Source organism: Camellia sinensis, chromosome 8, assembly GCF_055761805.1.
Source record: "Camellia sinensis isolate YWXY chromosome 8, ASM5576180v1, whole genome shotgun sequence".
Taxonomy (NCBI): Eukaryota; Viridiplantae; Streptophyta; class Magnoliopsida; order Ericales; family Theaceae; genus Camellia; species Camellia sinensis.
The window spans coordinates 40224745-40296833 of NC_138968.1; the positions used below are offsets into that span (position 1 = coordinate 40224745).

At 37.7% G+C, this 72089-nt stretch overlaps 3 protein-coding genes, 2 long non-coding RNA genes and 1 pseudogene across 6 annotated transcripts in view; 3 read left to right on the top strand and 3 right to left on the bottom strand.

Annotated features, from left to right (window-relative positions):
• Positions 1-13445: 13445 nt before the first annotated feature.
• Positions 13446-14010, bottom strand: LOC145796903 (uncharacterized). The gene is made up of 2 exons (XR_014337602.1): positions 13930-14010; positions 13446-13618 (listed from the first exon to the last, which is right to left on the bottom strand). It is a non-coding gene; the product is annotated as an uncharacterized LOC145796903 (long non-coding RNA).
• Positions 14011-14185: 175 nt separating this feature from the next.
• Positions 14186-23052, bottom strand: GLY2 (Metallo-hydrolase/oxidoreductase superfamily protein). Its single transcript, XM_028196888.2, has 7 exons — positions 22561-23052; positions 22231-22353; positions 17297-17458; positions 16778-16856; positions 16190-16303; positions 14875-15051; positions 14186-14430 (listed from the first exon to the last, which is right to left on the bottom strand). Exons 1-7 carry the CDS (start codon positions 22605-22607, stop codon positions 14356-14358), a joined length of 777 nt encoding a protein of 258 aa, XP_028052689.2. The 5' UTR covers positions 22608-23052; the 3' UTR covers positions 14186-14355.
• Positions 17613-21037, top strand: LOC145796902 (uncharacterized). Its single transcript, XR_014337601.1, has 2 exons — positions 17613-17748; positions 20868-21037. It is a non-coding gene; the product is annotated as an uncharacterized LOC145796902 (long non-coding RNA).
• On the bottom strand, positions 19341-20862 carry LOC145796901 (ubiquitin receptor RAD23b pseudogene; annotated as a pseudogene). Its single transcript, XR_014337600.1, has one exon. The product of XR_014337600.1 is annotated as a ubiquitin receptor RAD23b pseudogene (transcript).
• Positions 23053-35323: 12271 nt separating the features above from the next.
• LOC145797719 (uncharacterized) lies at positions 35324-37417 on the top strand. The gene is made up of 2 exons (XM_082885131.1): positions 35324-36041; positions 37140-37417. Exons 1-2 carry the CDS (start codon positions 35324-35326, stop codon positions 37415-37417), a joined length of 996 nt encoding a protein of 331 aa, XP_082741257.1.
• A 31520-nt stretch (positions 37418-68937) lies between these two features.
• LOC145796904 (uncharacterized) overlaps positions 68938-72089 on the top strand; it is a 4320-nt gene continuing 1168 nt past the window's right edge. The window contains exons 1-2 of the mRNA XM_082882519.1: positions 68938-71385; positions 71473-72055. Of these exons, the coding sequence (XP_082738645.1) occupies positions 69406-71385; positions 71473-72055 (2563 nt within the window). The 5' untranslated portion in view covers positions 68938-69405. The remainder of the gene's footprint in view (positions 71386-71472; positions 72056-72089) is intronic.

The window sequence follows — 72089 nt, forward strand, 5'->3', positions numbered from 1 at the left end:
TACCTCAAGAGGAAACAACATAATGTCGATGCTGAGGTAACTTCACTTGTTAAGCCGAGAACACCATTCTCAGTGGAGTTGGACAAATTTGAGGCGCTGAAGAGATTCAGTATGTCGAGATTCCAAATATACGATGGTAAGTTAGACCCCAACTTCCACGTTGGATTGTGCTTGAACTCAATGACATTGTATAGTAGGAACGAGCCGTTGCTCTGCAAAGTGTTCCCCTCATCCTTCGGGGAGATTGCACCATATTGGTTTCACAAACTACCAAAGAGAAGTGTGAAGACTTGGGAAGGCCTGGCCGAGATGTTTGTGGCCAGGTTCGTGACAAATAAATTACAGCCATTAAGGGTGGACGCATTGATGGCTCTGAGAATCAGTAAGGATAAAGGCCTTAGGGTCTATGCAAAAAGGTACTGTGAGGTGTTCAACCGAATACCCGAGTGTAATCAAGAGGTGGCGGTCGTATCTTTCAAGAATGGCCTAAAAGATGACTGTCCACTACACAAGTCTTTGGCAAAGACACTGCTAAAGAGCATGGAAGAGCTCATGGCTAGAATTGAGAAGTATGCCAGAGCTGAGGAAGATACGTCGGGGACGAAGGAGACAAAGCAAGAAAAAGGAAACGGCTCGCCGAAGTGAGGCCGAGGTAACAATGGATCCAGCAAGCAAGAGATAGGACTGAGGACTACACATGCAGTTACAACTGTGTTCCGAATACCGATTCACAAAGTCCTGGATAAAATTCTGAGCCAACCCTATTTCAGAGCACCAGCGAGGGCACCAGGGGAGTTAATGGGAAGAAACCTTGGCAAGCATTGTGCTTACCACAATGAAGATGGGCACATGACTCAAGATTGTAGAGCCCTGAAAACACACTTAGAAGAGCTGGTGAGGCAAGGCCATCTGAGAGACCTTGTCGATGAGGCCAGGACAAAGGAAGAACAAACAAGACTGCCTCAGGCACCAACAACTCCGCCTCCTCCAACACAACAACCTCAGGCAGGAGGACCTTGGGTAATTAATGTAATTCACTCGAAGGTCAACGAAAACGAAATTCGGGGGGAGACCCAAAAGGTAAAGCACCTACAACATGTCTACCAAGTCGGGGAAAAGAGACATCGGGTAGAGGTGTACCAAGGACCAGCAGTGTCCTTTACTGAAGCCGACCTTGAGATGGTCTAACATCCCCACAATGATGCCTTGGTAGTATCCCTCCAGGTCGGGGAGTGCCAAGCGAAGCGCATCTTAATCGACCAAGGTAGCTCTTGTGACATCATGTACGTCAGGTGTTACAAGGAGCTTGGCCTTCACCCAGACAATTTGAAACAATCCAATGGCCCAATGGTCAAGTTCAATGGAACGCCTACGTAGCCACTGGGAACAACGAGCTTGGAGGTGCAGGCTGGCACTAGGAAGATACAGACAGAGTTTATCGTAGTCGACACACCATCCCCTTATAATACAATTATGAGGAGGCCATGGTTGTACGTAATGAGGGCTGTTCCCTCAACATTGCACCAACTACTGCAGTTCCCAACAGAGCATGAGATAGAAGAAGTCAGAGGAGATCAGCTGTAGACAAAGAATTGCTCCATGGTAGCAATGAAATCTACCTACAGCATACAAAAACTAGAGAAGGCAGAAATCAAAGATGAGGACGTGGAAGTCCTAAAAGATGTCGGCAAGGAGCCAGCAGAGAAAAGTGAAGAAGCACTGAAGAAAATCCTCGTCTAGGAAGGAGATAAAGAACGTTTCTTCCTTCTCGGCTCGGGTTTAGCCGAAGAAGAGGAAAAAGAGTTTGAGGCTTTTCTGAGAGCAAACATTGAAGTATTTGCCTGGACGCCTTACGAAATGCCTGGCATTGACCCCGAGGTCACTTTCCATAAACTGAACGTTGACAGGTCGGCCAAACCTGTAATCCAACGAGCAAGAAGACCGACGTTAATGCACGTCGAAGCAGTAGAAGAAGAAGTAGATAGACTTCTGGAGGCCAGGGCCATTCGAGAGGTAAACTACCCGACATGGCTATCGAACACAGTAGTGGTGAAGAAAAAGAATGGTAAATGGAGGGTCTGCGTAGACTTTACCAGCCTAAACAAGGCCTGTCCCAAAGACAATTTTCCTTTACCTAAAATTGATAAGCTAGTGGATGCCACTTCAGGGCATGGAAGGATGAGCTTCATGGATGCCTACAGGGGGTACCACCAGATAGCCATGTACCCCCCAGATAAAGAGAAAACCCCGTTTATCACCCCAAAAGGGTTGTATTGCTACAGAGTGATGCCTTTTGGATTGAAAAACTCAGAAGCAACTTACCAAAGATTAGTAACCAAGATGTTTAAACACCTGATTGGCCAAACGGTGGAAGTTTACATCAACAACATGGTCGTGAAGACCAAGGAACCCGAGGGTCATCTGGCCGACCTAAAAGCAGTCTTTGAAATCCTTAAAACATATCGCCTCCGACTCAATACATCGAAGTGTGCATTTGGAGTTGGATCTGGTAAGTTCTTGGGGTACCTGGTGACCAGAAGGGGCATTGAGGACAGTCCAGATCAAATCAAGGCCATCTTAGAATTAAAGACCCCGATGTCGGCAAAACAAGTGCAAATACTGACTGAAAGGGCCGCAGCCCTGAACAGGTTCATAAGCAGAAGCTCAGACAAGTGCAAACCTTTTTTCAACTTAGTGAAGAAAGCCACAGACTTCTTATGGACCGAGGAGTGCGAAACCGCCTTGGCCGACTTGAAGAAGTATCTAACCACAGCTCCAGTTCTTTCAAATCCAGAACTTGGAGAGGAGCTGTTCCTGTACCTAGCAATTTCAGAACATGTGGTAAGTGCAGTGGTAATCCGAGAAGAAAAAATGGAGCAAAGGGCTGTTTACTATGTAAGCAAAACCCTGGTTGACGCAGAAACCAGGTATTTACCCCTACAGAAGTTGGCGTTGGCATTAGAAATGGCTTCAAAGAAGCTGAACCATTACTTCCAAGTCCACAAAATTATGGTGTTAACAGAACACCCATTAAAGTCCCTGTTGCAGCAGGGAGACCTGACAGGGAGAATAGCCAGATGGGCAGTGGCCTTGGACCAGTATGACTTGGAGTTCAGACCCAGAACAACAATCAAAGGCCAGGTTTTGGCCGATTTTGTGACCGAGTTCACGCCTGAATCCATCATACATCGGGCTCCGTTGAGCCGACGTGAACGATGTCCAAATCAGCAAAGAGGAGCCTAGTCAAAGGAACAAAGGAAGGAAGAAAAACTCAAACCCTGCAGCATTTACATCGGCGATTCCTTCCGACTGTTTGTTGATGGGAGTTCAAACCGACAATGAGCGGGGATATGAGTAGTTCTGGTATCTCCAGATGGACAGATATTAGAACAATCCATTCGTTTGGGGTTTAAGGCCTCAAACAATGAAGCAGAGTATGAAGCATTGATTGCGGGACTAAAGCTGGCAGTAGCAGTAGAAGCAGATGAGGTAATAGTCTTCTATGATTCACAGCTCATAGTCAACCAAACAACGGGCGAGTTCTCAGCCCGAGATGAAAGGATGTCGGCCAACGCAAAGGAAGTCAACAGGTTGGTAGCCCTGTTTCAGAATTGCCGACTACATCAGGTAAGCCGAGATGATAACAGTCACGCCGATGCACTGGCTAACCTGGCTAGTGCAATACAACCTGGAAAAGCAAGGACAATAATGGTTAACTATTTGTTGGGCCCGAACATCGAACCACTGACCATAGAGCATGAAGCAATGTGTGTGGACATAGGACCAAGCTAGATGGATACAATTGTTGCATTCCTAAAAGAAGGAAAGCTGCCAGATGATCACAAAGAGGCACACAAGATCAGATTGAAGTCGGCAAGGTTCAGTCTGACAGCAGAGGGATATCTTTACAGAAGATCCTTCACTGGACCTTTTTTGAGGTGCGTACATCCTTCACAAGTTGAAGATTTTTTATATGAAATACATAAAGGAATTTGCGGAAGCCACGCTGGGGGCAGATCACTAGCTCATAGGGCCATTACCCAGGGGTATCGGTGGCCCTACATGCAGAAAGATGCAGAGGCCTATGTCAAGAAGTGTAAAAAATGTCAAAGGTTTGCGCCTCTAATACACCAACCAACAGTAGACCTAAACCCAGTATCCAGTCCTTGGCCGTTTGCCCAATGGGGCATGGATCTCGTTGGGAAACTGCCCCAAGCAACTGGACAAAGAAAATACCTGCTGGTGGTAACAGACTACTTCACCAAGTGGATAGAAGCTGAACCCCTTGCCAAAATCCGAGATGTTGATGTAAAGAGCTTCATATGGAAGAACATCATCACCCGGTTTGAGATTCCAAGAGCAATAGTTGCAGACAATGGAACACAATTTGACAGTAAGCTAATCAAGAGCTTCTGTGCAAAGTTCAAAATCAAGAATTACTTTTTCACTCCAAGTTTTCCTCAGAGTAATGGACAAGTAGAAACATCCAACAAAGTCATATTGGATGAGATTAAGAAGAGGCTGCAAGCAGCAAAGGGAAAGTGGGTGGATGAACTGCCAAGCATACTCTGGGCATATCAGACTATGCCGAGAAGATCAACAGGGGAATCCACATTTGCCATGGCTTATGGCACAGAAGCAATCATTTCTCTGGAAGTCGGCATCCTAGGGATCAAAACCCAGGAAGTGGAGAATGAGACCAATGATGTATTATTAGCCCGAGATCTGGATCTACTAGAAGAAAGAATGGAGAGAGCTGCAATATAGCTCGCAGCATACCAACAGCAGCTTGCCAGAGTTTATAATAAGAAGGTAAACCCAAGGGAGTTTCAAATCGGTGACCTCGTCTTGAGAAAGTTTACAAGTTGAAGTTAAACCGAGATCATGTTTAACACTTGTTGAAACTTAAGAAAAGTTTACAAGTTAAAGTTAAACCGATATTATGTTTAACACTTGTTGAAACTTAAGAAAAGTTTACAAGTTGAAGTTAAACCGAGATCATGTTTAACACTTGTTGAAACTTGAGAAAAGTTTACAAGTTGAAGTTAAACCGAGATCATGTTTAACACTTGTTGAAACTTGAGAAAAGTTTACAAGTTAAAGTTAAACCAAGGTAAAACACTTGTTGAAATTTTATGAAGAAATTTACAAGTTGAAACCAAGGTTGTGCCAAGAGAGGTACTTGGGTATTTTCCGAGGTAAATTATCGGTTTGCATAAACAAGGCGTGTCACCCTGAGAAGGTTACACAAGACTGAAGTGTATATTAAAAATGTGCAAAATATTCTAAGTGTAGAATCAAACAAGAGCAGTAAAGATGAGACAAAGATACAAGCAGGAAAGTTGTATTAACGTTCAAAAGAAAGCATGTCGGCCAAAGCTTACAAATTGTTCCAAAAAGGAAAAAAAGACATCAAAATTAAGACTCCTCAGCAACAACAAATGGTTGGGTTTGAAGTTCAGACAACTGTTGGGAAGACATCTCGGCAACCTTCTCGACCGCAAGCTCGATATCGATTTCTTGGAGGGTTACATTAAGGCTCTTGTCGGCAAGAAGTACGTTGGATGATGCTTTCTCAAGAGTAGCATCTTTGGGAACCTCCTCACCCTCCTCATCTTGAGTCAAGTCCAGGACTTGCTCATTTGGAATAGGGGACTTGACCCCAGCAGCCTCCTTTGACTTCCTCACCAGAACCTCCTCCTTAGACTCGGAATCGTCATCGGATTGGCTTGGAGTTAGGGGAAATGGCAGAGGAAGGACATCGGTGTTCCTGAGGGGGGAGTCATCGGGAATTTCGAGCTTTTTAAGTAAAGTCATCCAACCAAGGGTAAAACCCTTATTGCATGCCTGCTTTACTTGTTTTCCGTAATCCGCCATAACATCGGCCACCCCCTCATTATATCCCTTCTCGTCGGCGGCCTTGACTTCGGCCTCTTTTGTTGCCAGAGCATCCTGAAGTTCTTTCTGGGCCTGGGACATCTTTTCCTCGGCCTCTCTTTTTGGGGCCTCGAGAACCTTCCTAATGGCCTCAGCGGATTCTGTGTTTTCTTCAGCGTCATTTTGAGTCTTTATAGCAGCCTCGGCTTGATCCTCCAAGGTCTTCATCTTGGATTGCAAGCTTTTATTGGTCTTTTGCAGACTGGAGACCACCCTTTTCTTATCGGCCAGTTCCTTCCGGTTCTCAAAATATTGTAGTGAGAAGGAATGGGCGTGCTGGATTGCTTGAGAAAAAATAATACAGAGCATAAGTTATTACAAAATTTTCTAAAGTAGAAAAAAGAGAAAGAAAGAAAAATTACCAAATAAAGACACTTACTTGAACAGAGTGCTGGAGCATCAGAGCATAGTTTTCATATTTGCTCAACTCGGCGTTTCGGTTGAGATCGCCGGGAAGAAGTAGAGCGGTACTAAGGGCAACGCCAACATTAATGTCATCAGCGCTGTCGCCAGCCCTAACTGGCTTATCCTCCAGTACGATTTTGGGGGCCCAGGGGGCATCATATTTTAGGGACCCCGAGGTGGTTCGGCCTTTTTGATCTAGTGGATTCGGATGGTTGTGTTTCAGCAGACCTCTTCTCAGGAATAGAGGTGGTCTTCTCACTCTCAGCCAATTTAGAAATTAGCAAGGTGTCCTCAGAATCAATCTGAGTCACTGTTGCCTTTGGCTGAGCCTTCTTTATCCTTTTTTGCTTTAACTTTGGATGCTGGGTTGGAGCTGGTTGAGCATCAACGGAGGATGAAATGTTGGCCAAAAGATCCTTAGCGACTGGTTTTTGGCGACCCATTTCAGCAGCAAAAACTGCTCGGCGTCGTCGACGGCGTTGGGATATTGGGATCAGATATGGAGCTGAGGTAGACAGCTGCTCAGCTGGATCAGAGGTCGATCCTTGATCTGGCCGAGATGAGGAGGTAGCTTGAGGAGTTGTGCCAGAAGGAGGTGACTGGCTTTTCTTCTTTTTCTTTGGGACGTCGGGCAATGCGAATTTGTAGGTTGGGATAAAATTGAGTACCAAAGGGGCTCTCCGTTTGTGGACTGGCAGATCCAAAAGTTTCCTCAAGTCTTTGTTGGGAAAGAAAGACTAACGAAAGCCCTTTGGTGGCTGAGGAAGAGCTGCAAGAAAAACAAACATTAGAAACAAACAAAGTATTGAAGACTTTAAAAACAAGTTAGTATGAACACAAGGCTCTTACCATTGCCCTCTACAAAAACTGATCGAGGAAGAGGGTAGAGATGGAGGTCCTCGTTTGGAGCGAACTCCCAGTTCCCCGAGGTAATGAAATAGTCATCCCCAGCTCCCTTGTTGGAGTCAGGGAGGTCGGCAACAATTTTGTACTCTGTGGACCTCGGTTTGAGGTAGTAAACGTAACCCATATCCTTTTTTAGGCCACACATAGTGTAGCAGTATTGAACATCGGATAAGGTAATCCTAGCGTTTTCTTGTTTGGCTAAGGCTATTATGCCATTGATGACTCAGTAGGAGTTGATGGCAAGCTGCATCGGGTTCAGCTTATAATAATGAAGTATCTCATGGAAAAGGGTATTTAGTGGGAGCCGAAGTCCGCACTCGATAAAAGCTACTACAGAGAAGCGCATAGAATCAGTTGTAGGCATAATGGAGTCATCTTCCCCAGCCAACCTCAGATAGACGTCACCCGGGATGTCAAACTCACGCCTAAAGTGATCTAACTTGGTCGGGGTGTCTACCCTATGTTTCCACATACCCATGATATCGGCTTAACTAGAAGGAGTTGGATTTTCAGAAGGGAGTACTTTGGAGGGTTTTAGGGACCTCGGCTAAAGCCTAAGAATACACAGAATCTGTGGGGAATCGTTTCAGTTTTTTCTAAAATGGGTTCTATAAACAAGTCCCAAACCTAAAACTATGGAGATTAAGATTGACGACACGAATCTGGAAAAGTCACAAGAAAACAGAAACAGGTAATGCGATTCAGAGTCAAAAACAGTGAAGGATCATCAAGAAACACAAGACAGGTGTAACAGACCAAGAACAGTGGCAACATTCAACAAATGTGTGAACAGTGTGAATTTAAGACATAAATTGGGCATAGACAAAAGCGTGAGATAAATGTGCTCGAATACATGATTCGTAAATCAAATACTTGAGCAGAAACAGCAACAACAACAGATAAATAAAGTGAAACTTCTTGAAAGGCAACAAGAAACTAAAACCAAGAGGAACGGTGACTTACCAGAAAAAAGGAAACTGGTGTTGAAGTTCACCGAAGTCAGACGAACGACAGCAGTGGAGAAGAGTAGCAAGAATCTTGTCAGAGGAGGTAAATAACGGTGGCAGCAAAGCTTGAAAGCTTGGAACAATGGAGGATTTGAAAAAGCTAGAGAGAGAGATAGAGCCTCAGAAACGATAAAGAAAAGTGAAAAGATGGAAGAGGGGGAAAAGTTTTGTTAAAACTTGAAACAATGGCAAAATAAAATTAATGAGCCTAGAATGACGGATTCGTCAGACGGCGCACGCAGGCGCGAGACGGCTTACAGGCACGCCACAAGCACGATCCAATAAGGGGAAGGTACGTGGCTAAAATGGTTGAATTATTGTGTATGATAGCTCATACGCTTAAGAAGAGCTCTTGGGATCCTTGTTCTTTAAAGAGACATGTCGGCCTTAACGGTTGTCTCGGCTGAGAAATTTTGAGCTGATATACTAGAAAGAAGTACAGATATAGGTTCCATCACTTCAGAATGTCGAGGTAATAGAACTTAGGGGGCAGTTGTGGGGATATATTTTCGAGTTCCCAACACATGGCCAAGGTGACGCCGACGTGTCAGCCGATGTGCCACGTGTCCAGGTTATGACGCCGAGGTGATCTCGACTAGGCCGAAGTTATCTCCAAAGATATCGGAATCTGAGATAAGCGGATAAGGCAAGAGTCCAGGAATAAGGAAGAACTTCAGCATGGATAAGGATAACACTCTTAGGGAGTTTATCTTTATCTCTTGGAGAGTCCAGGATAAGTACTGAGCTAAAGTCCATTGAAGCTAGGCTTCTATAGGGACTAGGATTGAGTTAGCTATAAAAGAAAGGCACCCTCGATGGGTCTAAGGTACGCAATTTATACTCAGAACAGTGAGTTTAGTAATTAATTATCTTTGAGAGATATACTGACTTGATCGTCGGAGTGCCCCCGGGTGGACGAACCACTGCCGGAATCTTCTCTTTCTGTTGCAGGTCAGCCAGATGTCATCTATTCTGCTAGTACTCTCCAGCTGAATACTAAGTTGACAGTGTGATCGGAAATTCACTCACACAGATATTAATAATTTATTTAACAAAAATTACATTTGTATATAAAAAATAATAGTAAGTGTAATTTTAAATATATAAATATAATGTAATTAGATAAAATGGTTACTGATATCTGATTAATTTAATTTTTTTACATATATATTATACTCGAAATGAGTCTCATAAAATAGAAACAGAAATGAGTTTCATAAAATGCACAATAATCACTAGTTTACGCAATTCAAATCATAGATTGTTAAACTTCAACTTGAAACTTTCTACACCACAAAGTTTCTTAATTCGCACTCTTTTTTTTCGAGTATCAATTGAATAAAATTCAATTGTTTGAATAGTAACATCCAAACAAAAATGATTTTTATGCAATTGATGCATTATTCATTTTAAAAACAAAGGGCAAATTACATATACCTCTCTTGAGATTTGGCTAAATTACAGATATCTCCCCGAGATTTCAGAAATTACATCCCGCCCTCTAAAGTTTGTATTTGCATAACAATTTGCCCACTAAGGTTTAAATTTCATAACAAATTACCCCATAATTTGTTATGCAAATATAGCATTCAGGAGAAAATTTGTAATTTCTCAAATCTCAGGGGGGTATTTGTAATTTAGCCAAACCTCAAAGGGGTATATATAATTTGCCCAAAAACAAAAAAGGAAGTAGAAATTGGTCCAAAAAAAAAAAAAAAAAGTTATACATAAAATTTATATAAAATGATGTGTCAAATGGATTCATTTTAAATCAAAGAATAATTTTAACCACTCATTCTTAACTTTTCTGAATTTATCCCAAATGAGATTGTGTGGTTGTGATTGAATTTGTGTGGTGTGAGATCCATGTATAGAATAAATCTGAACCACAAGATGAAAATTCTAAATAATTTCTAGATTGATAAGGATGGGGTGGGTTTATAGTATTACTCTAAATCAAAAGATCCATAAAATTGACTTAGCCTTGTTGGGGAATATGCTATTTTAATAATTTTTTGACTTTTTATGAAAAGGTGTGCAGAATAATAAAGAGAATGATTTGATAACTTATAATGACTTTTTAACTAAAACTAAAGGTTACCAAACGAGACCTTAGTATTTCAAAATTGTCATTAATGCATTATTCTAGTAAATTTTTTTGTAGAAAAATTCTGTTTGCAAATCACTTTCATTTGAAATTTTGTGCCTTTGGTGGTAATGTTAGGACAATTTTGAACTTTAGTTTGATCTTTCACAAATTATTTTTGAACTTTGGCAGTAATATTTACATGAAAAGTATTTAATGGTGTAAACTATTTTATGATGAAACAAACGAAGTCTTCATGTAAAATGATTTTGCCTAAAAATATATTTTTTTTTCATTCGTTTGATTAACACTTCAAATATTCTCTACAATAAAAATCTTAATAAAGAACTAATTATAAAAGTAAACTTTAAAAATGAAAAAAAATAAAAGAAAATGATATTCATATATAATTTTGATGTAGAATTGAACACAAATGACGCGGCAATGACACCCTTACAATTGTGAATTATAGGAAAGGAAATTTTAACTTTCAATGAGTAAATATAAATGTGACACATCGTTATATATAAGCTTTTTGTATGACTGTGGCTTCTTTCCAGTTCGAAATCAGATTGGAGCATGCTGTTGGGCTTTCATGGGCCCACTACAAAGGCTATATTGATAATTCGAACCGTTCAATATGTAGAGTTTGTTGAATACTTCATCCCTACAAAAAATTACGTTGATCGAATATCAATAATTACTTAAAAAAACCAAAATTGTGTCAACTGTAGTTATGCTCTTAAAAATAAATTATTCATACAAATGTGAATTGATCAAGTGATTATTGATATCCAATCATTGTGATTTTTTACAAGGATGAAGCACTCAACGAGCCTTACATATTAACGGTTTGGATCGTCTCGATGGATCTAAAATGAGCCCATATGAAAGCAGTGAGGTTTGATATATATGTCAAGTAGTATCGACTGTTATGAAAAAAAAAACTTATGAAATTTGTACAGCTAAATCATTTTATGCTTTATGATGGATAATATTTTATTTAAAAAATATCTTACTTACTTTTTTGGTTAACCAACCAATAAAAACAAAACAAACAAAATTTTACATGAAAAATATTTTTCAAAAGTAAAATATTTTATGTTGACACAAACGGAGACCATAAACAAAACTCAGGAGTCGGACTGTAAATTCATTCACCAATATGACTTTTTTTTTGGGTGTCAAAAGAAGAGTAGTTATGAATATGAGAAGCACTATACAAGTTTAACAATAGTTAGAAAAATCACAAAGCTCAACAGCCAATCACCAAGTTTAAGAGTATCTCTAATGGATTTTTTAAATGAGACATTATAACTAACATTATCATATTTTAATCACTCTAATAAGTTAGCTTGAGAAACTTTTTAAACAGTTTGTATATATAAATAGGTAAAATAAAGAGTAGCGTTGAAATACATAGTTAGAAAATAAATTAGGCAAAATAAAGAATTACACTTATTTATTTATTTATTTTAATTAGTGAAAAATGAAGAGTATGATTAGAATTACTCTAAAAGAGTATTTCCAATATATTCCTTAAAAAACATTTGTTGGCTATGATAGCCAAGTCTCATCTTATTTTACTACATTCAACGGCTAGTTACTATAATAACTACTTAAAAAAAAAAAAAAAAAAAAAAATCAGGCTACCTACCATTGAAGAGTTTTGGAAGGCTATTGAAATAATTTACATGGATAAGTAAATAAAATAAAGAGTAGCATTTGAGCAAATAAATAAAATAAAATATATATATATATATATATATATTTTTTTTTATAAGAGAAAAAATAGTTAGGTTTCTCATTTATGCTGTAGTTGATAAAAAAACGAAGTAACGTTGGAGTTGCTCTAAACTCAACAACTACCATTGAACTCCCATAAAGAGAAAAATAAATATCATAAAATATTAGACTCCTAAAGTCAAATCTACAATCTTACACCATCAAGTAATGTTACGTAGTTACTAAACCAAAGCCCTAGTTATTCACCAACAAGACATTCACATGTAGTTTTGTATATTTTGTTACTTGGGCAATGTATATATAACTTGTATCAGCTTTGATAAGAGAAACCCCAAAAAAAATTGCCCTCTCCCAACAACAACAACAAAAACAAAAACAAATATAAAGAGTGCTTATTTTATTGAAGTCATGAAATGCATGCTCGGCCCTGGTGAGCGTTTTTTAATAAAATGGGACAGCTGCAATTTATTGAAAAATGCAGCTGACATAATTCGGAAATTCTTTTTGTCCAAATAAATATTCAGAGAAATGTTATACTGAAATGGGCTGGGTTTCCCTCCAATCGGTGACTCGACTGGAGTGTACTGTTGGGTCCCATGTGTACTGTCGGGTCCATGGGGCTCACCACGGGTTCCGTTTTAATAATCCGAACCATTTAATATGTAGAACTTATTGAGTACTATATGCATATAAAATATCACGTTGATCATATATCAATAGTTATCTCATCAGATCAAATTTCTGTCAATTGTTTATTTTTTTATCGTCTACTTTTTTATTTTACAAAACTGATTTAATCATATAATTATTGATATCCGATTAATATGACTTTTTACATACATATAGTACTCGACAAGTTTTACACAGACAAATAGTACTCGATAAGTTCTACACATTGAACAGTTCAGATTATCGAAACGAGACCCGTGATGAGCCTCCACGGGCCCAACAATACCCTCCAGTCGGATCACCAACCGGAGGAAAGCCCGCCCCTATTAAAATCTATTCATTTTGAATCAAACACCCACTCTATTCAAATTAATTATACCAAAATCCTTTTAACTATTTATAAATATTATTTGGCAAACTTACGTGTAAGTCTTAATAGGTGGACTTATTGTCTAATAAATCTTATGATAATTAATAGCCTCTTTCATCAAACACTATTAAAAAACGTCACTAATTGTTAATTTTCAGAGACAACTTGAAATTTATCACTAATTATAAGTTTTGACGACAGTTAAAAAAAAATTGTCACAAAAAAAATTGCTAATTTTTAACTTTCATCGACAATTTTAAAAATTGATCACAGAAAAATGTCACTAATTGTAAATTTTAGCGACAATTTATACAAACCATTGAAATCTATGAAGAGTAGATTAGGTATCTTTGATATTGGCACAAATTAACTAGACGGAACCACATGTAGGTGAGAAAAGAAGAAAAAAATTACGAACATATGGCAAGTACAAGTGTATCTGTGGTGGATGCAAATGAAAGACTGTAGGGGTGCTTTTTTTCCTTCTCCCACCTACATATAGTTCCCCAAATAACTACCCTGAGGTTCAAAACCCAAGAATGATATGTGTGTCTATGGTGAGATGCAAATGAAAAGTTGTGGGGTGATTTTTTTCCCCTTCTCCCACCTACATGTAGCTCTCTCAAATAACTACCCTGAGGTTTAAAACCCAAGAATGATATGTCCAAATTTAACCACTAAACCAGTGAAAAGAAAAGAAAATTGCTCTCCAAGCTGATATTTAGGATTAGGACAGAGTTGACAGGTTCATCAGAGAGTTTGGGGGGTGGGTATACAAATGCTTTCTTAAGAGATTTGTTTACCTTGCTCCAACTCTGTCCATGAGCCCATGGTGCAGAAAAGGTTATTTCCTGAAGAAATGAAGAGATCAGGAATTTTAAGCTCCCACCAAGCCTCTTAGGAGACAGAAAACCAAAAAAGAAAAATTTGAGAAAAAAAAAAAAAAAAAAAAACCACAACTGAGAAGCAGAAATTCCATTCAATTTGGGAAGGATATTGAGACGATTGAATGAAGATAGGAGTGGAGCAACTGTGAGCAACACTTTGATGAAAGAAGGATTTCACACGACACAGAACATATTCATTAGCTACATTCCAACAGCGATGATAGTGTACTTACACAACCCGAGTCAAGTGGAAGTATTGTATTATTACAGGCGCCCACATACCACAAGTTTACTGAACAGAACAGAAACAACATAACATCATCGCAGTCAGATCCTTGATTGTCATCCTCTCCAATTATCCTTGCGTTGCCTTATCTCCCTCATGGCTTCAATGGGGGACTTGCAACCAACCTTTGCCTGAAAAAGTTCGCAACAATCTACTTAAGAAAAGGTTGTATGCCACAAGAAATGTGCTTTGTTTTGATATGGTAGTAGGTTTTTTGGGGCATTCACTGATGATGGTATTTGGAGAAAACATAGTATAATGAAAACAAATAAGCATAAATTACGCAGTGCTATAATTCCAGTGCCATACTATGGGGCTATTTAGCTTATGAAGTTGCATATAGGTTTTTTTTCTGCGAGAGTGTTTGGTGCGACTTTTGTTTACAACTTAATTAAGCTCAAAAAAACTTATTATTGAGAAACAAGAGAGAAGCGTTTTTAGCTTCTAATTTATGATTATTAACTACCAGCTTGTTAGAAAATGCACCAAACAGGGCCTATACAAGCGCCATAATGATCTCAGTAAACTATTTACCAACTCACGGGAGGTAACTATCATAAGAGAAAAAATAATACCTGGATCTCTGGCAGATCCACCCGCATGAATGGATTAGTTTCCAATTCTTCTTCAATGGTTGAGGGAACAGTGGGAAGGCCAGCCTGTCTCTGATGCTGAGCCCATGACAACTTTTGTGCTATCTTGGCATTTTCTGGTTCAACTGTCAGAGCAAACTGCAGATTCTTCACTGTATACTGAAGAGTCGTAAACCAAAAATATTAGTTTGTACTTGGGAACAAAAAAAAGACCTGTGCTAACAGCTACAAGAGAATCGTGCAACTAAGCTTGGCATTCGCTAATGCATATTGGAACCAGATCAGGACTCCCTTGGTAGGAATGTTGTGATGTTATGCAACATACTTGGAACTATCATATCAACTGGACAATGAAACTTCAAAATAAGAGCAATTGACCCATGGATTTCATGCTAAATGGGACAGATTGACTGAGTGGTAAAATACTCATGGCAGAACAAATCCAAAAAGAACATATTATTCTGCAACGAAAGAAGGTTCTGGCAACATATAAGGTTTAGGCAAAAAGATCTTATAGGTGCACATGATCCGTCTTGGTTGTGTTGTCTTCAAGATCATATCTATGGTTGAGGTTGCACTTTACGAAGCTGCTTGGTTAGTAGTAGAATGGATTGTTTAGATTCATCATGCTTCAAGAGTATGGAGGAGCCTCTCTAAGGTTGAACAAATCAGAATGCATAAGATTACTAATTTAATTATATTAAAAAAAAAAAAAATGCATTTCCAAATGACATCGCAATTCAAATGCAGAATGTGTTGAGGTTTGTACACTCATTATTACCATTACAACTCTCTTGGGGCTTAAATTGAATGATAAGTTTATCCTATTTTAGGCTTTTCCTAAACCGGCGATAATGTTTTAATTGATCGTAAGGCCCCCAAGACTTGAAGCACATAGAGCTACACTAAATAAATAGCATTTCTACATGACTAATCTTATAGGAGGAAGGACTGAGAGCTAGTTCACCAAAGGAATAATAAATCACAATGCAAAACACGTAACACGTCTCCACAAAAAGTTAGTTTGTTTTTTGAAGGAAAATAATTTTACCCATGCAACATATAAATTTATTTGTTATTAACACCATAACACGCTATAATGTGAAGATAGTCTGTGGAGGCATATAGAGCATATGACAGTAAATTAAGTTCTTTAGTGATGACTTTGAAGTAAATAAAAACTGCAATTATTTTATATAGGGTGGGTTAGACACCCTTGGATTGCTTGCTGTCACAGTGTCATACCACCAAAGCTATAATTCCATAATATCTTTAAAAGAATATAGATAAGCATTACCTCATGGCCACAATAAACTCGTGTTGGGTTTGGCAACGAACCCAATGTCACACAGAGAGATTGATACATTTGTTCTGCTGTGCCCTCGAAAAACTTACCACAACCAGCAACAAACTACACACAGGAATGAAAGGATCAATATCAATTGTTAAAGACCACACAATTTTCAGCTGAGAGATGCATTGATCACTGAAAGAGTTCAAGAACATATAAGCTACTTTTCACCCAAGAAAATGAAAACCAGCCCCGTCACCAACATAAACCTGCTAATGAATAGTGCAGCCAACGGTGTTTCAAACTTCAAACATTTTACAATATTCCTTTACAGCAAAAGTAAGAACTGATCTCTACTTGAGCACTAGAAGACAAAATCATTACTCCATTCAAGAAATCTTGCTAAACTTAATTCAGTTAAATTCCACCCTCAATTGCCAAAAGTGTAGAAAGATTAGTTACTTACAGCTTCTCTATCCCCAACCGGTTATAAAATCCAACCTTGTATTTATATTCTATAAAATCTTGGTAAAGAAGGTCATCAATGTGCAAGTATGAGAAAGGTTATTAAATGAGAGCACCATCTTCACTCACCAGTGTGTCTCCAGTGAAAACAGCAGGGTTCTCTTCGTCTTTTCCAGTCAGATAGTAACTTATATGACCTTTGGTGTGGCTGATGAAAGTGGATCAAATTAACAAGTAAACATAAATGAGACAAAAGTTAACATACTAGTATTCAAATCAACCAAATAATCAAGCTACATGAGTATACTTTAAAGATTGACTTCTACAGAGTATAGACACAGAACCAAACACAGAACCGACAGGTGGAGCAACATGAGTGGAACCACCTCTTGAGTGGCAGGCCACACAATACACCATCATTTTTCTGAGGTCGTATCATTTTCCAGTGGTCGGTTATATGGTTGGTTCTATTGTTTAAGGATACTTCACCATGAAAGAAACTGCAATTCAATCACAACCATACTGGCAAAAATTCAAAGAAAATTGATTTTATACACTCGAAATTCAAATATGTAAAAACTAGGGTAGACGATAGACATAGTAATCAGTGATATATTACAAGGAACAGAGTAGAGTAATAACACATACGAAGGTGTATGAAGAGCCAATATCTGGATATCGGTCCCAAGAGACAACTTATCACCATTTTCCAGCTTATTAGTACTCCCCTTCACATTATCAAGTGAACCACCGTAAACCTTAATCCCGGGCACCAATTCCTTAATCTTCTCGTTTCCGCCTGCATGATCCCTATCATATATACAAGCATTCATAAGAATAGGTAAGCATTCAAGCCAAACAACAACTTTTTGGTCTGTTCACCATGCAGCACCAATTACTTGCCCAGTTGGGCTTGTGGGCCCCACCATAGGTCCCTTCCAATGATGCAAGTCATCATTTTGTAGGCCTCAATGTGTAAATCATCCATGAAAAAATTCATATTGATCTGATGATTGGAACTGCATGATTTCATCATATTTGTCTTTTAAAAAAGAGTAAATTACACTGATCTCATTGACATTTGGAGAACACACAATAATGTAGAAATTTAATGTATAAAGAGAAATGATTGTATTATTGATTGATATAATGTTGTAGTTGATATCTATTACAATGATTCATGATTCCTATATATATAGAAGAGGGTGAGTGTGTAGTAGGTAAGGAGTAGGTGAAATGGAGGTGGTAGTGGTGTAGTGGGTTAGGTTTAGTGGAGTAGGTGAGGTGGTAGTGGTGTAGTGGGTTAGGTTTAGTGGAGTAGGTGAGGTAGTAGTGGTGTAGTGGGTTAGGTTTAGTGGAGTAGGTTTAAGTGGGTGAAGTAGGTGGAGAGTAGGTGGATTTTAACAGCCCCCCGCAAACTCAAGGGGGATAAGAACTAACCAACTTGAGTTTGGAGAGAATAACAAAACAAGAAAATACATAAAAATAAAAGAGGATAGGAGACACTGTATGGTCGTGTCAGACCATTGGTGAAGACACTGGATGGTGGTGTCATAACGTTGTAGAGGACACTGTATGGGGGTGTCATAACGTTGGAGAGGACACTGTATGGTGGTGTCATAACGTTGTAGAATCTTGTCGGACCCTTGTAGAAACTAACCGGAATCAATGTCGGGACAGTTTACAGAGTCTTGTCGGACCCTTGTAGAAACTAACCGGAATCAATGTCGGGACAGTTTACAGAGTCTTGTCGGACCCTTAAAAAGTCGCACCCTCAAAAGGTGTGCCCAATCTGTCAAAAGGCGTGCCATCAAAAGGCGTGCCCAATCCATAAAAAGGCGTGCCATCAAAAGTTGCGCCCTCAAAAGGCGCGCCCACTTCATCAAAAGTCGTGCCCGACAGAAAGCGTCGAGCCATCAAAAGGTGAGCCGGAGACGCGGCGAGGCACGTGAGCGACAGTGCGCGTGTCGGCCTCTTCGTCATGTTCTATATAAATCAATGCGGAGGCTGAGGCAGAAAACCTGCTAAAAACTTCTGAAAAACTCTTCCTTGCCTGAGAGAGAAACTCTGTAATACTCTGTAACCAACCCGTCTCTGAAACACTCAGCAACATGGCCTCTTCTTCCCGTCCAGCTACCCAAAACATGGCCTCCTCTTCCTGTGGTCTGCTCACGCTCTTTCCAGAACTGAACGAGCCCACAAGAGAAATAACTGGTGCGGTGGCCAGTGAACCTCAACCAAACACCTCTGGTTTTGCTCCGTTGAACTTTCCGATGCGGTTGGTGGAGCAAAAAATGGCGGTGCAAACTGATATTGAGGCCAATCAGTATACTCTGAAGTCATGTGTGGAAACCATGACTGCGGTCACAAACTTGTCGCACCGGCTGCAGAGCAGGACAAATGAGGTGCAACAGTTAAACTCCCAGCTGGCTCTGCTCCAACGCATGTATAAGGATGCGCGAGCAGAGATAAGTGTGCTAAAGGCAGAAAACAAGGAGCTGAAGCGGAAGGCCACCGTGATGTTCCGATTTGGAGGTCCACCATATGCTGCAGTGGAGGAGCAGGGAGGAGGAAACTTGCTTGGTGGTCTAGGAAGCACGGAGGCAACACCGTCAAGGGCCGTCCAGGACGGAGGCAAGAAGAAAAGACAGGCGGCAGAGTAGAGAAGAAAAATCCCGCCTGTATTATTGATTGATTTTTTTTTTTTTTTTTTTATGTAAAATGGTGATCGGGGTGAGGCCCGACATGAATAAAATAAGGGAAGGTTTGGTGTGCAATTTTGCCTTCTTTTTTTTTTTTTTTTTTGTTGCAATAATAAGAATAATAATAATATATAAAATAAAGTGTTGTGCCACGTCTTGGGCAGATCAAATACTTTGGAAAAAAAGTTGAAAGAAAAGTTGAAAAGATGAGAGGAGAATGGGACAAGCCCATGTGAGTGTGAGTGAAAGTGGGGTTTAAAGAAAGTGAGGTAGTGGGTTGATTAAAAAAAAGGATTGTGGGTTTGAAAGTGGAAAGATGAGAGAGAGAGAATGTGAATGAAAACCCAAATTGACACTTTCAGGGATCGAAGAGAGCAGAGAGAGAGAATCAAAAGGAGATGAATTAGGTGCTCCAGAGATGGGTGCAGCTGCTGCTGCACGTGTTTCAGCCCCCTCAGAAGTTGCCTGATTCACAGGCAAATGAGCCACTGGCACTGCAACTTCCGCTGCTTCTGGAATACCTGAATACAAGTAATCCACAGCTCGCTCTGGATTGTTGTAAGCAGCTCGAAGTGCACGGGTAACTATTTCTTTGTCCCAGTTGCCACCACCTATATCCATTATTTGTTGAATGGTCTGCTCAAGGTTAGAACCAGCAACCAAAATGGAAGCAGCCTGACCATACGTATCAGAAGGAGCATTAGCTGTTGCCACATTGGAACCAGACGAGGTGATTTCTGGGGCCGGTGCTTGTACAGGAGCTTCAGGTGCAGAAGTAGGATTAGAAATTGGTTGAGTTGTAGATCCAGGCTGGGTGGATGAGGTCCCACTTGAGCCCAAAGTTTTACTCTTGCTAAGCATGACAACAAGAAAACCATCTTCAGAGACCTTGTTCTCTGCCAGAGTACTTTCATCTTTCAAAACCTTTCCATTGTGAATCAATAATTGCTGTCCACATGGATAATTGTCTTTTCCTTGCACATCTTCAATATTTTTCTTAACCGCCATGATGGTGTCAGTGGGTTGAACCCTAATTTCGAAGTGGCTGCCTTTGAGAGTCTTTACAGTAAGCTTCATCTTGGCGAGAAGAGTTGGCGTCAATTCGAGCTAGCAGTGGTTTGAGTTGCTGCAGTGGTTGGAGGTTTTGGTAGGTTTTAATTGGTTGAGGTCTGGCGGGCGGTTAAGGCAAAGTTGCCGCCCGCCAGAAGGCGAAGAGCACCAAGAGCTTAACCTTGCTCTGATACCATGTAGAAATTTAATGTATAAAGAGAAATGATTGTATTATTGATTGATATAATGTTGTAGTTGATATCTATTACAATGATTCATGATTCCTATATATATAGAAGAGGGTGAGTGTGTAGTAGGTAAGGAGTAGGTGAAGTGGAGGTGGTAGTGGTGTAGTGGGTTAGGTTTAGTGGAGTAGGTGAGGTGGTAGTGGTGTAGTGGGTTAGGTTTAGTGGAGTAGGTTTAAGTGGGTGAAGTAGGTGGAGAGTAGGTGGATTTTAACAAATAAGTCCCATAGTTTTGGCATAATTACATGGTCCAACCTCCCTTTTATTAAGGCTAAATGGACAGAACTAATGCAGATGATGTGAAGAAACAAATATAAACAAGGTAAAAAATATACATTCAATGTACAATATATGACAATATTATTTCTCTATCCAAATGACTAACGAATTACTAATGAAAGGAGACTAAGCGTTATATGAATTAAAACGTTAGAGAAACCCAATGTAATTATGCCAAACTTGTATGGGCTTATTATGTATTTTAAACCAACGCAATTTATCCTTTAAGAGATGAACAACTATTTTTTAAGAAGCAGAGACTCTTCAAAAAAGGTAATGTGTCATATCTGACACCAACACTAGTCGGTCACTTCCCAGAACTTAGACACACATAAAATACATTATAAATTTAAATAAAATAACTTGAAATCCAATGATAAAACAAAAATAATATAAATTTATAACTATTCTTTTTCTTTAAACTTAAAATCTTTGACTTAAATATTCATATATATGACATATAATACTTATTTATCCTCATATTATTATGATATATAATAAATATATAAAATTATATATTTTGCATGTGTCTCCACATGTCGCGTCCTACATAATTTGAAAATTTGCGTATTGACGTGTCTGTGTCATGTGATGTGCCTGTACTTCTTATACTATATTCAAAACAATACTTGTCATCCCACATGTGATAAAATTATTTGGTTATGATTATTTAATCAATCAATTTTTTTTTTTTTTAATTTTTTTATGTAAGATCTAATCATAGAGCCTACAAGATGAATAACTCTAATAATATCTGTGGTCAAACCCACGGGCTCAACTGAACAAGACCGGACCTCTCACCAACTAGAGTGAAGTCAAACCCTTATTTGCAGGGCTATTAAACGGACCAAGGTACTTGAGCTTTACTCGTATTCGACTCATTAAAAACTCATTGAGATCGACTCGTTATGTAAACAAGCCAAACTTGACCACAATTTTAAGCTCGTTAAGTTTTCAAATCAACCTTGAACAATCTATTACTATGCTCGAGAAGCACTAAAAAAAATCAAGCTGCTCAAGCTCGACTTGTATTCGGCTAGTTAAAAGCTCATTGGAGATCAGCACGTTATATAAACAATCCAAGTTTAAACATAATCTTACTTGGTAAGTTATCAAACGGAGTTTGAACAACCTACTACTTACAGTCCTACTTATTTGTTCAATAACAAGAAAGAATCATAGATAAGCCATCACTTAAACCAAAAGACCTAATATCAAATTGAAAGTCAACCTCTACCGTGTTGAATGAGAGTATAATTGGAAAGAGTTGATAAATTTGAAGAATGGAAAGCAGAACAGAACAGACCAGTGATGGTGAGTGGTGAGGACGAACTTTAGGTGAACGCAGTTCTCGTCGCACACACGAAGAACCTTTTCAGGTTCAACTGGATCCACAACTGCAGCTTCCTTGGTTGTTTCATCTATGATTCTGCAAGCAAACACAATTCACAGCATATGATTACTACATACATAAAACAATCATCCATGACACACAAACATACACATACACATACAATCGTTTAATCAAATTGAAAGCCCTAGTGAAGAATCAATTGAAAACAATCCGCAAAAACATAATACTCCTATATACATATAGAGAGAAAGAGAAATAAGAGAAAATCGGATGGAATTGTACATGTAGGAGTAGTTGTCTTCCAAGCACGGAACGTGGATGACCTTCATCGTCGTCGTCGTCGCCGCCGCCGAATCGAATAACCAATTTCTGTTCTGTTTCGGTGCTGGGTTCAGTAGTATCGTATCCAACTAGATTTAAAAATTCTAAGATATTTTAAAAAATTTATCAAAAATTTTACGTAAGTGTGGCATACGACATTAATAAAAAATTTAATAGATTTTTGAATAATGACTTGGACCCTCTTCTTTTCCCACTTTCTTGATCCCTTTTCATTTGATTGGCTATTTTTTTTTTTATTCCTCCTCCTCTAATTACCACCCGTCACGTACCTGTAAAGTCGTAGAGTGGCGATTAGAAAGGGTCTCAATTATCGCCCCCATTTTTTTTAGGTTTGGATGTAGAGTGCCTTGTCAGCATCCCCACCCACCACCACGTGGCAGATTGACACGGTCAATTGGATAATTTGGGGGAGGGTTTGGTCAAACTTCTTTCAGAGAACTTGAATTTTGACATTAAAGAAAAGAAGGGTTTGATTTTTCTGAAGCTGGAATCTCAATTTAATAGAATATTTGGATTTGATAGGTTGGTTTTGAAATTAATTTTAATTATTTGAATCGTTTATTTTTTTGAAATATTTATATAAAAAATTAAAATAATTAAATATTGATAGTTATATATTTGAATTATGAGTGATTCTATTTACACTATAAGTTTATCTCTTTATGCACTTCATATAAGATTTTTAATTTTTTATTTTATTTTAATTTTACCCATGTATGAAATTATTTTTAAGGAAAAAAGATTAAAATTAAATATATTTTATTACCTCTTTACACCCATTGCTCTTCAATAGGGGTGTTCGCAGTTCAATTGCGGTTGGAAAACTTCTATTCCGCCATTCGTCTGCCGATCGGTGGATTGGAAAAAATCAATCCGTATCCGTCCACCGAATTGACAAATGCGGATTGAATGAATTGGCGGATTAACGGATGAATGCGAATCAGTTTGACAGTTTAAACTTTTATAAATTTTAAATATAATACAACAATTTGTCAACATTTTTTATTAGATAACAATCCAACTCAACATAATCAAAAGATTATCAAGTAAATTGTTAAATATCAATAATAAATACATATAAGAAAATTATGCATTATCAAAACTATTTCATTCCTTTTTTTTTATTCAAAAAATATTTAATTTGATTTTAAAAAAAATGACAAAATTAAGCTTTATATTTTTTCACACAAAAATACCAAATATCAATCCTTGCCATTTGATAAAAAGATTTCTAAATTGAAAACACAACAGAATATCTAAACTCTTTTTCAATTGAAAACACAAATAGAATATCTAAACAAATTAAAAACACAAAGTCTTACAAATTACTAGGGGTGCTTGCAGTTTGGCGGTTTAGTTGCGGCCAAAAGAACCTCAAATCCGCCATCCATCCAAAACTAAGCAGATTGGAAAAAATCAATCTGCAATTGTTCGCTCGTCATCAGACATCCATCCAAAATGCGATGGTTCAGTTTGGTTCAATCGGTTTGGACGAATCAGAATATCCGCTTCTCACCTCTACTCTTCAATCCCTATTGCTCTTCTTTTCTCCTTAGTTTTTCTTTTTTGCTACATATTTCTTTTCAAAAAGTGAAAATTATAGTGTTTTGATCATAAAAAAATCAATTGATGAAAAAAAAGTGAGTTTTTTTTATTTGTTTAGTAGGTTTTTCATTTCATTTTTTGAAAGAGTTCTTCGATTTTTGTTCGGTATATCAAAATTGAACAAAATAAAATAGTCCGGAATCACATTGCCGAACAAAAAATTTATGTTCGATAACCCATTGCCGAATAAAAGATACATTTTCGGTAACCCAAAGCCCAACGTTTTTAATTTGTTCGATTACTCATTACTGTGCATTTCTAGCTTTATTATTCGTTTAATTTATATTTTTTTGTTTTTTTGTTTGGAATGATTATACTTCTACTTATTGCAATGCAAGTATAATTTGCTGGTAGATTATCTGAGGAGGAAACATCTTTATTACTTGACATGTCAAAGAGTATGCTATAAGAGATATTGATTACATTGAAACGAAAACATGCCTTTAATACAACAATAATGAAGACAATCTAGAACGCACTTAAAGCCACATGTGACTCGACAAATTTTTTTTAGTTTGACAATATGATACTGGAATAATCTAATTTGTATAACAATATATCACCGAATAGGCAATTTATAAATGGACTCTAATTAATTTTTTGTTAAAGTAAAGTTAAATCATTCAATTGAACGGTAACAAATAGTTGGAAAAAAATTAGTTTGTCTGGTAACACGGCAATGAGTAATTCAAATTTTTAGCATTATATTACCAAAAGCTATCGGTGTAATGCGACAAAACTGAAACGGTTTTGAAGAGTTTTTAGTTTAGGATTAGTTTTGGTAGTATAATGGGTGTAATAAGAATCACAATTTTTGTTAGTAGAGTAATGAGATGGAAGGTGTAAATAGGTAAACTAGTGGTGTAAGTAGAATCACTTTTGAATCATATTTGTTTTAAAAAAATATATGACAAATATAATTTTAAGAATAACTATCTATTTTTTATAATATAAATTTGATTCAATTATATAACTATCGATGTTCGATCATCTTGACTTTTTACATGAATATTCTACTTAACGAGTCTTAGAAAATGAACGATTTAGATAATTGAAATGGGACCAATGGTAGGCTCCATGGATCCCTCAAGTTCTCTCATATTGTGATCCCAATATGAGAGAAGCCCAATCAAAAAAAAAAAAAAAAAAAGACTCCCTATTTTAATAGATTGAGAGTTTAAATGGTGTATACCATATGCACCTTATAACTAAATAAGAAAATAGTATAACTTCATATTTTTTAAGTCATAATTTTAAAAAAAATAAAAATGTCATAACTAAACACAATATAAGACATAACTAAAGAACTCATGAGTCATAATTAAAATAATGTCATAAAAGAAAAAATATTAGTCATAACTAGAGAATAAAATAATATAATTAGGGATGCATATGATACACCTTTTTCAATAGTGTGTATGTTAGAATTTCCCATATACGCTCTAAACAAACTATTGTAAATTTTCAATATACCGTCTGATATTTTCTTAAAATACAAATCAACTGCTGTAATTTTAAAAATTACATTCCACCTTTTGAAATTTTAATTTCATAATAAATGGTTCATTTTATTAAAAAAATATCAAATCAATTAACAATTTTTAATGATGTCAAAAATATATTTTAATTAATAATTGAGATAATTTTATTATTGTATAGAAGAGCAGTTATAAATTTTATTTTTTCAATTAATTCTATTAAATAATTTTTTTCGATAATAGGATATTTGTAATTTTTCAAACCCCAAAGGACAATCCATATTTTAAACAAATTTCAAAGATGTATTTATAATTTACCCTAAAAATTATTGTTTTATTTTTGTTATTATGAGCCATGGTTATGACATGGCAGGCAAATTAAATTAAAATTGGTTGCCCTAATGATTGTTGGTTAAATAGCCAATATTTAGAAGTCCAAACATTTCAAATTTTGGGCTATTGAAGGTTTGTCTGATCATTAACTTTAGAATATCAGAACTTAGTCAAGGTGCGCATAATCTAACTCGAACACTTGGTTATCAAATAATAAATAAAAAAAAACATAGCCAATATTTAAGTGTGTAGTTCGAACTATGTAAGATCTCACTAATAAATGTATAATATTTCTTTACAAACACAATCATATATATTATCTTAAATTTAATTTTCGTGATAAGTAATATTATTCAAAATTTATATAACTAATATTTATGTTACAACTGACAATCACTCAAATTCAAATTACTATTTCCCAAAGGAAAATGTTTAATCTACACAAAAGACTCCCTTCGACTCCCCGTGAGTCACGTGGCACCCTTTGAACCGAAATCAAATCCACTCTTCTTTCTTTGTCTCAAACTTTCCATCCCTCTCACATCTCTCTCTCAATGACTGAGAGAACTCTTAAACTCTTTTCTCTCCTCTCTATGTCTCTCTCCTCTCACGTCCTCTCTCCTATTCACAATCTCTTTGGCCACCAATACAATTGCCTTCGGCAATGCTAAACGCCATTGGCAATCAAAGTTGTTAAAATCGGGATCCCATATAGGATCGTTGGGAGAGACTGATGGATTGGATTGTAAAATCAGATCGAGAATCATAAGATCCTACTTTTAATGTAAAATAAAATGAAAAATTGATACATTTGATATAATATATATTTTATGTTAGTATAAATTAGAGAAGACATTTGAAAAGTAAGTTTATAGTCAATTTTTTATATATAGATATACACATATATAAGAAATAATTAATAACAAAAAAAATTGATAGGATCAGAATCGAAGTAGAATCGCGATCGTATGCAATTCTACATCATTTTATGACTAGAATCGTAGTGACTTTAAGATTCTACTAAATTTAAGATCCTAGTGTAATCCAGATCATTTAGCCCAACTGAGATCGTAAAATCTTAAGATTCTATGATCCGGATTGAGATTTTGATAACCATGGTGGCAATTATTCTCCTCAACGCCCTTCTTCTAATGGCAACGTCTACTTGTCATCCCTCGCTACCGTCTCCTCTCTCCTCCTTGTCGCCTTTTGTATTTCACCACTACTTAGTCGTGACCCAACCATGCCATCACCTTGTTTGCCTATTGCCTCTCACCGTCACCCATTGCTCAATGTTGCACACTCCAACCTTCGCCCACCCAAATCGTGAACTAGTTCTAGAGATTTCCATATATGGAAAACAACCCACTTCCTTTGTAATTGAACAAAGGAACAAATCAGTGAATTTTTTTATTCTTTCTATTTGGGTGTCAAGAAAATTTAGAAAAAGCTGTGGGAAGTAGAAATTTAGAGTATTGTGTTTGTTGTTATCTTGTTTCACTTAAACTAACACTCGGATGGTGTTTGAGTTTTGTATCCCTCTATGTATTCTTATAAACAAGAAGAGCTAGTGGAATAAACCTTTTCCTCATGCCAGCAAGGTAAAGAAAAGAGGCTCACTACGAGAGTACATAGTGATTTAGTTGCTAACAAGCACATGTTTTTCATTAAATAAATGGTTATTCGAGAAACGTCTGTTGATGAGGAGGTTATATATAATTAAAAAAGGAAACCTGGGGGTGGATTCCACTTGGGCTCCTCTAATTTGTTCCCTTGTTCAATTATAGAGGTAATTATGGCACTCCGTACTTCCTGGTATAACGGAATTATATTTGACTCTTTGATTATCATAGTTGAGGACCTTCTTAGTCGATATTTGGGCCTTGATTGAGGTGTTACCATAATGGTTGGCGAGATTCGATCAAAAACTCCAAATTCGAATAGTTGTTATTGAGTAGTCTTCACTCTTTTATCATTTTATCTCTCCACACTTTGGATCATGATATGAGACTAGAACCATTGAAAAACTTACTTTCGGGGCTTCAATTAGGATATAAGAATGACCCTAAACGGAGTCTGGATGAGAGAATTATACTTGTTTGAAGTTTGCGAATTTGTGTTGTGTGCATAGTTCGCTCGAACGTAACTTTCATAACTCGAGCGGTCCATAAACCCTTCCAGCTCTATTTTTCAAAATTTTTTGAGATACTACGAGTGTCGATTCACCGCTCGAGTGTACTTTTGACCGGTTGAGCGGTCTATTCAGAATTAGATCTTTAAAAGTCATTTTGGGTCAAATCTCTTCACTTTTCACTCTCTCTTCTTTCTCTTTCCACCATTTTTGAGTTTTCAAGCTCTTTAACCTTGATTTCATCTATTACTAAACATTTTTGACTTCTAATTCCATATTCCAAAACGTAGAGCTCGGCGAGAGCTTCCATTTAATCTAAGCGAATCGTTGTTTTGTCGTCAGTGATTCTTGGGTTGTCTCATTTTCGCTTCAAAAGGTAGGGATTCTTTTGCTCCTCTTCAATACTTATTTATAGGTCGACATGTGGTAGCTTTTATTATATTTAAAAATATATTTGTTAAGGGAAGGGGATTTGAGGTTTGAGTGTTGGGAGTTAAAATTGTATGATTGTTGGTTGATTTGGTATGTTGGGAGGTAGTTAATCATGTCTATGTTGATTGTGGCAAAAAGCCCTAATTTGTTATTAAGGGTTTAATATTATAAAAATGGGTAAAGTTGGATAACGGGTGAGTTATGCGTTATGTGAATGAATTAGTGCCTTGGTTGCTAAAGACGAATTAATTGTGTTTATTTGGTTATCGTTACATTGTGCTAGTAAGCTGTGTAGAAAAAAATTGTATATTGTTAAAGAAAAGGGAATTTGGTTAAGGATTAGAAGTGGTAAGGATTTGGAACAATAGGTTTGAAAAAAACGAGGTGTGCCACTTTTGTGAAACGAAAGGGGAAAATGGTTGGTTGTGAAATGATTTCATTGAAAATGTTAATATTTTGAAATTAAGAAACTTGTTGTGGAATTTGGTTTATAAGAGTCTTGTATCTAACTGTTAGAGGTTTTGTCCTTGATCATCAGTGGAGGATAACATTGTTGTTGCTGAATAATTATGTGTATGTTTTATACTAGCTTAACATTTATGTGTCTAGCTTGTTGTGATATTGTTTGGAGGTCCGTTTCTCTCCGATTAAGCAGGTAAAGCATGGTGCCTTGACAGAGGTTCCTCATCCCTCTGGTTTGTGCTCGGTAAAGTGTGAAATTGAGGTCCATTTCTCTCCAGGAGGTCGGTAAAGCGTAGAGCCTTAACATAGGTTCTTTTCCCTTCTGATTCGCGCCTGGTAAAGTGTGACCTTGGAGTTGCTCCTCTCTGAGTGAGGCTGGTAAAGCATTATGTGTTATGTGGTTTATCATTTTCCATCCTTACTGTAGACCTGTGGAAATAGAAGTATGTATTACGTTCAGTTATTTATATTTAAAAATATATGTTTTCTCAGTACCTTGTTATGAGTGTTCCTTGCCCTTGGGCCTATGGCCAGGGAAGATAATAGATGTGTTGTTGCATAAGTATGTGTAGTGGGTTGAGTTATGGGATTAGGTTATGACTCGTATATGTGAACGTGTGTAGCTCGGCTTTTTCGCGCCCCCTTCTGGAAGGTTTGAAAGAAATCCCTACAGTTCGGACTCCCGCGGTTCTGAATCTAATCTCACAAGTGCAATGTGAAATTGATAAACATCAAAGAGTCCAAATTCGGCAAATCGTTTTGCAAAATTGATTTGGAATCGAAAATGCCAAAATTAGACTGCTTTGCCAGATACAGAGTCGCCACCTAAATATTTTATTTTGGGGGAATTTAGGAAACCCATGACTCGTGCCAAAGGCCACGTGTCCGTCATCACCAAATTTGCCTCAGCTCGGGAACTTAGGTACGAGAGGGGAAGGTCACGAATTGAGCACCCCCGCTCGCCCGATCAAAGATCGGCCTCTACTAATCATGATATGGTTTTTTTATAAACATTATGTGTTCTTATTCTGGTTATTAAACTAGCATTACTACGTGATGTGCACAAGCAAGTATAGACTAGTTTGCCCGAATTGGAACAATTCAATTCATGTTTGTTTGTAAAAATGGTTTGAATTTGCCACCTCAAGTGGGCTTAAAGTTTGCGGATTTGCTACCAAATATAGTGGGCTTAAAACATGATTTGCCACTCAACAAAGTGGGCTTAAAACATACATTCATTGAATCGTTCCAATTCAAACAACGAGCCTTCATCCACAGGCATTCAAGCAGTTTAGCAAGTAAGTACATAGCCTTATGGCAAGCATGTTAATCATGGCAATATTTACATTCATGCAAGTATGCTAAAGCGGAAAAACTCACCTAGTACTCCAAGCTAAGATGACATGAGTTAGAAAAATATGCATGATTCCTAACTATACAACATGCAATATGAAATTAATAGGCTCGGCTACTAAGCATGGCATTTGATTCGATTTAAACAACATGCAATTAAACACGTACTCAAATAAGTATTAAAATAACAATGCAGTTTGAATGATGCGTCGAGTCTCGGTGCATGCAATACAAATGAATGGATGCAAGCATAAGGTATGCTAATTTAAAATATGTCCATAATCTAACCATCAAAAGTGATTAAATAAAAGGGAGAAAGACTTGGGGTTGGAAAACATATACATTATTACATTATGCTCTCACGAAGGAGAGTCCGAATGAATAAAGCTAACTAACTAAGCTAAGAAAAGCTAATTAAGCTAATTATTACAAAACTTGAACTAATGAACTAATTATTACAACACTTGAAATGAATAATTAACTAACTATCTAAGCTAATTAATTAAGAAATTAACTAGGCTAAGCTAATTAAATATTGCAACACAAACTAATTAGCTACAACTAATTATGCTAATTAAATATTACAATACAATTTATTCACAACTAATAATACTAATGAAATAATTAATTGCAATTGATAAGGATGCAATGGAAGATAGATGAAGGTTGTATACGCATTGCCTGAAAACTATTCTGTCTGCCCAGGCTGTCTCTGTTTCACCTTCAACCACTACTTCTGTTTCTGCAAAATTGCACTGCTGGCCACACACCAAGGGCCGGTCGTGCATCACTGACAGCCGGTCAGGTCTACAGATGACCGGCCGTGTATCAATTTGGTGAAAAGCTCTGTTTTTGTGTTCTGAGGTGAAACCAGTGCAGATAGAACATTCTCAAACTCTGTTTGTCCCTTCTTCCTTCTCTGTCATGGGAAAGCCTCAAGAGAAGGTTGAAATTGATTCCAAAGCCATCAATGAGCAAGTTGATTGCTTGATGGTCTTGGATACAATTTTGGACAAAAGTCGATAAAATGCAAAGAATAAGACCACCCCTCCCTCTTGTCATAGTATGAACTCAAAGAGGGTGGTTGCAACGCCTCAAGAATCGTTAAAATGCCATGGATTAGCATGTGACAACTCTTGACACAATTAACTTGGCACAACGTCCGGCCAAGTCTAAGCAATTAAATCCATTTTCTTTATGTGCGTTGATCCAATTTTAAACCAATTGTTTAGTCATTGCCATTCATTAGTCCATTTGTCCATGGTGATTAAGTCCTCTAAAAGGAGAGAAGCGTCAAATGGGATATAATTCTCAACATGAAAGATAGATTACATTGCTGACAATGAATCTCCGTAGAGATTAAGCCATTAAGCGCAAAACTCTAGTTTATGTATTGAATAACCATCAACCACTTGAAACAACTCTTAAATGAAAAAAAAAAAAAAAAAAGAGGAGTGACAAGTTGATTATTATAATGAGGTTATTAAACATGGAAATGAGTTAAAGAAAAGCTAGAACAACATGCAACAAGCTATACAAGTGTAATGACCCCGGCCTCCGATTAATGCTAATTCATGATTAATTATGCTTACTAGTAATTTATGAAGGATTTGGGATTTATTTGCATGTGTATTACATTATTTATGTGTTTCTATCTGTTTGCGATAAAATGATCTGTTCATGTCTTTGACTTTAAATCGCGAATTGAAAGCCTTATCGGCGTCCAAATCAGAAATCGACTTGAATTATGTGCTAGTTAGGATTTATGGAATTTTATGGTAGGTTTAATTAAAATTCGGTTCGGAGCGATTAAATTAGATTAAATAACGTTAAATTACATTAGTTCAATTATTTACGACATTGCCATTAGTGGGCCACCTAGGTACCATTACTTGGAACTCAATTGCATACACTTCATAACATTTCCTCAGCCATTTGTTTTGTGACAAAAAACGTAGGAAAGAGTGAGAGAAGAGAAAACTTACCTTCCATTGAGATTTGGCTTAGAGACTTGAGGAATTGGTAGAAGATTTGCAAAATTGAGCATCCTCACTTATAATTCAAGACTTAAGGTAGGAGACTCATCCTCTCACTTATGTATTTGAGTTGTTCTAGCATGGTCCATGGTGATATTAGTGATAGAAGTCTAGTTGTGGCTTAAAATGTTGAATTTAGAGCTAAATCATGCATGCATGTGCATATCTTGAAGTTTAAAGTTGTTTTCATGAAAATTCTTGCATGCATGTTTACATTTTGGTTGAAGTCCATGATTTCATCTTGTTTTTGAAAGAATTGGCTCTTAGGAGCATGAATTGGAAGCCTTGAGGTTGATTAAATTCATGCATGTTACATATCCATCATGTTCTAGAAGTTTCTTTGAAAATTGTGTTTAATTGAACTACCTTTGGGCTTTGATTTCTCAAATTGATCTTTGAAACATGTCATATTATGAGTTTACAAGTGTTTTATAGAAAATTAGCCCAAAAGGGTCGAATTTGATGCATTGTAGTTCAGTTTTGAGCTTGAGGTTCAAATCTGAAAATTCCAGATTTTGGACTCACACTCGAGCGGAAAACTCCACGCTCGAGCGTAAATACTGAGTTCATGTAGTACGCTCAAGTGGGGAAAATGACGCTCGAGCGGGAATTTCGTATATCTAGTACTTTGCCTGTGTTTACAGTCCACTCGAGCGGGGTAATGAACGCTCGAGCGAGGACTTGTGTCTCACGCTCGAGCGGGTATCGAGCGCCCGTCGAGCATGAATTTCATGCATCCAGTACTTTTACTGTAGGTTGCAGTCCGCTCGAGCGAAGTAATCCACGCTCGAGCGTATGCCTTTTATCTGCATGTCCGCTCGAGCGTATAAGGCCATGCTCAAGCGGGACCCCTGTTTCAGCAAAATTTTAAAAAGTGTTTTAAAGGGCATCTTTGCATCCTCATTCCATCCTAGGCATTCCTAGGCCATGTTTTAGACTCTATAGTGAGGGTAAGAAATTAGAAACACACTAAGAGCAAATGAAATAAGTTTTGTACAATTAGAACGTGTGTTTCAAGTGTGTATCTGTTATGTGTCGTGTAGGTCACGTGCCACGTCCTGTCTGATCAATCTGCTCTGTCTGTCTGTCTCCAAGCCCACTGTGAGTAATAACTCTGTAAAGTTATGTTCAACCTAAGTATTTTCTGACTGGTATTGTATGATCTGTTTTCTGAAATGCTATCTTACGAATTATAAATGAATGTCCAATTTTCTGAAAAGTAATTGTGACACCCTTAGTTCACGTGGCCCTCGCCCGGGGGTAACAATACCACGACCAATCTACATGTGGCCCTCGCCCGGGGGTAACAATCCCGCGGCCATTCTGCACGTGGCCCTTGCTTGGGGGTAACAATACCATGGCTACTTGCGTGCAAGTTATGGACCTTTGTGGTCGTTGGTACCAACTATATATGTGGGTCTCTGGACCAATCTGTTCTGATAGCTAATGGGTGTACCACGTATGATCTTATGCAAAATCTGAATATGAAAGTGTATATGAATCTGTTTCTGTTTTGAAGTCTGATTATGCTCCGATTTAAATGCTGGATTCTTACTTGTGCGGGACATCATTCATATAACCCCTTTACTCTGTTATTATTCATTGGGCTTTCGCTCATAGTTTATATTATGTATGTAGGTGAGCCGGCACATGACCAGGGCCAGAGTTGACGGCCCTCTGTATCGTTTTGTCAGCCAACCCTTATGCCTCCCGAAAAGGTTCCGATCGAAGTTTAATGCCAAGGCTGTTTTTCTTTTCATGCTAGTCTCTATAATTGTTTGTAAAGTCAGATCTTGGGAAGTTCACTTCTGTAAAGATTGTGTATCTGGACTGGCATGTTTATATATCTATAAGCCTCTGTTTGGCAAGTTGGTTCTTGGGCTTTTTTGGCTATTTTAGCCACAAAAGACAAAATAGGCTATTTTAGCCATAACAAACAAAACATCACATCCAACCCATAATCATTACATTCTTCTCTCACAAAAAAACTCAAAAAAGCCAAAAAGCCAAAAAGCCCTTCCCAAACCAAGCTTTTAAGCCCAGGCTAAAATAGCCAAAAAAGCCAAAAAGCCAACCACTTCCCAAACGGAGGCTAAATAAGTTTTAAAATGTTCCGTCCCATGTACGTTATCACAGCTCATTGGACCTTGTCTATTTTGTATTATTGCTTCCTCAGCCCCTTATTATTTGTTAATCTGTTCAGAGGCCTTTGGTAATCCACGGATTATTGGCCGGTTACGGTGCTAAACCTATAGGGGCGGGTTTGGGTTGTGACAGAGTGGTATCAGAGCACGTGTTCTACCGCACACACAGGTCCGTATGAGCTTAGGATGTCCTAGTAAGAGTTAGGGGCATTCCATCTACATACGTGAGTGTGTGGTAATTCAACTGAATATAAAAACTGAATGTACATTTGAATCAAATGAATTGAAGGAAACGAATAAGATTATGCCTGTGTTTATTATCATTTGATGTCTGTATAGTAAGATGGACAATGCAAGGGGATGTGGTGAAAGTGAATCTTCAGAGGCTCACATGGGCCGAATGGAACAGATGTTTACAGCATTGACTGAAGCCTGGACACAACAACAGAGACAACAATCTTTGCCCCCTCCGCCTCTACCGGTACAAGCTGAAGTAGATAATGCTGACATCATCAATCTGATACAGAAATTTATGAAAATGAAACCACCAACGTTCTATGGTGGAATTGAACCTTTGAAAGCAGAGACATGGTTACTTGAAATGGAGAAGTTATATGAAGTGTTCCCTTGTACTGAAACTCAGAAAGTCCTCCTAGCCACCTACACTCTTTCACTCTGAAAGATGAAGCTCGCAGGTGGTGGTTACGGATCCGAAATGGCAATGGGAATATGGCATGGGCACAGTTTAATGCTATCTTCTACGACAAGTACTTTCCCCAATGTTTCAGGGATCGGAAAGTGTCGGAATTCCAAGAACTTAAACAGGGAAGAATGGCTGTAGCAGAATATGAAGCCAAATTCACTGAGTTGGCACATTTTGCTCCACATATGGTAGATACTGATTACAAGAAAGCACGGAAGTTTGAGGGAGCGCTGGACCTAGAAATATTTGACCCAGTGGGTGTCCTAAAGTTACCTACTTATGTGGAGGTACTTGACAGGGCATTGATGGCAGAAGCCACAATAGCAGCTAAGAAACAAACTACAACACCAACAACAGAATGGAGAGGAAAGAGGACTGGACCCAGTTTCAAGAAAGGCCGGTCATTTTCGAAAAGGCAATATACAGGATCCTCCGGCAGCTCTAGCCAAAGTAACAGATCTACTCCAAACTGCCCCGACTGCGAAAAGAAGCACAGGGGTGCCTATTTTCAAGCATCAGGTGCGTGTTTTCGCTGTGGCAAGACTGGCCACATGGTGAGGGATTGCCCGATGAGATCCAATGAGGTTAATCGTTCTATGACAAGTTCCACCGAGTTTGTTTCTGCAGCAAGACCAAATGCAAGGGCCGATGTTAGAGGGAATGCAAATAATGAAACATTAAGGCAAGGAAGAGTGTTCGCCTTAGTGCTTGGTGACGTACCCAACACCTATACTGTGGTGTTAGGTACACTTTCTGTATGTTCTCAAAATGCATGTGTACTGATAGATTCTGGTTCTACACATTCCTTTGTATCGCATGCTTTCTCTCGAAAATTGACTAGACCACTAGAACAAATGACGTATGTGTTATCTGTATCCACACCGTCTGGGGATTCTATGATGTGTACTCATGTTTATCTGGCGTGTGATATTATGATTGGTGATATGGTGTTATATGTGGATTTATTACCCTTGGATATTAGTCATTTTGATTTTATTTTAGGGATGGACTGGTTGATTAAATGCTGTGCTACCATTGACTGTGCAAATAAAACTGTTATGTTTAGACCACCGGGTATGCCCGAATTTACTTTTATTGGGAATGGGGTAGTTCCTCCCCCGTATTTGATTTCGGCTATGAAAGCTGTAAAACTCCTTAGGGAGGGATGTATGTATTACCTGTGTTGTATACTGACTGCACCATCTGACAGTACTACTGTAAAAATAATCCCTGTTGTTTGTGACTTTCCTGATGTGTTTCGAACTGACTTACCTGGGAACTTAGTTGATAGGGAGATTGAATTCACTATTGAAGTGTTTCCGGGGACACAACCTATTTCCAAGACTCCCTATAGAATGTCTTTCTCTGAATTGAAAGAATTGAAAACCAGGTTAGTGACTACACCAATCTTAACTTTGCCTAATGGTACTGATGGGTTTCAAGTGTACAGTGATGCTTTTTCTAAAGGCTTGGGGTGTGTACTAATGCAAAACGAAAGGATGATTGCCTATGCTTCTAGACAACTTCGACCTCATGAAAAGAATTACCCAACACATGACCTTGAATTAGCGGCTGTGGTGTTTGCTCTAAAAATATGGCGCCACTATTTGTATGGGGTAACTTGCGAGGTGTACACAGACCATAAGAGCTTGAAATACTTCTTCACCCAAAAAGAATTGAACATGAGACAGAGGCGATGGTTAGAACTAATCAAGGATTATGACTTACAAATCTTGTATCATCCAGGAAAGGCTAATACCGTAGCAGATGCCTTGAGCCGAAAATCCGGTGCAAGTTTGTCACGTTTGTTGTCCAACCGAAAAGAATTGCCAAATGACCTAGAACAAGTTGGGCTATTATCTGCTATTTCTGCTCAACCTGCTATCCTTGATGAGATCAAACAAAAACAATGTGAAGATGAATACTTGAAAAAGATCATAGAGGAATTTAATTCGAAGCCAAGGCCAGGATTTGTGTTTGAGAATGATGTGCTGAAATTTCAGAACCGTCTTTGTGTACCCGATTGCGATGATTTGAGAAAACGTGTTATGACCGAAGCTCACAGTAGTAAGTTTGCTATGTATCCGGGGAACACGAAGATGTATCATAATTTGAAATAGAATTTTTGGTGGCCTAGAATGAAAAAGAGTATTGCAGACTTTGTGGCTAGATGTCTACATTGCCAACAGGTTAAAGCTGAGCATTAACGACCCGCTCGTTTGTTACAACCGCTCCCAATACCAGAATGGAAATGAGAGCACATTACTATGGACTTCATTGTGGGATTGCCTCGTTCTCCTCGAGGTATGGACTCTATCTGGGTTATAGTTGACCGTTTAACTAAGTCTGCCCATTTTCTGCCTGTCAAAACTATTTATAATGCTGATAAATTGGCCAATATCTATATGACTGAAATTGTGAGATTGCATGGAGTGCCAGTATCTATTGTGTCTGAAAGGGACACAAAGTTTGTATCGAGATTTTGGCAGAGTTTGCAACAGGCTTTGGGGACTGAATTGAGACTGAGCAATGCTTATCACCCACAGACAGATGGCCAAATTGAACGAACGAACCAAACTCTAGAGGATATGCTCACAATGCGTGTGTTAGACTACCAAGGGAATTAGGAGACCTACTTGCCATTAACTGAATTTGTGTACAACAACAGTTACCATTCAAACATTGAAATGGCTCCTTACGAAGCTTTGTATGGAAGAAAGTGTCGTTCTCCGATATGCTGGGTTGAAGTAGGCGATAGACCTTTGTTAGGACCAGAACTTGTGCAAGAAACAACCAAGAAGGTGAAATTGATCCAGCAACGTCTAAAAACTACACAGAGTCGGCAGAAGAGCTATGCCGATGTCCGAAGAACAGATAGGGAATATGAAGTTGGGGACCACGTGTTTATAAAGGTGACCCCGATGAAGGGTCAAACTCGGTTTAGTGTTAAGGGAAAATTGGCGCCAAGATATGTTGGACCTTATGAAGTCCTCGAAAAGATTAATCCGGTATCGTATCGGGTAGCCTTGCCTCCAGTAATGGAACATATGCATAATGTCTTTCATGTATCGATGCTACGAGAATATTTTAGAGATCCATTTGACGTCATTGAACCGACACATGTACTTTTGAAAGATGACTACACTTATGAGGAAAGACCTATCCAGATTGTGAATCGCCGGATCAAATGGTTGAGAAATAAAGAAATACCGTTGGTAAAAGTTGATTGGCAAAACCACGGAGGAACCTATGCAACTTGGGAAACCGAGGAAGACATGATGAAAAAATATCCGGAATTGTTCCCATTGGACCCAATGTTGATTCAGAATGAAGGTAATTCGAGTTTGGAGGACCAAACTCTTTTTAGGGGGGAAGACTGTAATGACTCCGACCTCCGATTAATGCTAATTCATGATTAATTATACTTACTAGTAATTTATGAAGGATTTGGGATTTATTTGCATGTGTATTGCATTATTTATGTGTTTCTATCTGTTTGCGATAAAATGATCTGTTCATGTCTTTGACTTTAAATTGCGAATTGAAAGCCTTATCGGCGTCCAAATCAGAAATCGACTTGATTTATGTACTAGTTAGGATTTATAGAATTTTATGGTAGGTTTAATTAAAATTCGGTTCGGAGCGATTAAATTAGATTAAATAACGTTAAATTACATTAGTTCAATTATTTATGACATTGCCATTAGTGGGCCACTTAGGTACCATTGCTTGGAACTCAATTGCATACACTTCATAACATTTCCTCAGCCATTTTTTTGTGACAAAAAACGTAGGAAAGAGTGAGAGAAGAGAAAACTTACCTTCCATTGAGATTTGGCTTAGAGACTTGAGGAATTGGTAGAAGATTTGCGAAATTGAGCTTCCTCACTTATAATTCAAGACTTAAGGTAGGAGACACATCCTCTTACTTATGTATTTGATTTGTTCTAGCATGGTCCATGGTGATATTAGTGATAGAAGTCTAGTTGTGGCTTAAAATGTTGAATTTAGAGCTAAATCATGCATGCATGTGCATATCTTGAAGTTTAAAGTTGTTTTCATGGAAATTCTTGCATGCATGTTTACATTTTGGTTGAAGTCCATGATTTCATCTTGTTTTTGAAAGAATTGGCTCTTAGGAGCATAAATTGGAAGCCTTGAGGTTGATTAAATTCATGCATGTTACATATCCATCATGTTCTAGAAGTTTCTTTGAAAATTGTGTTTAATTGAACTACCTTTGGGCTTTGATTTCTCAAATTGATCTTTGAAACATGTCATATTATGAGTTTACAAGTGTTTTATAGAAAATTAGGCCAAAAGGATCGAATTTGATGCGTTGTAGTTGAGTTTTGAGCTTGAGGTTCAAATTTGGAAATTCCAAATTTTGGACTCACGCTCGAGCGAAAAACTCCACGCTCGAGCGTAAATACTGAGTTCATGCAGTACGCTCGAGCGGGGAAAATGACGCTCGAGCGGGAATTTCGTGTATCCAGTACTTTGCCTGTATTTACAGTCTGCTCGAGCGGGGTAATGAACGCTCGAGCGAGGACTTGTGTCTCACGCTCAAGCGAGTATCAAGCTCCCGTCGAGCGTGAATTTCATGCATCCAGTACTTTTACTGTAGCTTGTAGTCTGCTCAAGCGGAGTAATCCACGCTCGAGCGTATGCCTTTTATCTGCATGTCCGCTCGAGCGTATAAGGCCACGCTCGAGCGGGACACCTGTTTTAGCAAAATTTTGAAAAGTGTTTTAAAGCGCATCTTTGCATCCTTATTCCATCCTAGGCCATGTTTTAGACTCTATAGTGAGGGTAAGAAATTAGAAACACACTAAGAGCCAATGAAATAAGTTTTGTACAATTAGAACGTGTGTTTCAAGTGTGTATCTGTTATGTGTCGTGTAGGTCACGCGCCACGTCCTGTCTGATCGATCTGCTTTGTCTGTCTGTCTCCAAGCCCACTGTGAGTAATAACTCTGTAAAGTTATGTTCAACCTAAGTATTTTCTGACTGGTATTGATTTTATGATCTGTTTTCTGAAATGCTATCTTACGAATTATGAATGAATGTCCAATTTTCTGAAAAGTAATTGTGACACCCTTAGTTCACGTGGCCCTTGCCCGGGGGTAACAATACCGCGGCCAATCTGCATGTGGCCCTCGGCCAATCTGCATGTGGCCCTCGGCCAATCTGCACGTGGCCCTCGGCCAATCTGCACGTGGCCCTTGCCTGGGGGTAACAATACCATGGCTACTTGCGCACGAGTTATGGACCTTTGTGGTCGTTGGCACCAACTATGTATGTGGGTCTCTGGACCAATCTGTTCTGATAGCTAATGGGTGTACCACATATGATCTTATGCAAAATCTGAATATGAAAGTGTATATGAATCTGTTTCTGTTTTGAAGTTTGATTATGCTCTGATTTAAATGCTGGATTCTAACTTGTACTGGACATCATTCATATAACCCATTTACTCTGTTATTATTCATTGGGCTTTCGCTCATAGTTTATATTATGTATGTAGGTGAGCCGGCACATGACCAGGGCCAGAGTTGACGGCCCTCTGTACCGTTTTGTCAGCCAACCCTTGTGCCTCCCGAGGAGGTTTCGATCGAAGTTTAATGCCAAGGCTGTTTTTCTTTTCATGCTAGTCTCTGTAACTGTTTGTAAAGTCAGATCTTGGGAAGTTCACTTCTGTAAATATTGTGTATCTAGACTGGCATGTTTATATATCTATAAATAAGTTTTAAAATGTTCCATCCCATGTACGTTATCACAGCTCATTGGACCTTGTCTATTTTGTATTATTGCTTTCACAGCCCCTTATTATTTGTTAATCTGTTCAGAGGCCTTTGGTAATCCATGGATTACTAGCCGGTTACGGTGCTAAACCTACAGAGGCGGGTTTGGGTCCTGAGAACTGTTGTACATTGCAGGCCCACATATAGTCAGCATCATATACATCCATACGTGCGGTCTAAACGGAAATACCTATCGTTTAAGGTATTATTTTAAAACCTCGCTTCAATTATGTTTGTTTGCCTTATTTTTATTACATTTTATTGGACATGATGTAATAAAAATAACCATTACATGTACTCGTAGCAGTAACAATACAATTGGGTTGTTGGTAGGACTGTATCGGAGCCATAGACGGAACACATGTTAGTACACGGGTTATGGGGCCAGATGCCGCAACATATTTCAGTAAGAAATACTGTCATACGCAAAATATCATGGTCGCGTGCGATTTTGACATGTGTTTTATCTTCGTTTCGCTTGGATGGAAATGAAGTATGCACGATAGTCACATCTTCAATGAGATACTAACAAATGACAATGTCCCATTTCCACATCCTGAAGAAGGTAACACAGTGCATTGAAAATATTTGGGAAAACATCGTTACTTAAAAAATAAACATAATTGGGTGGTTTGTTTCACATTCTGGTACTGTTTGCAGGCAAATATTATCTTGTCGATGCTGGCTATCCAAATCGAGCAGGTTACCTAGCACCTTTCAAAGGCAGCCGTTACCACTAACAACAATTTCATGCTACTGTCGAGCATAGGACAGCAAACAACCCCAGGGAATTATTTAACAAAGTTCACTCGTCGTTACGTAGTATGGTGGAACGCACTTTCGGCATCTGGAAAAATCGATGGAGGTTTATTAGAGACATGCCTCGGTATGATTTTGCAAATGTGCAAGTTCAGTTAGTAGGTGCGTCAATGGCATTATATAATTATATATGTCGAAATACAAGCAATCCAACAATTGTGAACCCCATCGTGAACGAGGAAGAGGCTATGGCAATAGTAAATGCCATACTAGAGGTTTAACATGACGATGATGGTTTAATGGTTGGGGATGAGGACCCGTATATGGCATTGGTGCGACTTCGCATACGAGACAAGTTAGTGTACTTGCGTAATAACGGAATGTTAGGAAATATATAATAGTCCACCTAATATTTGTAGGCTGGTAGCATTGGAAACCCACGCGGAAGAGGTTGTATGTAAGTATATTATCATGTACAATATGTATGTGTTTACACGGGAAATAATCCCTTCCAAATTATTGTGTACGAAAATTTGTAGGATAAAAAATTGAAAAAAATTGAAAAGAAACGGTTACAATCGATGGCAAGTAATGATTTCAGATGTTTGGCTTTTTCTTAAAAAAAACAAATAAAACCGAGTCATAAAATTTTCCACGTCATTTAACAAAAAGACATAAAAATTAAACCGAAATTACCATGGATTCCATGTCATTTAAAAAAAAAAAGCCTTTTCCAAATATAAAAAAAATACAACAAAACAAAAAAAACCGAAATTATCATTTGCCACGTCATTTAAAAGAAAAATAACATAGAAAAAGCCTTTCCAAATAAAAATAAAAATAAAAATAAAAAGAAAACAAAAAAAACCGAAATTATCAATTGCCACGTCATTTAAAAAAAAAGTAACATAAAAAGTTTTTTGCCAAATAAAAAAGCAACAAAAACAAAAAAAAACTGAAATTATCATTTGCCAAGTCATGTAAAAAAAAATAACATAAAAAAGCCTTTCCAAATACCAAAAAAAAAAACAAAAAACAAAAAAAACTGAAATTATCATTTGTTCCACGTCATTTAAAAAAAATAACATAAAAAAAGCCAATAAAATCAAAAATAGCATTTTCCACGTAAATTTTTTTTTTTTAAAAAAACACATGAATCAACCTTTTGGAAAACAAATAAATAAATTAATATAAAAAAATACACAAATAAATGACAAATAAATAACACCTAAATGTTACTTTTCCACATCATTGAAAAAAACCATAAAAAAGCTTATCCAACAAAAAAGAAAAAAAAAAGAAGGAAGACTAATGTGTACCGCTCAGCCGCCCACAGTGCTCAACATTGACCCCAACGGTAGTTGGGTAAATTAACATGTGGATACCTCACCAAAAAGTCAAAAAGCCAAAAAAATCTATCCTAAATCAGGCTTTTTAACTCCAGGTTAAAATAACTAAAAAACTTAAAAAGTCAATCCACTTCCCAAACAAACCCTAATTATGCTATGGAAACATTATAGTTATGTGTACTTGATCCGGCTCTCCTTAAATGGTGTTGAGTAGAACTTAGAAGAATTATGCTATTAGAACAAAATAAATTGTTTGAAAAAAAAATATAAGTAAAATTGAGCAAGTATGCATTTTCCCATATAGATCGTTAAAAAATAATAAGAAAAAAAGGCTCTCTTTGAATTCCCTTTCGTCAATTTGAATTCAAAATCTGCAGCTTTAATGTATCAATTAGACACTAGATACTACCTAATCCTAACTAGTTTACATCAGCAAAAGAAATTCCACTTGAGCCATTTTAGCCAGTCCATAAATTTTGAAGTAGAGCATGAATTTAACATTATTTTACCACCATCTAATCAAGATGAACTTGTGCCACATTACAAGTTATAAAATAGAAATAAAAGTCTAAGGTGTATAGATATAAAAAAAATACCATCTTTGATAATAAAAAAAATCTAACGAAGAAGATGATCAGCACCACCACGCGATTGCCATCCGCAAGACAAAACACCCCTAACTGTAGCTGGGGGTCCTCCGACGCTCAAGTCAGTCCTCTAATATTATCAAAATATTTAATGGACAAATTGCTAGAGAGAAATCGCGTACCTTAATCTATGGCGATGTAACCTATTTATAATATCCAGTGACTTGCCTAGCAAATAGTTTGAATGTTTCAGAAGTCTTATCCCAAACAATCTCTGGTTATTTAAGACTTATATACTGGTAAAATTTCATCTCCTAATGAGTGTTTCATAACATAAAACACTAATGCAGTGTTTGATAAGGATTTGACAATTGTCATACACGTGATAATCCATAATCATGCCACATGGCTGTCCCTAGACCCACATAAATCTTGTGGTTATTTTTATTCCCTCTCAATTTGCCCCAAGCTTTCGTTCTCTTTGAGCCCAGTGAAAGAGTGAAAGTTTTATGTTATTAATCCGATAAAAATAACTTTGTAATATTGTTTAGGTAGAACGATATACAAGTGCTAGGGCTTATTCCAGTAATGGCTAATTTTGCTAGGACTTATTCCAAATATGCCTAGCTCTATTAAAATTTATTCTAAGAATGCCTTGTAACACCCCGAGATAATAACCATTATTCATCGCATGACAATTATTAAATAAGAATACATTTCCGAACATAAAATTCTTTTATTCATATGATTTCATTTTACAAAAGGGTAACACATGCAGTTATACATTCATAAGTTCCAACCCTTAATCTATAGCATGTGCCACAAGTGAGCAATACGAAATAAGAGTTAAACAAATAAAATAATGCCCTATTGGCTACAACTTTCCAAGACGATACTTGGTTACAACAAAAGTGAGTTTAAAACTCAATACAAATAAAGTCCTAGGCTTGTACAAAATAATTACAAAATAACAAAAAGAAGTTCTTGGCTCAAAGTCCTCCTAAGCTACGGCCTTGGCAGAGGCATATCATCAGCATCTGAAAATGGTTTTCCATATAGGGTAAGCCAAAACCCAGTAGAGATACTCTAACATAGTGTATGAATCTTAACAAAAATTATAAGGTAAATGCATATGCAATGCTCATGTCAAAATGTTTTATATCTCTTTCCAAAACAATGCAATCCCAGATTATATCAAAATTCATAAAACATTTCCTTTACAATAGAAAACAGGGCAATGAATACAACACTAGGAATCTCTAGGTACGTGTCTACAAGTAGGCTATACAAGCACTATAAATTGTCATTTTTACTGGTACTAACCGAAAGGCTCAGCACCTAACCGCACGAGTTTCGAGACTTTTACCAAGGACACACAAACCAACAATAATACTACAACCACACCCCCTACCCAGATTCACCAATATATTCACCCATTTTTCTCAAAACAATATACATTTTCAATGCGTTAAATATGTAGCATTGCTCAATGCAAATGGAAGAGAAATTAGTTTCAATTCCCCTAATTCTCATGCAATTTCTACAACAATCATCGCTATCCTCCACCGATAGCCCAAAACAGATATCTCTAAACAGATAGATAATTTTCAATAAAGATAAGCTTTCTAAAATTTCAAGATGGAAGCGATAATACATATCTAACTTCACCATCATCATCCTCATTATTCCAATTTCATAATCTCATATCATTTCCATTTCCCCCTTTTACCAAATCAAATATTCATAATTTAGGGCAAAAATCCCATTTCCTTTAAAAATCAAATCCAATGATGAAATCCACTATTTTATCAGAACTCAACCACAAATACACCCTCACAATCATTTACCAAAAAAACCATTTGAAAACCCCTCCTTTAATTTTTAAACCAAAACTCTAGATTTGTTCAAAAATCCCCAAATTCCATGATTTGTTTAGAAAGACAAATAACCAATTTAAAAACTATAAAAAGTGTGGAGAAATCCCTACCTCAAGTTAGAAGACACGCAAGAGCAAGGTTGAAACTTCAATGGAGTCGAAAATGGACTTTGCTCCTGTTAGGCTTTATTCTTGGCAATCCCGTTTGACAAAACTCCTTTGTGTTGTAATTTTATTCGCTTTTTTATGTCAATGAGGATATGAGTTGTTAGATGCGATTCCAACCCGAATTGTGCCTTGCAGAAAAGTTTGTGATGTTAATACTTTCAAGATTGCCACTTCGCTGATTATGACGGGGATCGACCTGCTCGGTCAGCTCACGGGGGTCGAGGGGGTAGCGTCTTTAGCGGGTCCGGGACAGCGCCACGGCGGGGTCGACGGGTAGCGCCCCTGAAGCAAAATGCAAAAATACATTCAAAGTTGCCTCCCCGCTCGAGCGGAGAATGCTGAGTTCCAGAAGTTGGGTGAGTCTGCAAAAGTACTGTGATCCGTGTTTTCACACTCGAGCGTCGAAATCCCTGCTCGAGCGTACATCCTGTTTGGAGCATTTCATATAGTGTCCCCGCTCGAGCGTTAATTCCCACGCTCGAGCGGACCTCGCGATTTCATATTCTATAAATTCACAAGTTGCTCCAAATCTAGGATTATTTCTCCAGATCTTCTTCTTGGGTTCTAGGGTTTATATCTGGGGATATTTTGCTAGTTTTCTTTGATGTTTTGATTGAGTATTCAACTCATGGTTTAAAGAGTATACATCAAAGGACTATTTGTTTGTTCTACACAAAAGAGAGAGTTGTTCTTTGGTGGATTTTGAAGAATTCGAGCCTGAAGCTTTGGTGGATTCCGGAGTGGCTCATCATCAAGACAATTCCGAGGTGAAGACGGGGTTGGAAGAGACACATAGAGGTTGGTTCAATTCGGGCGTGGATTCGCTAGGTAATTAATAGTATACCTATGTAATTCCTTTATATCTTCTTAATGGATTGTTTTGTGGCTGTTGCCCGTGGTTTTTTTATCACAATTGGAGGTGTCCAATTGTGATTTTTTCACGTAAAATCGTTGTGTCGATTTGTCTTGATTGTTTGATTGAGATTGTTGTTTGTTGCTTAAAATTGATACATAATCACAAATCAACATCTAGGGGATTTCTAGATTTTTCAATTGATATCAGAGCGGGTTGCTCGTTTGTTTTTTTAAAACTTTTGAGCGAGATCTTGTTTGATTTGTGATAATGGATTCAATACGTGAGAGAAATTCTATGGTTCGACCACCCCTACTTGACGGATCCAATTATTCGTTTTGGAAAGCTCGGATGAGATCGTTTTTGAAATCTATAGATGAAAAAGTTTGGCAATCTGTCATGAATGGGTGGACCCAACCAACAATTACCATTGATGGAGTAGCTTTCCCTAAACCAATTGAAAAGTGGGACACAATTGATTACCAAAATAGTAGCTGGAATAGTAAAGCTATCAATTCTCTCTTTTGCGCTGTCACACCTAAAGAGTTTAGTCGTATTTGCAATTGTGAAGTCGCAAAAGAGGCTTGGGATATCTTACAAACTATTCATGAGGGCACTCCTTCTGTGAAACGCTCAAAACTTCAAAGGCTCACATCTAGTTTCGAAAACCTTTCAATGAAAGATAGTGAGATCTTTGATGAATTTTATGTGAAGTTGAGTGACATTATAAATTCCAGCTTCAATTTAGGTAAAAAAATACCAGAATCCAAAGTTGTGGGAAAAATTTTGAGATCCTTACCCGATCGGTTCAAACCAAAAGTTACGACTATTGAGGAGGTTCAAGATGTTGACAACCTCAAGCTGGATCACTTGGTTGGAAATCTCCAAACTTATGAAGCACATAGGAATTTCAAAAAGAAACAAAAAGATATTGCTTTTAGTAGTGCTCATAGAGTTGGAGAGGATTCTGATGAGGATTGTGAGATAGATTCCAAGATTACGGCTGCTTTTGTTAAACAATTTAAAAAATCTTTTTTGAAAAGGAATCCTAATCTGTTGGAATCTACTCATACTCATAAATCTAAAGGCAAAGATAAACTCAAAATTAATTCTATAGCCAAGAAGGAGAAAGAAAAGATACAAGGGAACTCTGAAAGAGTCCAATGCTATGAATGCCAAGGATATGGCCATTTTGCTTGAGAATGCCCCACTCTTTTGAAGAAGAAGAAAACCCTCGCCATGGGATGATAAATCAGAATCTGATGAAGATGAAAGTGACAACGAAGATCAAGGCGAAGAGGGACATAAACAATTCCTTGCTTTCATGGTGGCTTTCGAAACTGAAGAACGAATAGAGTATCTGAAGAGCCCGGTTAAGAATGGCACTGATGATGAATTCTCGGGAAGTGATGATGAAGAGCTTGAGCAAGCTTATGAAAAGTTGTATAAGGAATCTCTTAAGTTATCCAAATTGAATGACAAACTCACTATGAAACTCAAAGCATGTGAAAGTGAGAATGTCAAACTAAATAAAGAAATTTTCGAGGCTAGGAATGATGCCCTTAAGATTTCTAATGATCGATAAGCTCTTTGTGCAAAACTTTTGACTTGTGAGACAGAGAGGAACGAGCTACAACAAATCTATGCAACATATGAAGAAAAGATTGAAACTCTCGAGATGTCTCAAGTTGCTTTAGAAGAACTAATGATCAAGAAAGAGGAAGAACTCAAGTGTGCTATGGCTACCATTGGTCTTTGGAACAGAGGATCAAAGACTTTGGACAATATCATTGGGTCTCAACAAATTTGTTCTGACAAGAGTGGCATTGGCTTTGGTGATAACAGAGAGCAAAAACAGAGTAAATCTACATCTCATGATACAAGAACTCAAGGAAAGGGAGAACAAAAAATTCAACATAAGGATGGACTTCTCAAACTTCCTAAAGTTGGTAAGGTAAAAGAAAAGAATGTACACCCTGTACACCCTGTGTTTATTTATCATCATTGTGGTATGCATGGTCATATTCGCCCCTATTGTTATGAGTTGCATGGCAGAGTGTCTCATAGAGTTGGAAGAAATTCCAACATCTTTTGGGGTAAGAGACACTTCATTGGTGGTAATGAGGTTAAGGGTCATATAAGACCTTGTTATTTTGATGTGCTTGAGACCAAACATGGAGCGAGTTTGCGTTTACCTAGACCTAGAAATAGGAAGTTGGAAACCATGTCGAGACAGGTTCCCATTGAAAGGGAAGGGAACCACAATGTCAAGACACTACCTAAGAACCGCAATTCTCACAATTTTGTTCGTACTAAAGCAGTTTGGGTGAGAAAACTTGACTTGTGTTAATTTGTTTTGTCGTTTTAGTTTTTGGGTTTTTGTGTGTTTTTTTTTGTTATTACATGTGTGCTTGTTTTTTTTTTTTGTCCTGCTTTATTTTTGAAAAAAAAAAAATCCCAAAAAGATTTTTTTAGTATGGTTTTGCAAGCTTGAAATTTTTGAGTGGTTCTTAGTGCATATTAGAATTGATGAGAATATCCATTATATGTTAATATGTGTGTGCTTTTTGTGGTAATTACTCATTTTGGAGTGTGTGTTCTTTGATTAGTATGTCTCATTCTGTACACACTCTTGGATTAGCAAAATTTGGAGTCTTCCCCCTTAGTGATTATTTTTTCTCTATGGACTTCTGTCATCGATCTTTTGCATTTCTAGAGGAATTGACCTATACTAGCATATCATGGGTGATGTTGGGTCTCTTAACCATCTTCCATCTTTTTGCATCTCCACGACTTTCCCCTCTATTCTTTGTAGTCCAGCCATGAGGAAAAGGCTACCTCAGAGTCACCAACCAGGCTATCCTTATTATATCCATGCTTCTCTGGTTCGGTTTCCATACTCTTGAGCGTGTCAGCCGCCAATGAATATGCAAAAGAAAAAGAAAAAGAAAAAGAAAAAGAAAAAGGAAATATACAAAAGAAAGGAAAAAAAAATGTGCAAAAGAAAAAAAAAAGGGATTCATTGATTGAGGGGGAGCCTCCGCTTTTACTCACCAAATACCCCATGATTCCTAGTGGTTTGACTTTCCTTTGTTGTGCTTAGATTCTCTTGTCAGAGGTCCACTTTCAGATCACTACTAGGATTGAATCTTGTCAGGACCCAAACCCGCCCCTGTAGGTTTAACACCGTAACCGGCTAGTAATCCATGGATTACCAAAGACCTCTGAACAGATTAACAAATAATAAGGGGCTGTGAAAGCAATAATACAAAATAGACAAGGTCCAATGAGCTGTGATAACGTACATGGGACGGAACATTTTAAAACTTATTTATAGATATATAAACATGCCAGTCCAGATACACAATATTTACAGAAATGACCTTCCCAAGATCTGACTTTACAAACAGTTACAGAGACTAGCATGAAAAGAAAAACATCTTTGGCATTAAACTTCGATCGGAACCTCCTCGGGAGGCACAAGGGTTGGATGACAAAACGGTACAGAGGGCCGTCAACTCTGGCCCTGGTCATATGCCGGCTCATCTACATACATAATATAAATTGTGAGCGAAAGCCCAGTGAATAATAACAGAGTAAAGGGGTTATATGAATGATGTCCAGTACAAGTTAGAACCCAGCATTTAAATCAGAGCATAATTAGACTTCAAAACAGAAACAGATTCATATACACTTTCATATTCAGATTTTGCATAAAATCATACGTGGTACACCCATTAGCTATCAGAACAGATTGGTCCAGAGACCCACATACATAGTTGGTGCCAACGACCACAAAGGTCCATAACTCGCGCGCAAGTAGCCATGGTATTGTTACCCCCAGGCAAGGGCCACGTGCAGATTGGCCGTGGTATTGTTACCCCCGGCGAGGGCCATATGCAAATTGGCCGCAGTATTGTTACCCCCAGGCGAGGGCTACGTGAACTAAGGGTGCCACAATTACTTTTCAGAAAATTGGACATTCATTCATAATTCGTAATATAGCATTTCAGAAAACAGATCATAAAATCAGTACCAGTCAGAAAATACTTAGGTTGAACATAAGTTTACAGAGTTATTACTCACAGTGGGCTTGGAGACAGACAGACAGAGTAGATCGATCAGACAGGACGTGGCACGTGACCTACACGACACATAACAGATACACACTTGAAACACACGTTCTAATTGTACAAAACTTATTTCATTGGCTCTTAGTGTGTTTCTAATTTCTTACCCTCACTATAGAGTCTAAAACATGGCCTAGGAATGCCTAGGATGGAATGAGGATGCAAAGATGCGCTTTAAAACACTTTTCAAAATTTTGTTGAAACAGGGGTCCCGCTCGAGCGTGGCCTTATACGCTCGAGTGGACATGCAGATAAAAGGCATACGCTCGAGCGTGGATTACTTCGCTCGAGCGGACTGCAAGCTACAGTAAAAGTACTGGATGCATGAAATTCACGCTCGACGGACGCTCGATACCCGCTCGAGCGTGAGACACAAGTCCTCGCTCGAGCGTTCATTACCCCGCTCGAGCGGACTGTAAACACAGGCAAAGTACTGGATACACGAAATTCCCGCTCGAGCGTACTGCATGAACTTAGGATTTACGCTCGAGCGTGGAGTTTTCCGGTTGAGCGTGAGTCTAAAATCTGGAATTTCTAGATTTGAACCTCAAGCTTAAAACTCAATGCATCAAATTTGATCCTTTTGGACTAATTTTCTGAAAAACACTTGTAAACTCATAATATGACATGTTTCAAAGATCAATTTGAGAAATCAAAGCCTAAAGGTAGTTCAATTAAACACAATTTTCAAAGAAACTTCTAGAACATAATGGATATGTAACATGCATGAATTTAATCAACCTCAAGGCTTCGAATTCATGCTCCTAAGAGCCAGTTCTTTCAAAACAAGATGAAATCATTGACTTTAACCAAAATGTAAACATGCATGCAAGAATTTCCATGAAAACAACTTTAAACTTCAAGATATGCACATGCATGCATGATTTAGCTCTAAATTCAACATTTTAAGCCACAACTAGACTTCTATCACTAATATCACCATGGACCATGCTAGAACAACTCAAATACATAAGTGAGAGGATGAGTCTCCTACCTTAAGTCTCGAATTATAGGTGAGGAAGCTCAATTTTGCAAGTCTTCTACCAATTCCTCAAGTCTCTAAGCCAAATCTCAATGGAAGGTAAGTTTTCTCTTCTCTCACTCTTTCCTACATTTTTTGTCACAAAAAAAATGGTTGAGGAAATGTTGTGAAGTGCATGCAATTGAGTTCCAAGCAATGATACCTAAGTGGCCCACTAATGGCAATGTCGTAAATAATTGAACTAATGTAACGTTATTTAATCTAATTTAATCGCTCTGAACCGAATTTTAATTAAACCTACCATAAAATTTTATAAATCCTAACTAGCACATAAATCAAGTCGATTTCTGACTCGGACGCCGATAAGGCTTTCAATTCGCAATTTAAAGTCAAAGACATGAACAGATCATTTTATCGCAAACAGATAGAAACACATAAATAATGCAATACACATGCAAATAAATCCCAAATCCTTCCTAAATTACTAGTAAGCATAATTAATCATGAGTTAGCATTAATCGGAGGTCGGGGTCATTACAAATCTAGTGTTTGTCGAACTCCAAGAGTCACACACACACTTTTATCATGAGATCTATGCTTTTCACATAATACATCACTTTCTTTCATGAGGAATCTTCTACAGACCGTACACATTGTGTTTTCAAGTAATTGTGCTTCTTGGATAGTCTTGTGTGTTTTAAGGTACTAATCTGAAATTCCTTCCTTGCTCCACCATATTATTTTTGTCGTTTGCTTTTTGTTCACTGTTTTCAGTGTTTGTGGTTGCTTTTAGTGAGGGGGAGTTTGGTTTATCATTGCAAGAGTTTGTTAGCATGAACACTCTGATCATCATGACATTGCTTGTGTGGTTTCTGATCTTTGTTTAGTTGATTGAGCTTCAAGCTTCCTTTGTCAATTCATGACAAAAAGGGGGAGTGAGGTTGTCCGGTGCATGTGTCTTAGGATTTCATGTATTCATGTCTAGCCATATGTTTATTGTTTTTTTCCTATACTCTTGTGGAACTAATAGTTGTTTTGGAGAGTGTGGCACTAATAACTGTTTTGCGAATCATGACCTTGAGAAGGAAGTTGGCTTTTGTTGGCTGTAATGGGTTGGGGTGATTAGGATTTTATTTGTTAGGTGTGTTTTGTCACGACATTGCCAAAGGGGGAGATTGTTAGGTTTTATTTTTGGCAATCCCGTTTGACAAAACTCCTTTGTGTTATAATTTTATTCACTTTTTTATTTCAGTGATGATATGAGTTGTTAGATGCGAATCCACTCGAATTGTGCCTTGCAGAGAAGTTTGTGATGTTAATACTTTCAAGATTGCCACTTCGCTGATTATGACGGGGATCGAGCTGCCTGGTCAACTCGTGGGGGTCAAGGGGGCAGCGCCCCTTGGCAGGGTTGAGGGGTAGCGCCTCTGAAGCAAAATGCAAAAATGCATTCAAAGTTGCCTTCCCGCTCGAGCGTCCATTCCCCCGCTCGAGTGAAGAATGCTGAGTTCCAGAAGTTGGGTGAGTCTGCAAAAGTACTGTGATCCGTGTTTTCACGCTCGAGCGTCGAAATCCCTGCTCGAGCGTACATCCTGTTTGGAACATTTCATATAGTGTCCCCGTTCGAGCGTCAATTCCCACGCTCTAGCAGACCTCGCGATTTCAGATTCTATAAATTCGCAAGTTGCTCCAAATCTATGATTATTTCTCCAAATCTTCTTCTTGGGTTCTAGGGTTTATATCTGGGGATATTTTGCTAGTTTTCTTTGATATTTTGATTGAGTATTCAACTCATAGTTTAAAGAGTATACATCAAAGGATTATTTGTTTGTTCTACACAAAAGAGAGAGTTGTTCTTCGGTGGATTCTGAAGAATTCGAGCTTGAAGCTTTGGTGGATTCCGGAGTGGCTCATTGTCAAGATAATTCTGAGGTGAAGACGGGGTTGGAAGAGACACATAGAGGTTGGTTTAATTCGGGCGTGGATTCGCTAGGTAATTGAGAGTATACCTGTGTAATTCCTTTATATCTTCTTAGTGGATTGTTTTGTGGCTGTTGCCCATGGTTTTTTTTTATCACAATTGGAGGTGTCCAATTGTGGTTTTTCTACGTAAAATCGTTGTGTCAATTTGTCTTGATTGTTTGATTGGGATTGTTGTTTATTACTTAAAATTGATACATAATCACAAATCAATATCTAGGGGATTTCTAGATTTTTCAGCTCCGATCAAATGGAAGCTCTAGGTGAGCTGTACCTTTTTAATAAAAGGACTAGGGTTTATTGATCACTATATTGAGAGTATTTGGAGGTTGAAAATGAGTTTTAGAGAGAGAGAGGGTCTAGATTTAGGGTTTTGAAAAAGTTTAGAGAGAGAGAGAGGTATGAAAAAGTGACTAAAATGTGGCTGTTACAAACTAATATATGCGCAAATCATTCGAGCGACCAAAACACCGTTCAAGTGACCAAACACAATAAGTGAGACTGCTCGAGCGAACAAAGTACCGCTCGAGCGCACAATGACATACTCTTGGAAGTTTTGTCGACAAAGGTTAACCGTTCAAGTGCAAGAAGGATTGCTCGAGCGAGAAAAATAACCTCCCAGTACTTTTGCAGGCTTGCAAAAGTACTGGGAGTTCCCAAAGACCGCTCGAGTGCAAGAAACACTGCTTGAGCGAGAAAAACACACTCCTAGTACTTTTGTAGGCCTGCAAAAGTACTGAGAGTTCGTAATATCGCTCGAGTGCAAGAAGCACCGCTCGAGCGAACTGACCAAAACTTGGGCAAAGACTTCTTTGAAAAACTAACCTATAACCTGTTTCAAATGCAGCCATAATATTCGAATAACCCAATTCAACAAGGAATAAGATGAGCAAGGATATAAACAACCAGGTAAAGCAGGGAATCTAGATCCAAAACAATAAACGGGACGAGTCTAAACCAGAATCGTTATATGGCTAGACTTGCTAGGACTTATTTCGAAAATGCCTAGCCTTGCTAGGACTTATTTCAAAAATGCCTAACCTTGTTAGGACTTATTCCGAAAATGCCTAACTTTACTAAGACTTATTCCTTGCTAGGACTTATTCCAAGAATGCCTAACTTTGTTAGGACTTATTCGAAAAATGCCTAATCTTGTTAGGACTTATCTTGAAAATGCCTAATCCCGTTAGGACTTATTTCGAAAATGCCTAGCCTTGTCAGGACTTATTCCGAAAATGCCTAGCCTCGTTAGGACTTATCAAAATACCAACTTGCTTCTTAGTGAGTAAAATTCGTTCGGTAAGGAATCTTAGAGTTGGACAAACCACTAACTTCTTTTTTAGCTAGTAAAATTCACTCGGTAAGGAATCCTATAGTTGGAAAATCCCTCCAACCTACTTCACCGAGCAAAATGTCGGTCTGCAAAGATTTTTAAAGTTGGACAAACCTCAAAGTTGGATAAACCTCTCAACCTACTTCACTGAGCAAAATACCGCTCGACAAAGATTTTCAAAGTTGGACAAACCTCCAACCTACTTCGTCGAGCAAAATGTTGCTCGACAAAGATTTTCAAAGTTAGACAAACCCTTCAACTTACTTCTTGCCCCAAATCAACTCGGCAAGGAGATAAAAATTTTAACCAAGGGGTAGCATAATTCACCTTGCCCCATGATCCATAAACGCAGACTCCATCTCAGCATATGTGACCAAAATAATGGTCTCCATCCATGTTCGGTAGTATATTTGACCAAAATAACAGTCTCCATCTACGTTCGGTATAAAAATTTAGGTTCTTCAAATAATAAAAATCTGATATAATAACTGATATTCTAAATCTTCGTGGTCGGAATAATAGTGCATAAACTCTGTCCTCCACAGACAATAAAAATCTAACATAATAACTGATAATAATATCTCCATGATTAGAATAATAATTTATAAAATTCACGCTCCGCAAATAATAATAACGAGCTAATACAGAGCGAGACCAAGAGAATTTCAGGGCGAGCTCTTAGCTTTATAGTTTATCCTTAAGCAGTTTCCAAGATAAAGTAATATTCCAATCTAAAAGTTCATGGTGTCTTCTGAGTAGTAGTTTTCGTGACAAATCTTTAAAAATAATGCTAAGCTTAGATATGACATAAGCATGACCTAGCCGTTATTGCACAAAAGCCATGTTCTGGTAACTTTTCAGAGAGTTGTCAAGGACAAATTAATGGCTTATAAGGAGCTTGAGAGCTGAAACTCTTATCCTCTAGGGGCATGTTTGATTGGAAGGATTAGAGTATGGGATTGAAATTATTAATCTGTGGGCTCAATTATTCCATGTTTGTTTTGACAATTTGTTTGAGGATTATTAATCCAATGGATAATTAATCCAACAAATTTGTAGGATTATTAATAATGGGGTAGGGGTGGGATTGTAAATACCACACTAATTTGATAGGATTATTTATACCTTACTATTAGTCTTGTGGAATCAAACAAGGCCTAGGTGTAACGGGTGGTGTGATCTTTTAGTAGTTGGTTCAGTCATTTTTTATAGACGACGCCAATTATCCGAATATAAAAAAATATCATATTTGATGGTAAAAAATATAGAAGATAATCGGCACCACCACGCGATCACCATCTGCAAAACAAAACACCCCAAACTGCAAAAACACCCCCAACTGTAATTAGGGGCCCTCTGACGCTTAAGTTAGTCCCTTAATATTATCAAAATATTTAATAGACAAATTAATAGAGAGAAATTGCGTACCTCAACCTATGACGATGTTACTTATTTATAATGTTCAGTGACTTGCCTAACAAGTAATTTGAATGTTCAAGAAGTCCTATTCCAAACAATCTTTGGTGGTTTAAAACTTTTATATCGGTAAGATTTCATCTCCTAATGAGTTTTACATAACATAAAACATTATAATATAATGTTTGATAATGATTTGACAATTATCATACACTTGATAATCCATAATCATGCCACGTGACGATAGTTGGACCCACAATAATTCTTGGGTTATTTTTATTCTCTCATAAAGTAATTTTGGCTATACATTGACGGTCCAATTCACAGAGATAGGAGAACCCATTTACAGCCCTCACATATCCACTATGGCATTCCAACAGGACAATAAATTACTGGAAAGCCATCAAAAAGAAAAAGAACACTACTTTTTTGGTCAGTAACACAGAAGGAATCAAATACTGGTAAAATAAATTCGTACCGCGAGTTATAAAATCTCGTTGTGTTTCCTTTCACCAGTACTAAATCCTTCGTAAACATTTCTATTTAAGAAATCTACTTTCATATTTACAAGATTAAGCTTGGGAGGGATAAAACCATAGAAGTGCAAGAACAAAACTTCATCAGCAATTAAAAAAACTAAATGAAGCCCAACAGCAAGGACAAAATGTAATTAGTAAATTAATTAAACAAACGAAGCCCTAAGCTTTAACCCAATTTCTATAAGCAAGAGAAATCACGTGATTAAAAAAAGAAAAAAAAAAATTACATACTAGGTGCTCTACTATATCTAGGAATTCAGATTGATTGATTCATATAATTGAGAGAAAATGAGCAAATATTCACAAATATAAGCTAGTTATCATGGTTCCCCTTCAGAATAAATAATAGATACAAACAAGGAAGACTAAAAAAAACTATCCAATCATGCTCTACTCCCATCAAAGTACATGCTAGAGCATAGCATAAAAAAAAAATAAATAAATAAATAAAAAAATATAAATAAATAAATAAATATGACCGCAACATAAAAACTGTACATCATCATATGGAGAAATTATTCATTTTTTAGAGTATTGCTCTATACTATTCATGTTTAGATAAGTGTTTAATTGTCTCCCCAAAGAAGACAAATAAGTAGTAAGACTCATTATTTCAACTACTAAGAGCATCTCCAACGGTAGTAGGCATTTTACCTATCTAAATATTACTATAAAGTATATATTTTATTTTGCCTATCAACTGTTTTATGTTTTTACTCCAACCATTCTCTTTATTTTAGCTATTTATCCAAATACTATTAATTTTATAGAATGCCACGTCAATAACAAAGATGGAGGGAAATGATCTTAATGATTGAATATATTTTGCCTAGCGTTGAAGGATAGCTACATGTAGCTAGTGAATATGAGTTGAGCCAAAATGCCTAATCATATGCCTAGTGCATTGAAATTGAAAAAAGTGAATCACACTAGGCATTTTAACTAACAAGTATTATATGCCTAGTGCATTGGAGATGCTCTAGGTTGGGACACCATCTAGATTTGTCCCTGGCATAATGAATATTTGTCCATGTATCCAAAGTAGATATGCTTTCACATTCAAGCTAAGAAGTTAGTAATTTTATTGTACGAAAGACTTGTCAGTGCATTATTTTATGGTCTCTTGTCAAAAGATAAAAGAGATGCATGCGAAAGAGAAAGAATGGAGGGTCTGACCAACCAATAATAGCATGAAGTTTTAAAGTAGTGGATAATTACTACACACCTCAATTGGTCCAAGCTCTGGCAGACCAAGTTTTCCTCTTCAAGCATTGTAAGCCATATTCAGGAATTCTATCGGTGTATTTGGATAATTGTCTAAAGTGTTGTGGCACTTTTGAATTTGAACAGCTACTGATCAGAAAAGCCATTACCTTCTCATTTCAAAAGTGGGTGAGCAGCTACTAATCAGTGCTCTTCCCAGAACCATTCTTCCCCATGATAGCATGTATACCTATTTGCATTAAAACATTACACTAACACAGAAAATTAGAGCTAACACATTACACTAAAACAGAAAATTAAACAACGAATTACTAGGGTAAAATTAAACAACGAATCACTGGATAGCGTCTGGTTCACTAAAATAAAGTGAAATGTAATGATCATTATATCATAATGTATATTCTTACATTCGATGCACTAAAGAAAGGAAAAAATTCACTTTGCTCCCTCGAAATATCACACTAGTGAGTTTATCGTGAATTATCATTTTGAACAATTACATCATTAAACTATTGACATTAGTTCACTTTATCTCAAACTGTCAATAGAGTTATTATTTTTTGTAAAATATCACCCTTGTCAGCACACAAAAATATTTGTGCTGATTTGCTTAATTTTTGGTTGTATCTAAGGCAGTAATTTGCTATAATTGGTTGTCAAATATTTTATTAGAAAATTTCAGAACAATTGATTGTGTTTTCTTGTATTTTCTCTAATAAATACCCTATGTGTGTGCTGACCCCGGTGTTATATTCCATAAAAAATATTAACCTCATTAACGGTTTGGGAATGAAATGAACTAATGTCGATGGTTTAAGAAGATAATTGTTCAAATTAATAGTTTTGGAGCTAAAATGACACAAATATGATAGTTTTGAGGGGACAAAATGATTTTTTCCCCTAAACAATAATGGAAAATGCATTGCAAAATTAATCTTCATTCACTATTATAAGTTCAGTTCAGTTCATTCTAACCAAACACTACCTAGGTTCTCAATACCCACTAGTTTACATGAAATGCCTCATTCCTTGAAGTAAGCACTATCACAAATTAAAGCATAATGATCACAACAATGCTACTAAACGATGTCTCGTCACCATCGATAGCCAAGATATCACAGATGTTACTTGACAAATATTGCAATCTAAAATTGAATTGATAATACACATATGTATAATGAGGCTTGGGCTTGGGGCATGGGCCTTTAATGTTTGTCTAATATTGAATTGTTAATTCAGTGATATGCACATTTCATACGTAAGACTTCTTATCCCACAATTCTGTGAAATATTCAATACCATATGGAGATAGATGCTACAAGCACACACATATTTATCCTACTAATTGAGTTGGGCAGTCAATGCAATGCAATGGTTAATCCCATGAATTATTAATTTTATCATTATTACTCCAACCAATCATGGTCTGTTTGATTGAATGGATTAATAGTGAATGGATTAACAATTTATGAGATTAGTGCAGAATTGATTATCCAACTGAAATAATGAGATACATAATTTTCTCTTATCCATGTTTGTTTTGCAATAGATATGGAAATATATAATCCTAATTATATGTATGTTTTGTGTCATTAGTTTTAGAATTAAAAAATTCATCAATTTTGTTGGATAGAATGACCATTGAAATTTAAATAACAAAATTAGCGATCAAATAATGGAATGTGACTCCCATCATGGATTAATTATTTCAATCCTATGTTATAATTTGCACAATCAAACAAGCCCTTAATGACAAATTTATCATTGTGAAAATTTATATAATTTAACTGCTTACACTTCTCATATGATACTTCAATACAAATTAAATAAACTATAAGACAAAAAATTTAAAACTCACAAACAAAAGTCAAAATGTCTTAATTTTTTCTATCACTTTGATAAATTTATCATTATTATTGTCGGCAACAAATGATAATTCCTTAACAAAACAAATTTTTTTTTTTTAAATCCTTGATATTAATATTTTATAAGATAAAAGACATACAATATTTTTTTAGTAATTGGGGTCACTCAACATTTTCACAGAGAAAATTCGACACAGAGAAATTTTAATTTTCACAAAAAAATTTCTCTGATTTCACAGAGAAATTTTAAAGCTTTTCTGGTATGATCACAAAGAAATTTCATCGAGTGACCTTAGCTAATAAAAAAAATATATTGGATCTCTCCTACTATCCAAAGTTGGCGAGAGATATTAATTTCACTAATTTTCCAACACAATACACATCCAAAAAATCTGAAATTTTTCTTATTATCAAAACTGGAGGCAAATATGTATATATATATATAATAAAAAAAAGTCATTTAGGACGTATGAGTGAATAAATCTGATAAATAAAACCTGTTGGTATTTATCCCCAGATTTGGGTAGGGATTTGAATATTTGGATTATAAATTTAGATAGAGATTTAAAAAGAAAAAAAGAAAGGTGAGAGAGATGCGAATGAAATATAAGCAAAATTTTTGCTCAATTTTCTTTGCCTTCTCTTTTTTCATTCCAAACCCCTACTTTAATCCATGGTTTAAATATAATAATTGAGATAATACCTTGTTAAGTATTTTTCTTAAAATTATTTCTTTGGTAGAGATTGAATTACATGGGACTTGGATCTCCCCAGTGAAAATGGAATGCCACCTCTCTTTGTTTGAAGCCACCTAAAAGGAAACTGACCATTTAAATTGGGGCGTTATTTTGGGTGCCAAACATTAAACACTTTTAATCTAGTGTTCATGGCAATGACATGAGTGCCATGGCCCAAATCAACATCATAAAATGAGAATTATGTCCCTGCTTGTTTTTGTCCATAGCTTATGAAATTGGGTTATCAATTTTGTGGGTCTCACAAAAATCATGTTTGTTTGAAAAAAATAGGTATGGGATTGGGGATTAGAAATACCCTCTAGTGAGGGTACAAACAATCTCATAAGGGAGGTGGTATTCAAGAGAGGTGAAATGATTGTTTTGTCCTCGTTGTACAAAAATAACAAAGTCATCTTTTATATAATGAAAATTTTTACCTAATTTCATATATTTAATCTCAATCAACTACCTCCCTAAAAAAAAAAAAAAAAAATCTCAATCAACTAATACTACCATATTACTACATAAATAAACACAATCTACGTCACATTTCCAACTTAATATCACCGCGGTAGTAATCCAGCAAACGAACAAAGCTTATTAAATATATATTTTAAAATATTTAAAAGAGCACATAGTATGGCTAGAGTAATCGTATAGCAATTTGAGTAAGTTTGGTTAGGCAAAGGATTTATCCTATTTTTCGCTCGAAGCGTAGAGGTCTAGATATGTTTTGGCATGGCTCTAAGTGCACCTCAAAAATTAGGTTGGACATTTCAATTCCAATTTTTTCTTTTTTTTTAATTTCATTTTACCCATTAATCAAATTACCAAAACAACGCTAAACCCTATCCAGTATCGACGCCCCTCCGATCATCTCCTTCCAATTCCGATAGCCTCTGACCATCCATTCTCAACTTTGGCCAGTGGTTTGTAGTCCCCTTTCCGCGTCGACACCACCCCCTCTACTTTCTTCTCTGTTGTCATCGTCATATCTCCTTTACTTCTTGTCGCCATCCCCCTTCTTCTTTTCTTTCTTCTCGCCGCTCCTCATCATCGTTGCCTTCTTCTTCTTCCTTCTTCTTACAGAAGGATGAAAGAGGTAAAAGTGGAATTATTTGCGGCATTCAACAAAAAATACAAGAATACAAATTTAAGATTAGGGTGTACAAAGTAGTGGGTGGGGTGTTCAACCTAATTTTTGGGGTGTATTTAGAGCCACCCTATGGTAGTGTTTGATAAAACTGAAAACTAAAAACTAAATATTGAATTTTTTAAGCTGAAAAGCTATTTAATAAAAATTTAAATGCTAAATTAAAAATAAATTGTTTGATATGTATAAGATTAACTTTAAAATTTATTATTTTCAAATTGTATATTTTAATTTTTATATTGTGATGGTGGTAGTGGTGATGATATGATGGTGATAGTGGTGGGGGCGGTAGTGATAGTGGTGGCGGTGGCATAATAGGGGTAGTAGTGATGGTAATGGTAGCGGTAGCATTGATGGTAGTGGCATGTTGTTGTTGTTGTTGATGGTGGTGGTGCCATGATGGTGGTGGTGGTAGTGGTGGCAGTGTCAGTGGCAGTGGCATGGTGGTGGTGGTGGTGGTAGGTAGGTAGGTAGCTAGTAGCGGTAGTGATGGCGGTGGTGGTAACTACGTCAATAGTAATGGTAGTGGTGGTAATAGTGATAGTAATGGCGGTGGCATGACGATAGCAGTGGCTTGGTGGTGGTGACACGATGATGGTGATGATCGTGGTAGTGGTTGTGGTGGTGGTGGTAGCGGCAGCAGTAGCGGTAGTGACAGCGGCAATGGTAGTAAGTTTATCATAGAGTAAAATTGGCTTACCAACCCGCGACCCACCCGAAGCTCGCACTCCGCCCAGTGCGGCCAGGCCAGGCCAGGCTTAAGCCTAGCCTAAGACCTTGGGCTTGGGCCGTCTATTTTGAGGTCCGGTCCGGTCCTAGCTCGGCCCACTGGCCCGTTCAAGGCCCAACCCGCCCAAGGCCTACTCTCATTTCCAAACTATTTTGGTGGGAAAAGAACAAAAATAAATAAAAAAATTGGTCAAGCCTGCCCCAAGCTCAAGCTCGATGGCTCGGTCCTCTAGCTTAGGCCGAGGCCTGAGTACCCCTGGGCCTGGGCCTGGGCCGCGTTTTTGCACAAGTGGTTCGGCTCGGACAGGCCCAATTTTTTATGGGAGCCCACTAGGCCTGACGACGGGTTGAACCGAGACCAGGTGGGCCGGCTCATGCCATTTTTACACCTCTAATCATAGTGTATATCGATACTTATATTTAATATTTATAAATTTAGTCAAAATTAAGTAAATTTCATGTGATTTAAAATTTTCTTAAGTTTTAATCTATATTTTAAGAGGTACTAAAATTTTTAGATATCAATTGTAGTTATCAAAACGGACTTAATTGATTATTATTTAATTAATTTAATTTTAATTGTTGAATCCTATTAACAAACACATTTTATGTTTCGTTATGGTTGTTTGTCATTATTGCACAGCACAATTTTTTTATACTTTTATATTGAAATGGAGTTTGATTTAATTCCACATAAAAAAATAGATTTTTTTTTATATGTATATTTGATTTTTATTACATATAATTAAATATATTAACAACAGAATTTTAATTGTTCGGATTGTCAGAGCCTTTGCTCAAATCTAGACTAAATATCTTCGAATTGAAAATTTTTAGCCCAAATACAAACCAAATTTAGAATTATATACACTGTAAAACTTTATAAGTTAAACTAGAATGATTTGGGTTGAGTTGTCCAATCCAAATTATACCCCATTATGCAATAATCTATTAGCATAAATACTTGAGCATTATAAGCGGGTTTTATGGATTGAATTTATTTATTAATAAATCGTACTTCAGCTTTCAATGGTAAATTTATTGATATAAAAATATATTTAAAAAAAATATGAATTCAACTACTTATATTTTTCATATCATATTTCCGTACAAATTAACATAAATGAATTAAAAATAAATCAAAACTCACAATATCCTAATCATTCATCATTTTAATAAATTTCTCAATCAAATAATTTATTTTATAACTACCATACACACACGTAATTTTTAAAAAAAAGTTACACTCAAGATGATAGCAACCTCTGTACTCCATTTGGCTGCCAATAACCAGCCACCCTACTCAAATTTGCAAGCATTACACCTAGTTATGGTATTGGCTCACTCACATGGTCGCATATTGTTGTGCGGGGTGTACAGTAATTATTATTGTACAATTAAATGGGTCTATTTTGGAATCTATTTCGATAATTCGAATCGTTCACATTTTAGAATACATAAGTAGAACATACTTGAAAAAAATTAAGTTAATCGTATATCGTTTATACTTTCATCCACTCACATTTGTATCTATCTACAAAAATAAATAACAATTGTGAATGAATATAAATGTGAGTAGATGAAAATGTAAACGATATCCGATTAACTTAATTTTTTACATGTATGTTCTACTTGATGTATTATAAAATGTGAACGGTTGGGATTATCGAAATAGATCCCGAAATTGGCCCATTTGGCTGCATAACAATGGCTGCTGTGCACCCCACACAGCAGCCACCCCAAATCCACACAGAATAAGGCCTCTTTTGAAAAGATGGTTAAAAGTTGATTTTTTGGTTTTTTAATTTTTTTTTAAAAACGTGTAAAAAATAGAAAAAATGATGTGATCCCATATAGAGTAAATATTGACTTTTGACTATAACTAGATTCCCAAAAGGGGCCTAAGTGGGTCTTAGGCCTGGTTTGAGAATAGGCTAATTTAGTAATTTTTTAGTTATTTGATTAAAATATGAACTAAAAAAAACTAATATGGTTGGGATGACTTTTTGGCTTTTTACAAAAAGATGTGCAAAAAGTAGAGAGAAAAGAGAATCTTTGACTTTTTGGTATGGGTTGTTGGCTTTTTAATTTTTTTAGTGACTTTTTGACTTTTTGACTAAATAGGACGCTTCCCAAACGAGGCCTACAATATTGCACCAGTTATTATGTGCTCTTGGAATAGGATTTTTTTTTTGGAAAAATTTCAGTTTAGGCTATGTTTTAAAAAATAATTACAATTAGGTAGTCAACTTTATAAATATTGATAATTAAAATCATAATTTTTTTTAATAAATTTATAAAACTAACACTGAAAGGTAATTTCCCCATTTTTCTTTTCTTCGTTGATAATGCAAAAACTAAAAATATACTTTCATTATTTTCTTACTAATCAACTTAATTTACGTCATTTTTTTGTCATAAATTGTAATCAAAAGCAATGGCGGCGAAATTTTTAATGTGTTTGGTTTTAGTTTTCTGAATTTAATTTTTTTAAAATTAATTTTTTTTACTTTTCTTATTTTTTTATTTTTAGTGAATATTTTTAAAATTTTAAATATTTTTTTAAACTTTTTTAAATGCACCTTACTTAGTTGTATCTAAAAAGTAAAATATTTGTAAAAAAAATATTTTAAAAATAAGAAAAATATATTGATTTTTTATATTTTTGGTATTTAGTAAATTTTTTAAAGATTTTTTTAAGAAAATTATACTTTTAAGTATATTTATATTAGGTGTGTCTAAAATTTTAAAAAAATTATTTAAAATATTAAAAAAATTCCTTAAAAAAATACGAAAAACATTAAAATAGAATTTTTAAAAAATGTTTTCAAAAAATTAGAAACAAATATGGTGAAGGGTGATCTTCTTTATATTTAAATAATATATTTTTTTTCTATTAATTTTTTTAATGTAAACTTTGTTTTTGCACTTTTACTCAGATAACTAAAGTTTAGACGTTGTTCATCATTTCTATGTATCTTTGGGTCTTTCTTGATAGGTTTTGTTTTGTTTTTGTAGGAGAGGGTTCGAGAAAGGAGTTGGAAAATTCGAAGATCTTCAAGATCCTTGAAGAACAACTTCGAATTCTCTAGAATATGATGAGAGGCTTAGATTCTTCAATAATCTCAACTTAGGAACACAAAAAAAACAAAGGAGATGATGGAGATAAGAGATTGGGTGAAGAAGAAGACAAAATGGCTAGAGAGAGAATAATGGCAAGGCTCTCCCAGGGATCTCCCACTTTCACTCTCAAGGTTGATAATGGAGAGGGGAAATTAGTTCTTTCCCAAGAGTTCAAAAATCTCCCAAAATCCATCCCTTGTAAAGCTATGGGTGGGTGCTATTTATAGGCACCTCATGATGTAGGATGGAGCCCATGTGCAAGGCACATGGGGGATATTCTCTCTAACCACCTTGTCCGAGGAGGTGACCTCTCCGAGGAGGTGACTTCTCCGAGGAGGTGACTTCTCCGAGGATGAGAAAACCCCGAAGAGGAGATCACTCCCTCGGCGAACCCTTCTTCTTAGCCACACCTAACCAATGATCCCCAATCATCCCAAAGGGTCAGGGGTAGTCCCAGAGGACGTCCTGCCGCAAAATATTGCCGAGTCTCATGGACCCCCCGGGGTCGTGCCACCTCGACCCGGGTATAGGCTAGTTTAACCGAAGAGTGAATTTATCTCCACTCACCGTCCTCGGGATCGGGTCCTTTGTTCGGACTCCATTACGCCCATGGTTCTGGTACGTAGACCCCGGCAAGCTCCGAGCCCGCAAGTGTTCTGGGACTCATTAACGGAGCGACTTCTAGATTGCGTCTGAATCCGTTCGAAGCCAAGTACTTCGGATCTCTAGATTCGTGGATCCGAATCCTTTCGAGTCCGAGTGCCTCGGATCTCTAGGCTTGTTTAATACCCTTTCGAGTCCGGGCCCGAGTAAGTCTCTAGGTTCGTGGATCCGAACCCTTTCGAGGCTTAGAGCGATTCAATCCGTTTGATGGCGATAAATCTGGGCCCACCGATTCTTGGACTTGCGATAAATTCGGGCCCACTAATCTTGGGCTATTGGGCTTAGATAATTTAGTGGGCTCAAATTAGCCCCTCTTACATTTGCCCCTTGCATGTATGAGAAATTTTAAAATTTCTCAGACATGCATACTGTCACTTCTTCGACCCTGTTTCGCATCACGTTCCCCAAAAAAAAAACATTTTGTCACGACAGAGCCTATGGATAAAGTTGATGACGCACTTCAATTTACAAAAAAAATTGACAAGCAAAAATTTAATTTTTTTGTACTCTTTTTTTTTTTTTTTTAGGCTCACACGTGCCTTTGTTGTTTGGAAAGTGCCAAAACCCTAAGCCTCACCAAAATCTTTTACACAGCCGCCACACCTACTCTCTTTCTTTCTTTAACCCAGCTTTTCTTCTTCTTTAAGAAAAACTTGTTTCTACAATACCAGAGCCCATTTCGGCACACTTTCTCTGCTGCGATTTCACCACTTCCCAGCCTCTGCTGTCCAGCTCCGATTACGCACGTCGCCCTACTCAACGCGACGTGTGTGGCCACCGTTCAGCTTGTCGCCAACACAACAACTCGGCAGCGCACACTCACTCACGGCAGTCAGTACACTGCGTTGCTGTCCTGCTCCAGCCGCTGCTGCGCTACGGTTCGGCTCGCACCTGTGACCTCACTACGCTACGGTTCGGCTCGCACCTGTGACCCAAGCTGCTGCTCACTGTCGGTGCTTCATTTCGGCCCAGCAACGCCACTTCAGAACTCCGAACAGAGCTCAGTCTTGCTCTGCCGAAGACCACCACTGTTTGTGTGTTACTTGTTACAGCCTTAGGTGCCGCAGCAGCCGCCTCAACCTGCGCTACTGTTCTTTGCTGCGCTGTTGTTCACTGATTATATTTGCTCCGAATACGCCAACACCGCGATCCTAGCCATCGCCCGTTCAGCTGGCCAACTTCAATGTTTGCTCACTCCGGCGCCACTTCATCACGATCTCGGTTTGTATTGTTCTTGGCCACTCTCTCTCATGGGTGTGGCCTTCAGATCTGTAAGTATTTTATCGAAACCCACTCTCGATCCTCTTGCTTTGATGAAATCTGAATTTCTTTTGATTTGGGCCTTTGAGATTTGTGGGCATTGTTTTATATCGATCTTGAATTTGAGATAACTGAAGCTTCCATTGAATCTTGACTTGCATATGAAATGAAATCCTGAAATTCATATTCTGGAGCTTCATTTTTGGTGGGCCTTGGTCTTCCTCTCAACTAATTTCATTTTTTTTTATTTTGCTACTTGAAAATCTGTAGACAAGTATATATATTGATTATATATATATATATATATATATATTTTAGCTTCGAATCTGCTGGTGCTTGCTTTAGATTGAATCTGCTGGTGGTTCATTTTTTTTTTTTTTTTACTTTGCTGCTTGACAAACTTTGGGCAAATATATATATATACATACTGATTATCATATATATATATTTTTTTGTTTAGAGCTCGGATTAACCACATTAGCCTTGGTTTGTGCACAATCAATCGCTGCTTCCGGCTTCAGTTTATCCGACGTCGACCACGCACGTTCGCCCTCTCAACGCAACGTGTGTGGTCTTGCCCAACCTAGCTCCACATCGCTGCTTCCGGCTTCAGCTTATCCGATGTTGACCACGCACGTTCGCCCTCTCAACGCAACGTGTGTGGTCTTGCCCAAGCCTAGCCCAGTCTTGTTGATTACAGTCTGTAAAGCCTCTCTGATTTCAGCTTAAATTTCCAGTATCGGCTTCGGACTTCACCTCTCTAACTGCCCAAATTTGTAAGTATGACATTCGACCCCCTCTTCCGAATATAAATATATTTAAATATATATATATATATTTTTGTGGCAATGTAGAGGGCTCAAGCAATCTGATGAAAATAAAAATAAAGTAAATAAATAAAAACTGAATCTGAATATGGACTCAATTTTTGTGGCAATCCCAATGATATATTTTTTTTTTAGCTCAAACACCGTGATTTTGGCCATATGGAAACATGCACTAGCACTTGAAACCTTATTGAGGTGCTTGGCTTGAACATAATTTGTTGAACTTTATCACCGAGGAAAGGCCGAATATAACTTGTTGACTAGTATTTGAGCTCCATTTTTGACATGGAGAGGGAAAACCCTGGACTTATGAATATGGACTTTGGAAAGGACATTCTTGTAATTTGCATAATGATCCATTGAATCTTGCTACTGATAAGCAATGTAATATACTTCGGATCTCGGGCCTGAAATTTACTATTGAACTTCACTCTGTCCAAATTTTGAACCCCGTATAAATTGGACCTTTAATATAGAACATAGTGACTTTAAGAAATTGACCCAATTGAACTTCATCATGAAGCGACCTATGACATTGCACCTCTTATTGATGATAGAAGACGAAAATCTATATGTTGATGATGCACCCATTGGTATTAAAATTTGTTGAGCTTGAAGAATATCCAAGAAAATGAATTGTTGATGACGTCCGAAGTTGAATTTGTTGATAAACCCATCATGTTGCATGTAACAATATTCTGAATTTTAATACGGTCAACTCTTTAATATTTATACAGGTTATTTCAGCCATATGTCTTCTCGAAAGAAACCCGTTGTCCCGGGGTCATCGGAACCGGCTCTCATGAAAGAGAGGGATGTACCTCCGGTATCTGAGTGGAGGAAATCTCCTTATTTTGGTCGGAAGGACCCCTTCTGGCGGGCGGCTACCTCTACCACTTCTCTTCTATCTCCGAAGGGGGCTCCATTATGTCTCACTGAGGACACTAACTCTGGCCAGGAGGCCCTCATTTCTCCTTCCTCGGTGCTACGCTTTCGGATTGAGCGGGGGGACTTTCCATACTGTTATCCTCAGTTCAAGGCCTTCTCAAACCCTCCTTTCGGTTGGCAAGAGTGGGTCGATGATGTCCTCTCGGACAAGAGCCTCTGTCAACGGCTTCAGGAGGCTCGGCTATTGATCCCGGTGAAAATATCTAGATCTCTATCCATCCGTCGCAACAATGCTAGCCTGGAAGCCATGGCTCTTCGGTGGAGCACCGAGACACACACCTTTATACTTGGCCAGCACGAGATGGGGCCCACCCTTGAGGATGTGTTCATGTTGCTGCGTCTGGAAGTGACCGGCCCTGATGCCTTCGACCCTGAGCAGACACCCCCCGAAGATGATTCTTTGATCCAATCTCTGAAGCTAAATCTTCAAACTTGTGGTCGGTGGAGTTCTGTTTTTGATGGTTCAGCGAGGAGGACTAGTCGAGTAAGGACGGACCGTGCCTCCTATACTGCATGGATCCGTCACTTCTTCAAGGATCTTCAGCCCTTGGCCAGAGATGCTGACCCTGACTCTCGGGAGTATGAAGCCGGTCCGATGTATGGCTCCAGGCTCTATTTCTTGGGATTTCTGGCTTGCTTCCTTTCATTCTTCATTCTTCCGAGCACACCTCCGGATTCCCTCAATCCTTTCGTCTTCCCCTTGGCAGTCCGGCTCTTTAGAGGAGATCGGATCCCTTTGGCTTCCCTATTTCTTGGGAATCTCTACTATCGGCTGGATCTACTACATCGAGATATGGTTCGCTCCGTGGGTCGATATGAGCCTGTCTCCTTTATTCACAGCCAGTTCCTGCTATGTTTCTTCTTCGAGAGGTTCCCAAAATTTGCCCCTGCTCCGACTGTATTTGAGGCGGAAGTTCTTCGGGAGATAGTGGATAAAGATGGCATCCCCGTGCTCAATACTGATGGGTCTCGGACATTTGAGAAAGCGAAGTCTTGCCAGCCGTTGATTACACGGTGGTCACGTACCATTTCCACCTTATCCTTGAATACTCTGGTGGATGATCCCCGACGCTTTGTGGCACAGCCGTATGTATGCCCACCTGTGGGTGTGGCCACACCGCTTATCTATCATGGTTCCTCCCGCTCGGTGTCCTTTCCTTTGCCGAAGAACATCCCTGCACCCTTTGTTGATATGCTGATTATGATCCGTCCGAGTTCATTACCGGTGTGGCATGAGGAAGGCGTTGATAGTGCCGTTTATAGGCCTGACCGTGTAGCATGTCAATTCGGGTTTGATCAATGTGCCCCGGGGCCAGCACCTCATTTATTATCATTTTCAGAGAGCTACGGGCGCTTCAGTCGCCGGCTTATACACACCGTGCTTCCCATATCCGGCTCTTTGACGATGCCAGGCTTGAGCCGAGTAGGGGGTTTCACCCCCTCTTTCAGGCGGTATTGGCAGAAGAATATCGATGCGTTTATTGCATTTGTCCAGAGCAGACCGACCGTATGTTTGCCTCCGCCGATTTATAAGAAGGATTCTTCTCTTCGGCTACCCGAGAGCCGAAAATCTGACCACATGTACGAGGGTTTCTTCACTTCATCTGCTCCAACTGACCCTTCTGCTCGGGCATCTGCTTCTAGCTTGGCAATTACTTCTCCAGAGCCAGTCCCTTTGAATAAGGCCTCTGGTCCTCGGACGACCCGCCTTAAGAAGATGGCTCACAAGAGGACTTCTGATGCCAGTCCTTCCGCTCCTCGCCTTTCCAAAAGGCTTCGTGAGGTACCCGAAATTCTTGATTTGAAGCTACTTTCCTTCTTGCGACTATACCTTCTAAAATGAAAACTTTTATTTGCCCATGTTATGTAGGATCCTGCGGTTGTTGACGTTCTCGGTACCGTGGCTCCTGGCCATGCTGCCTCCCCCAGGCCGGACTCAGACTTGGACGACACCCTCCCTTTGTCTGCAAGACTTGTGAAGATGTGCACCCCTCGTATAGCAGTTATAGATGACGATGATGATGAGGCTGAGTCCTCCGATCATTTTTGTGACCTTATTCCACGCACGCGTCGTCATCGCCCTACCGTAGCTGAGGAGGAGCACTACCTTGGTGACGAGTTTGTTGGGGCTCACCGTTCTGATGTTGAGATTGCTGGAGGGACTGATGCCACAGAAATTGATGTCGCGGGCCATGCTTCTAGAGGCGATGTAGAGATGAGGTGCGCCTCTGGGAATGGTGTGGAGGTGGATGTGCTAGAGATCTCTGAGACTCGCTCTGGCACTTATGGTGATTCTCATCCTCCGGCCCTCCTTCCTTCTTCAGGGATGACTACTACTGTTCAGGCTTCATCAGACATTGAGATCGATCAGGTGGTCTCTACACGACCAAGTGACTTTGTTGATGCTAGGAGTCCTTCAGTTGCCCCTGCTTTGCATATTGATTCTCCCTCTGGTAATCTTTCTTTCTGAAGTTTGTCATTTACTTA

Bases quoted from the DNA above. Each gene is read 5' to 3' on its own strand.
- GLY2 (XM_028196888.2), bottom strand. From the start codon at position 22,607: ATGAAGGTCATCCACGTTCCGTGCTTGGAAGACAACTACTCCTACAT. The intron at 16,857-17,296 runs GTATGTGTTATT...CACTTTCATCAG, and splicing joins TTGGCTCTTCATACACCTTC to CCACACCAAAGGTCATATAA. The intron at 14,431-14,874 runs GTATTATTTTTT...GAACTTTTTCAG, and splicing joins TGGATCTGCCAGAGATCCAG to GCAAAGGTTGGTTGCAAGTC.
- LOC145797719 (XM_082885131.1), top strand. From the start codon at position 35,324: ATGGCATGGGCACAGTTTAATGCTATCTTCTACGACAAGTACTTTCCC. The intron at 36,042-37,139 runs GTACACTTTCTG...CAAATGACCTAG, and splicing joins CACCTATACTGTGGTGTTAG to AACAAGTTGGGCTATTATCT.